Source organism: Octopus bimaculoides, chromosome 11 (genome assembly GCF_046866305.1).
Source record: "Octopus bimaculoides isolate indiv1 chromosome 11, ASM4686630v1, whole genome shotgun sequence".
Classification (NCBI taxonomy): Eukaryota; Metazoa; Mollusca; class Cephalopoda; order Octopoda; family Octopodidae; genus Octopus; species Octopus bimaculoides.
This window is the reverse complement of record NC_142938.1, coordinates 15,180,527-15,252,615: the sequence shown is the minus strand read 5'-3', so window position 1 is coordinate 15,252,615 and position 72,089 is coordinate 15,180,527.

Below are 72,089 nucleotides of genomic sequence, written 5' to 3'. Positions count from 1 at the left end.
CTCCTGGCTTGTGAAAGTTATGTCCCCAAAATGATTCTGTAAACTACGAAACAAACGGTAGTCTGAAGGAGCAAGGAAGGGAGAATAAGGTGGCTGAGGAATTTTTCCCCAACCAAGCTCTTCGGTCTTCTGTGACGTGATCTTTGCAGTGTTGGGTTGTGCATTGTCCTGATGAAACATCAATCCTTTTCGATTCACTAAAGCGGGTCTATTTTCTTCAAAGCTTGGTTCAAACGTTCTAACTGCTGACAGTAGACTTGAGCATTGATTCTTGCATTAGGTGGTAACAATTCAAAGTGACTTACTCCTTTGCAATCCCACTAGATAGAGAGAAGAACCTTTTTCCTATGAAGTTCCCTTCTCGGTTGTGGTTGAGCCTTTTCTCTTTTAGCAAGCCACTGTTTACGACGTTTAACATTTCGATCCATTTTTCGTCACCAGTCACAAGTCTATCCAAAAAGGGTGAAATGAGTTTGTGAGAAGGGAGAGAAGAACAGATGTCAACTCGGGATTTGCTGTTGCTTTCGGACAATTCATGAGGAACCCATTTTCCAAGTTTAGGAACCTTTCCAAGTTGTTGAAGATGACGATGAACAGTTGTATGGCTTGAACTAAGCTTTATTGCCAATTCTTCAACTGATAATGCAGGATTTTCTTCAAGTAATGCCTCAAGGAGCTTATCATCAAACTCAAGTGGACGTCATGTTCGATCTTCATCTTCAAGGATGAAATCCACACTTCTGAATTTTGCAAACCATCTTCTGCAAGTTCTTTCATTCAAGCCTTCTTTCCCATAAACTGAGTGTATATTTCGAGTCTCTTCGGTTGCAGAGTTTCCTTTTTTGTACTCATAAAGCATTATGTACCTCAAACTCTCTCTGGATACTTCCATGTTAGAAAGAGTTTTAATCAAAACAATTTTAATTCTATTATTCTGTAAAATAATATCTAATTAGCTTAAATGTACACAAACGCATAAAAATAATTTTTAATTCTATTAGACATTCTAAAATACTATTGAATTTCATTCAGTTTTAAAAAAGGTAAAATCGGACAGGACTTATGGGATGACCTGATAATAAAGTAGTGGTGATCCCAAAACGAAGGTGCGCGTGCTTGTGTATATGAGAGCGTGTATGTGCGTGTGGATGGGGGCTGGTGACCTTGACGTGTGCGTGTGTACATGTGTAGGTGTGTGGATGATAGTGTGGGTGCTGGGAAGTGGTCAGCGCTAGTGTGTGCGGGGTGGTGTGATGTGGTGTGGTGTGGTATGGTGGTGTGTAGTGGTGTGTGGTGTGGAATGGTGGTTTTGGGGTTTGGGGAGGTGAGAGTGGGAGAAGCAAGGGTAGGGTGTGGATTGGGGCGAGGGTGGGAGTAGGATGGGGTATGTGGGAGTGGGGTGTAAGGAATGGGATATATAGGGATGGTGGGGTTGGAATGTGTAGGGATGGGGTAATGAGGGACGGGGTGACGATGAAGGGAGTTGGTGGAAGGGAGATGGTGGAAGGGTGAAGGTGGGTTTGTATGTGTGAATGTGAGTGTGAACGTGCATGTGTGTGTGTGTGAGTGTGAGTTTGTACGTGCATGAGTGTATGTGTGTGTATGGCTGTCTCGATCTCTTTCACTGTATGTGTAGGCAAAGGACCAATAACTAATGTTTCTTCTGAATTTCTGAATGCCTTCTTTTCCTTTCTCCGCCCTCCTCTTTCTCTCTCTCTCTCTCTCTCTCTCTCTCTCTCTCTCTCTCTCTATCATATTTTCTCTTTTATTCCCTCATTCCTCTCGCCGCGTCGTCTCACTCTTCCAATTTATTTTTTTATCTCCCGCCTACATTTATTCTTTAGCTTTCCGCGATGTCGTCGCAAAACAGTAGCAAAGAGAAAACAGGTTCTTTGATCAGTTGCAACGTCTCAGAGACTCTGTGACATCACATTACAATTCAATAAGGAAAGCTTCAAGCGATACTTCGTTGCATTTGTTGTTGCCCTTATTGCTAATACATGTAGTTTTTGTTGTTTTTTTGTGGTGCTTTCTTTGTTGTTGTTGTTGTACAGTCTCCATCAATTCTGATTGAACAGAACTTTCAACAAAGGTATTCCGGCAACCATCTCTATTTTTTTTGTTATGTTGCTGTTTTTGTAAAGGTCCATAGAACTGCATTATATAACGTGACCTTCCCTTCTAATGAAGGATATTTGGCTGTTATTTCTAGCAGATCGAAATACCACATAGAATCTCCCTTAATGGTCTATCATTGCTAGGTCATGTAATAGTGTCTGGAGCCCAGTTGAACACCACCACGTCATCATCGGAAGTAATTGCATCAAATACCATCATCAGCAGCAACAGCACCAACAGTAGCAGCAGCAACTGCACCCGCAGCAGCAACAGCAGCAGCAACAAATGTCGGACCAACAGAAGTGACAACATTAACAATACTTAGAACATCAACACCATCAACAACAACAACAACAACAAAACCAACAACAACATTTCACGCCTGTATATGGTCAATGGATCGGCTAGAAGTAACAGCTAAATTTTCCTCAAATCACAGTCTATCTGGCAAAGTGAAAAGAAAAAAAACCCCAAAACAAAGCCAACACAAGATCAACAAAATCAAAAGCATTAACTGTAAAAACCATGGCAACGATAATAAAACCAGGCTAATGAGAAGACCTTTTGTAAGGGATTATTTTTATCTTGCAAGAAATAGCAATCAAATTTCCTTCAGATGGCAATCAAGTTACCTTAAACAGAAGGACACATTTGACAATGAAATCCTAGATATGCCTAAATAAAAGTCGGGATGGTCACATGGATCAAAGCTTTTTATAACCATGGATGATCTAGGGCTAAACAATAACAAAGGTATCATCATCATCATCCTCCTCCTCATCATCATCATCATCATCATCATCATTATCCTCATTTTAGTCGCTACCTCAATCACCAGCGCCACGAACTTCTCCACCAGCACCAGCGGAACTACTAAAACCACCACCACCACCATCATCATCATCATCATCGTCATCGTCGTCGTCGTCATGATGATGATAATTTTGATCACAATCATCTTCCCCTCCTCTTCTTCCACCGCCTCTCCTCCACCTCTTCTTCCTCCTCCCACTCCGCTTATTCTTCTTTTCTGCCTACTCTTCTTCTTTCTCCTCCATCCCGTCTACTTCTCGCCCCTCTTCTCCTACTCATCATCATCATCCGTGGCAATAACAGCTAGAGCAGCAGCAGCAGCAACAGCAGACACTTGCAGACAGTGCATGAACTACAGCCAAGAATTTTGCTTTTAGTATTCTCTATATTTTATTTCATAGAAGACGAAAAACACAACATCATGAGCAACAACAACAACAACAACAACAAAGCTAAAGGCAATGAATGAAGTTTCATGCCTTGAAGGCAGAAAATCAGTAAATATTGTCAACTGAACGCATTCTATATATGTATGTGTGTGTGTGTGTGTGTGTGTGTGTGTATGTGTGTATTATATACATATATATGGGGGAGTGTGTGTGTGTGGCTGCGTAGTGAGAGATTTACTTCCCAGTCACGTGGTTCCGAGTTCAGTTTCACCGCGTGGCATCTTAGGCAAATGCTCTGGGCCGACCAAAGACTTGGGAGCGGATTTGGTAGTCGGAGACTGAAAGAAGCTCCGTCACACACACACACACACACACACACACACACACACACACACACACACACACACACACACACACACACACACACACACACACACTCATTTGTGTATGTGTATGTATACATATAATTACTTATATATACGACGAGCTTCTTTCAATTTCCGTCTACCGAATCCATACACATGTCTTTTGCTGGCCCCGGACTACAGTAGTAGATATTTACCCAAGGTAACATACGGTGAGATAGAACCTGGAACCATGTGGCTGACAGGCAAACTTCTTACCACATAACCTGTGGTAAGAACATGTTTGCCTAATGAGATCGAAAAAGATAACGTGTCAAGTACTTTCACCAGCTGGCTTTAAAAGATAAGACATTCACATTGGGCTCACCTGTTTTTGTTTGTTTTTAAATTTAGATTATAGATTTGGAAGTAATCTCCCTTGCTTGTTTTTTTTTTTATTTAATATTTTAAAACATCTCTAAAGGGAGGTTTGTCTTGTTAAACACATGTAGACACACTCCTACAAAAACATAATTTCATATAGATTTAACTGTTTTAGACAAACAGAAATATACTACTATATACTCCTTTTCTAATCTTTGTTTGAAGATCTTGTTCTGAGATAGTGAAGTTATTTATAACATTATTATTATCATTATTGAACACATCACCTTAAACTATTGCGAGAAGTGAATAGTGGCGAGCTGGCAAAATCGTTAGCACGCCGAAAGAAATGCTTAGCGGTATTTCGTCTGCCGCTACGTTCTGAGGTTCAATTTCCACCGAGGTCTTCATCCAATCGGGACCGATGAAATAAGTACCAGTTACGCACTGGGGTCGCTGTAATCGACTAAACCCCTCCCCGCAGAAACCAGGCTTTGTGTCTATTGTTGAAAGGATTATTATTATTAGTTGATGAAATCTCACAGTTTATTTTGCTGGTTATGATGGAAAGTGTCAGCTGCCCACAGCTAAAAGACTGAGGTGACACTTGTTTATTGGTCATACTACAAGAACCCTGCGAAGAATTCTTGCTGTTCCAAGCGATGCTGATTTTTATAGGTGTTCTACCTTTACATATGTACCAATCTTTTTGAGCCATGTTTGTTGTTGAGTGCGCCAATTACTATTGGTATTACTTCTACTCTCTTCATTGACTGCAGCCTTCGTATTTCTCACTTCAAATCATCATAGTTGTTCAGTTTTTGTTCTTTCTCTTCGATCCTGTAGTGACCGGAACGTGCTATGTCGATGATTATCATTTATTCACCACAACAATGTCCGGTTTCCGATGTCTGATCAAGTAATCGCACTGAATCATTGCATCCCACAGGATTTTGCAATTTTCGTTCTCGGTGACTCCTTCTGGAGTTCGTTCGTACCACGTCTTTGCTCTTTGTAGGCCATGGTTTCCACAGCACGTTGCTTTTGGCATTTTCATTGCCCCTAAAAAATTTAGGAATGTGCTTGCACTCTCACTTCCCGAGCCTATCCATGTAGGTTTCTCAACGTCTTCGGGACAATATTGAGGATGTGTGGTCCCTTTGAATTGTAAGCTATTGCAGTATCTGGTATTGTAAGTGTTGAATTTTAAGGCACTCGAACTTTCAGTTTCTGGCGTTTTAGAAGACATTCGGGAGTGATTTGCAGGAAGTTTGGCTGATATTTCTAGCAACCCTGTGTAGGAAGGTTAGTAAAAGCTGCATTACACAATGTGTCCTTTCTACTTTCTATAGGATGCTAAGGAGTGGTTTGCAAAAGAAACTTAGTTGATATTTCTAGGAGAACGAGTGGGCTTCTGAGAGGCCTGTTGTTCGGCTAGAACCAAGAATATTTTATGATCAATTGGTAAATATTGGAATTTTTTTGGTTGTCTTCAACAGACATATCATATTTGTCTTTCATATGACCTCGTCATACAAGTCGCAACTCATTCTATAAATATTTATTTTTCAGTTTATATTTTCACGATTATTTTTCCTTCTTCCTGTAAGTTGACAGATAGCTTGTGGTGAATTTCACTGAGTTAGTCACATAAAGACACACACGCACACATACACACACATACATACATTCATTCATTCATTCATACATACACACACACATACATACATACATACATACATACATACATACATACACACATACATACATACATACATACATACGTTCATATTTACCTATACACACAATACACACACACATATACAGGGGAAGAGATAGATAGATAGATAGATAGATAGATAGATAGATAGATAGATAGATAGATAGATAGATAGAAAGATGTGTTTTTATGCTGCACTATATATGTACAAATAATTTAGCTTTAATCCGAAGGATTAGTCAAATGTGTTTGCATGTATGCGTATGTATTTTATATGTATATGTGTGTGTGTATATATATATATATATATATATATATATATATATATATATGTGTGTGTGTGTGTGTGTGTGTGTGTGTGTGTGTGTGTGTATGCATGTATGTATATTTATACGTGTGTGTGTGTGTAACTATTTTTCTGTCTCCGTCTTTCTCAATATGCATATAAATATATATTCTTTCCGTTACTCTTTTAATGTTTTCTATGGTAGGACTGCGGGCATGCTGGAGCATTGTCTATATGTATGTGTGTGTGTGTGTATGTGTGTGTGTGTGTGTGTGTGTGTGTGTGTGTGCGTGCGTGCGCGCATCTTTGTATGTAATTTTCGCTGTTTGTACGTCCGTCCCGGAAGTCTATTGTACATTCAGAGCAAGTCGGAGGAAGAAATAGACAGAGAAAGAGACAGGTAGAGAAAGAGAAAGAGAGAGAGAGACAGACAGACAGAGATGGAGATAGAGAGAGAGAGAGAAAAAGAAAGAGAGAAGAGGAAAGAGAGAGTGTTGTTGATCAAACAAATCGTATTCATATTTATACGCATGCGTATAATATGTATTTGTGTCGATGAGTATAAGAGAAAAAGACAGTGTGAGAGAATAAAGAAGGCAGAAAGTGTCGACGGAGTGTAAGTACTCACTAACAATAACAACATGACTACTATTACAAATTCCGCTATGACAAACTCCCTTCATTGATGTTCTGGTGGTTGAGGTGCTAGTGGTGGTGGTGATGAGGATGATTGTAGCGACAATGCCGTATTAGTGGTGGGAGTTATGTTATCAGTGGTGGTATTGGTTGTAGTAGTGGTGGCATTAACGACTGCGAGATTTTGGAACCGAAGCACATGTGTTCAGCCTTTCAGCAGCACTTTGCTCAATTGTTCGGGACGACGGTAGGACGGACGACGGAACAGATTTCGGTGTGTACCTAGACGGCCTGCCGCAACTCTCGACCAGCGAGGCCGAGTGCTGCGAAGGACCCATATCTGCCTGGGAAGTACAGGAAGCGATGAAAGGCTGCACGAGAGGTAGATCACCGGGTTTGGATGGTCTGCCTTACGAGCTTTATACGTCAATGCCAGACTTGTTTGCGGGCATCTTGGCAAACGTCTACTGCAACTGGCAACAAAACGGGAGAATTCCTGCTTTTGTTTGTCGGGGAGTGGTGGCTTTGCTAAGAAAGGACCCAAACAAGGGGGACATTATAGGGAACTTTAGGCCCATCACTCTGCTCAACACAGAGTTGAAGATCTTGGCCAAGGTGCTAGCCAAGAGATTGGCGCCTGTCGTGGGCAAACTGATCGGCAAGGCGCAGACATGCGCTGTGCCGACCAGGTCTATCCACGACAACCTCCATCTCATGCGCTACATCATAGAGAGGGTGAGTAACGAAGCTGGCGCGGGTGGGGCTTTGATCAATTTAGATCAGTCTAAAGCCTTCGATAGGGTCGACCATCGATACCTGGCAGCTGTTCTCAAGGCAGATGGCTTCGGTCCGGTCTTCCGCGGGTGGATAGCTGCTTTATACAGCGGCATCTGCTCGGTCATACGGGTGAACGGCCATCTATCGGAACCGTTCAACATCTCGCGTTCGGTTCACCAAGGGTGTCCTCTCTCTCCTCCCTTCTGTATGTATTGACTCTCGAGCCATTACTGCGGAAGTTGGAGGCTTTGAGGGTGTCCCGCGTGATCTGGGATGTGGAAGGAGCGTGTCTGGTGTCGAGCCACAGGCATATTGACCTGGTTGGCGAGACACTAAACGAGTATGAAGCGGTGACAGGTGCGAAAATTAACGCGGAAAAATCAATGGGCTTGCAACTAAGCACCTGGAGGGGCAAGTCCATGCCGTTCAACAGCGTCGTAGGGCGCTGGACAGACGGACCCGCTAAACTGCTCGGGGTCTGCTTCGGTCCGGACCTCCAGTTGGAGAAAAACTGGGAAGAAGTGAAGAACAGGGTGGCCAACCTCACCCAGAAATGGGCTGAGAGGAAGCTCTCCTTGAAAGGTCGAGCGGAGGTGGCGAATGCGTACATCGCACCCGTCATCTATTACCGTTTGACCGTCGTCCCTTGTCCCGACCGCTGGTTAACCAAGATAGTACGCTTGCTCTTCAACTTTTTGTGGAAGGGTCAGGTACCACTGGTCAGGCGCTCCATCTGTTGTCAACAGCCGCTGAACGGAGGCCTTGGCATGCCGTGGTTGCTGATGCGCAAACATGCGCTCAGGCTACGACATCTCAAGCGTTTCGTGGACGGTGAACAGGTGTGGTCGCCTTTCGTCAGACGCGATTTTCCGCAGCTCGTTTCTTTTAACAGAGCTGCAGTCGTGGATCAAAAAGAGGCCGAGGAATGGCGAATGGCACCGTGAGTGTCGCGTTGCTCTGCAACAACTTTGCCGTCCCGGGTCGACCTTGAGCGGCTGCATCACAACGAAGTCATTCTATAGGGGATTAGTGGAGGGCAGGTACGACGACGATCTCGGAGCGAACCTGGGCGTCGACGAAGAATACCTGACCCGCCTGTTCAGGACGACTTTCGGGCCGGGGCCCATGGATAATTTCCAAAGGTCCCTCGCCTGGCAGTGCTACCGAGGTGCGCTACCTGTTCGAGATAAACTCTACCGACATGGAAGTGCCGTCAACCGGGCCTGCCCGAGGTGCGCTCAGGACGACGAAACCGTTCTGCACGCACTCGTCCAGTGCCCGAGCATTGCTGACCTGTGGGTCTATATCGAACAGCTACTGTCACGTGTAGGACGGATCCGGCTATCAGCTGGATCCATCGTGAGAATTGACCCGCCGACCTCCTTTAACCAGGAGGGCAAGGTAATTTTCCTATGCCTAGTGGCTGTAGCGAAAGAGGTGATATGGTGGACCCGTTTGAAAGGGCTAAAGACAGACACTTTCCTCTTTGGCCAAGGCCTCATCAACTTTTTCAAGTTCCACTTGAAAAGGAAGATGAGAGTAGAGAGGGAAGTGCTGTCTCATAGCAAATTCGTTGAAAGATGGGTGACTGTTGGAAGAATGGCCAGTATAAACGGACCAATTCTGAGAAGACACCTGTAAAAAAAAAAAGGTAATGTAAAAGGAGAAAGGGCTCTATACCCCTTTCTTATTTTTTTGACCAGGCTCCCGTGGTTTTATGGGTTTTTCCACGTGTAACCTTTCCTTTTTCGAAGCGCCTCCCCCTTTGGGAGTTCTACTTATTTATTTATCTATTTATTTATTATATCCTTCTCCGTTTTCTTCCTCTGTTTAGACGAACTTTCCTACCTTTTCGGACAAAACCTTTTGTAACCTTCGTCCTGTCTTTGTCCTTATATGTTTTTAATAGATATTAGACCTTGTGGCCAATAAAACGAATTAATTATTAGTAGTGGCTGTAGAGTTGGCAGTGGTGGTGCTAGTAATAGTGAGTACTGGCTGTGATGGTTATGGTAGAGTTGTTGTCCTCGTGGTCCACGCCATGCGACTTTGACAGCGTTAAAATATAATGAAAACAACATTCTTCATTTGTTTTCGTTCTGGTTTATGATCAAAGGCGTTCCAGTCATGACCGTCCTGTTTTCTGTATGTCAGGTGTGGTATTGTCCAGTATGATGGTAGTGATAGTGGTGGTTGTAGTAGAAGTGATGGTGGTGGTGATTATAGTAGCAATGGTAATTAGTGATGATGGTGTTCACAGCACTGCTGTCGCTACTATTGCTATTCTATTACTACTACTTTTACTTTCACCATAGATAATCCTCCTCCAACCCTAGCCCCCACCCACCTCCTCCTCCTCCTCTTCCTAATACTACTACTAGTACTACAACTAGCACTACCAGCGCCACCTCCACCACCACCACCACCACCACCACCACTCCACCACCGCTATCACTACTGCACCTACCTCTACTATTACTACTACCACCACTAGTACTACTACTACTACTACTACTACCATCACCACTATCACCACCACCATCACCACCACCATCACCACCACTACCACAACCATCACCAACACGAAAATCACTGCCACTAATACTACCACCACCACCACCACCAACAACAACAACAACAACAACAACGACGACTACTACTACTACTACTACTACTACTATTAACACTTGCTTCTGCTACTACTACTACTACTACTACTACTACTACTATTAACACTTGCTTTTGCTACTACTACTACAACTACTACTGCGATTTATAAAAAAAGCAAAAGTCTAGAAAAAAAATCGCGCATCTTTTACAAAACCCAGTCAACTGTTTAACGACTTCGCCAGATTAAAACTGACAATTTATTGAAATTTATAAGCAGCTAAACATTTCTGGACTGACTTGTCATCAAAACAACCAGCCAGTAATCGTTCTGTTCTTGGTCTTATTCTTCAAAAAACAGCTGTCATTTCCTTACATACAGTGGTATCAATAAACAGCTGGTCGTTTGGGACAACGCTTCTAAAAATTCACTTATCTTTTGTTTATAGATTAACTCCTCACCCCCTACATACACAGACAACACACACGTGTCCACATAGGCATAGACTAAAACCAATGAACAGGTAGTCAAGCCATTATCCAGGACACACCCGAAGATTCTTTGTCTAACCCTAAAACCCAAGCAAACAAATGTAATACAAATATTTGAGTTCTTAACATTTTTAACGAACAGCTGATATCTCCCATTCATATATATATATATATATATATATATATATATATATATATATATATATATATATATATATATATATATATATCGTTGCTATTATGTTAATCTGTCGTATGTCCAAATTTGGTCAAATGCGCTTTTTCAATATTTATTTTTGCTTGCAATAGCCGGTTCTTTGGTCAAACTGTTGTATCTCCAGCTGCTTCAGATCATAGATATAATAACTTGTCAAAGTGTAGTACAACGGTTTTGGTATGGAATGGTGAAATTATTTCTTGGTTTTCTGAAAAAGCAACATTTTGAACTTAGACATTTTTGCATAATGGCAACGAGTGTGTGTGTGTGTGTGTGTGTGTGTGTGTGTGTGTGTGTGTGTGTGCGTGTGTGTGTGTGCGTGTGTGTGTGTCTGTGCATATAGTGTGTGTATAGCTATCTATCCATCTATCTATCCTTGAAAGTATGTGGCTGTGTAGTAAGGTAGTTGCACTCACGATCGCTAGATCGTAGGTTCGACTCCAGACAGAGTTCATTTTACTGCCGTCCCACTCTCGATCAGGAGGAAATGTTGGCCTGCTCACCTAACCAGCGTGGTGGTGTAACGATATGAAGTGCATTGTGAGCAGCGATGTGCAACAACATCTGACAGTCTGGTCGATCACGTGATCATGTGATCTTTCTCTCTCTCTCTCTCTATATATATATATAGGAATTTATATATAGGAATTCCAACTCTGTTTTTTATGTTTTATTTATATTCTTATAAATATTATTGTAGGATATAGAATATATAGTAAAATGAAATGAAGTATTGCCTTATTGAATAAATGAAATATTGAATATCAAATATTAAAGAACCAGTATACTTTCTTGCATTCAAGCAATCTTCAAGGTCCCAGGTTGTGACAGGAATGTTTCAACTGTAGTTGACTGGCTGTCTTTTGTCCTTTACGTTCCTGTGGACAGCAGTAGTAGTTGTCTGGCTATTTTTAGAGATGATGCCAAGCCATTTTTCAATGTTTATTTTTAGAAATGATGACAGCAGTACTTTTTAGAGATTTTTTTGTGTTTTAGTTATAGGGATAAGAAATTTAAACCCCAAATAAGATTAATTTAATCATTGGGTTTGAATTTCTTAATAAAGTCTTTTTCTCTCAGTTTTCTCTCAATTTCATTCAGGTTGTAAAGTTTATGAAATGGAAATATCATAAAAGTTTTCCGACCACATGTTGCCAGATGGATACTCAGTGGTATTTGGCGGACTTCTGGATTTTTAATTTGTTGTCGATGCATACGCGAGCGTTCTGATAGTGGCAACACATCGTTGCCATTTCACCAGCAACTAACTATCCCTCTGTTTCTGTCCAGAGCAACATATTATTTATAAATATTATTATTATCCACTTTACCAAATCGAATACATTGATTTGCATAAATGACGCATTCTTTTGAATTACTGACGCAATACCCGATTTGATATGGTCATGAAATGAAGTGGACGTCATATAACAATATATTATTGTGGACAGAGAGAAACAAGAGTAGTCGGTCGCTGACGAAAATACGACGATGACTGAAACTAGTTCAACCGAATCTCACTTCTGTCTACGGTGAGGTGAGATTGTATCTAAACAATGACAATTGTTTACGATTGTCCAGTGTAATTAATTAACTTTTATTAATTTAAACAAGCAGTGCTGCTTATTATCTATTGTTGTATTCTTTTGAATTTCAAAATAAATAATAATGTATATATGTATACATATATGTAAGTATGTGTATGTTTGTGTGCGTGCGTGCAGCATCGAACTAATATTACTGATTTTTGAACTTATTCCATCTTGTTTTGATAATTTGTTTTTTGTTCTTACACACACACACACACACACACACGCACACACACTCACACACAACACACACAGACACGAAAATATCCCCCCCCCCCCACATATATATACATACATGCATATATATATATATATATATGTATGTATGATTATTATGATTGACCGTTGACTGAACACTATTCAATTTTTTTTCTCCATGTTTTTCTCCTTGTCTCCGTATTCTTTCTGTTGAAACGTCAAAGACTTTCCGTATTCCCGAGCGTCATACTAATACATCCTTTTGTTATTTACACCACCTGTCCTCGTCTGTTGTTGTTTTTTCGTACATTCTCCCATATATAAGTATACCGTTTATGTATGTACACTCATAAACAAATGCACATGCGCATCAACTTTATACACATTGTGATATTTACTTCAATCGTATTTTTCTTTCTCCCTTTCACCTCCTCTCTATCCATCTATGTGTGCGTGTGTGTGTGCCTTTATGTGTGAGAAAGAGAGGGGATGGAAAGAGAGAGAGAGAGCGAGAGGAAGAAGAGACAGAGAAAGCGAGGTAGTCAATAGGAACTGTGGATGGCAGTGTTCTGACGTGCCATTTACTTCTTATCAATCAACATTTCCGGAACAATACACCCATCACTGGCATATCAGCAGAGGCAGCTTGAATTTTATATGTATTAGATATAGAGTATCTAACAATATATATATTATATTCGTACCATCGTACTTTCAACGATAAAAATAACAAAGGTATGTATATTTGTATGTATGTGTGTATGTATGTATGGCTTTATCTTCATTTCATTTCTAAGTATTCCTTAAAAAAAATGAGACAAACGGTTTCGAATAAAGGGTGGAGATGGAGTATATGTAATCTGGGTATACCCCCCCCTTTTAAATTTTTTTTTTTTTTTTACGGAATCCTATGTTTCAGACCATGGAGAATCCGATTCTGGAAAAAAATTTTCAAAAATCTCAATTTCAAAATTTCGATCCTCCCCCCCAGTTTTTATATAGATCCACAGGGTAAACCTAACCCTAAATCAAACCCTAACCCTAACCCTGACCCTAACCCTAACCCTAACCCTAAACCTAACCCTAACACTAGTTTTGTGAGATTTGGCTGTTATTTCTAGCATGTAAATAGCCTGCTTGGTGGGGGGGGGGGGAATTGAAATTTTTCAAAAAATTTTTTTTCAGAATCGGAATCTCCATAGCCTAAAACGTGGGATTCCGTAAAAAAAATTAATAAATAAGGCGGGGAAAGGTTCAGATTACATATAGTCCATCTCTACCCTTTAAGAAAGTCTTGCATATTTTTACTGTTTCGCTGATAGATTGTCTCTGTAAAGCTCGTGTTAGCTGTCTCTTTCTTTGCTTGAAAATCCAAGCATTTCTAGACTATCGATCGCTTAGACATTTAGTAACGTAATCAAATGCACTAATGATTATTGATATAAATGAGAATTTATAATCATGGTTGAGAAACTGTTGGTTTCAAAGCAGATAGTTATTGATATTCTCCTTCTGGCTGATTTTGCATGAGATTTTCACATCTGCACGGCATCTAATCTCTATAATTATACGTGACTTTTCTTTGTATGTATGTATATATATATATATATATATATATATATATTATACAAGAATAAGGGCAGGGAATCGTCAATTAGTAATAGAATTAATAATTAACAATTTTGCCAAGTAGTTCAGTATGAAAAAAACCTTTATCGGTAAAATCATTTATCATCGTAAATATACAGGGATTAGCATTGAGTTGCTTCTCCAACATACTGAAAATTTAGAAATAGCAGTCAAAAAACTACTGATTCTAAACTACAAATTTTTCTCTAAATGGATGGCGATATTTATGGCGCACATAGAACAAAAAACCAGAGTGAAAAGCAAAAACAAACCTGCCTTTATATATATATATATATATCTGTAAAAATATGTGACACTTATTCGGTAGCCATGATAAAACTCCGAGTTTTTACAGATAAATTTCTCTATTTACATAACATCGAGGTCTCTTTCTTTCTTTTGTTGTCCTTTCTATCAATATATATATATATATGTGTGTGTGTACGTATTATCTATTGTTCTATCTATCTATCTATCTATCTATCTATCTATCTATCTATCTATCTATCTATCTATCCATCTATCTACATAGCCGCTTATCTATTTATTTACACGCATATATAACCATCTATTTATCTATCTGTCTGTCTATCTATATGTCTATTTATCTATCTGCTTGCCTCTGTGTGTGTATGTGTGCGTACTTGTTCTTGTGTGTGTGTATGTGTGTGCGTGCTTGTTCCTCTGTGTGTGTGTGTGTGTGTGTGTGTGTGTGTGTGTGTGTGTGTGTGTGTGTGTGTGTGTGTGTGCTTGTTCTGTATTTATGTGTTGTGGAATGTAGATATAACGAAATTACGCCAACAATGTCACATTTTAAATTTGAAGAAAAAAAGCCTTGCATGTTTGTTCTTACCTGCACCCACGCACGCGCACGCACACACACGCACACACACACACACACACACACACACACACACACACACACACACACACACACACAAGAACCCATTAGCTTTCTCTTTCCACTTCGATACAGCAAGAGAACTAGCACGCAGCTGACAGTTGACAAGACCACACGTGATCACGGAAATTACCGAGTGGTTTGTTTATAGAATTCAAGTCAGAAAGAAATATCGCTTATATAAATACATATTTGAATATATATATATAGATAATATCAAATGAGTATTCAATACATGCAGTAGAGTATATTCGTTCGTGGTTAATGATTCACTTCGTTCATTTTCAGACTTTTTCTAAACATTTGCGATTCAAGCATTGCGTTTGAATGTTTGTACATTGCGAAAACTGATGAGCTGCAACGAAGCTCATTATCGGCTTCAATAACACACACACACACACACATATGCACATATGCACATTCGATGGTAGGTAGGTTATTTCCGATCGCAAGTATTGAACTCTTAGTTAGTCCACGCTACTCCGTAAGAAGCATAGGGCCGCAACCATTTCATGCAAGTGGACATGATCTTGGGTTACCTCCCTGATTTCAGACCTAGAGAGAACGATTGCTTTTGTTTCACCTTCCACGCATCCTTTCCGGCGCTTCTTAGGTCTTCCAACTTACCTCTTTCCCTCAGGTTGCCAGTCTAAAACTTACTTGGAGCTCTCCTCAGAGTGTTATCGATCCAGTTCCATTTCCTTTGCAGAATTTCTTGATAAATGTGAGTTTGGTTCGTTGTATCCCATAGATTTCTGTTTGAAATTTTGTCTGGCTGCCAGTTCTTGGTAGATGTAGCGCAGACATTTGTTGAGCTCTTCTGTTAATAGAAATACCTGGTTCATTGAATAGACATGGCTGAGAAAGCTAGTCACTTTCAACTGCAATGCATTTTTCTAGCGGAATCAAAAAGACGGTGTGTGACAAAAAGTCGAACCTTGGAATTACGAGTACAACCCATCCGACAGGCTTCCACACAGTTTCCGTCCACTCATTTTCACACACAATGTATGCGTCGACCAGAGGCATGACAGTTATCTAAGATACCACACATTGTAATAGAAAATGACTGTTGCCTAAGATACCACATAATGTAATAGAAACTGGAACATCATGTTGACAAAAAAATTATGCCACACAATTTTGTTTTTCATTGAACAGATCGCAGTTTCGAGCAACGAAAATTTTGACACCATATTAAAAATAAATGTTTAAGTCAAGTTAACGGTATTTATGTGCTTCTAAACGACTAACTTGTGGAGGAACGTGGCTTAGTGGTTAGCATCATGATCGTAAGATTGTGGTTTCGGTTCCTGGACCGGGCGACGCGTTGTGTTCTTGAGCAAAACACTTCATTTCACGTTGCTCCAGTCCACTCAGCTGGCAAAAATGAGTAACGCTGCGATGGACTGGCGTCCCGTCCAGCTGGGGAACACATACGCCATTGAAACCGGGAAACCGGGCCCATGAGCCTGGCTAGGCATTTAAAGGGTGCATTTATTTATTATTTTTTTTAATGACTAACTTAGCGTCTTCAACGCTGCAGTCGCTTTAGTTTCAACACACGATCTCAGATTAAAAGCACCTGCTATGCACGCACATCTCCATAACATATTTATATAACATATAATTGTATAATTGTGAATGTGTGTTTGTCTTTCTCTTATTAAAAGCTCGATTTGTTTTGCAATCAGTTAGTGTCTGTTAAAAATTATTTGTCCGATCGTTTTGTATAGAAGCGAATATCAATACTTTTAACGATCATGTGGCGTGAAATTAAACAGTTACAATCAGTATTGGTATTTGGATCGCGAGTTCCGTTCGCTCCAGCGTATTTTCGGCGACCCTCTTTTAAAAAGGTAATACTAATTCAATAGTATTTGTACCCCTTCAATTGATAATGTAATGTTCCATTGCTAATTTTTAATGTTTTTTGTATATCAATAGTAACTTGGTGAAAAACAACTGGTCATTACATTTTTATTGGATTTTGTAACTGGTGACAGCTTTGGTTGAATATTCTGAAAAAATATAATAAATCGTTCACTTCGAAATAGAAAGACAAAATGACTACACACTGCCAGGTTCAGCCGAATATAATAAAAAGAAGTTTCTATAGAGTCTTACCAAATTTCCGAGGTTTTGTGAAATCCATAACTTGTAATTTGAGTGAAATTTTCAATGACGATTCATTTTTATTCAGGATGAAACAGAAACATGTTGGAAAATGTAACACCAAGGAAGAAACAAAAGAAAAGTTTGAAACTGTTGCGAGAGAGACATCGGGAAAACTTGAACGGACGTCATTTTTATTATCTCCTATTACTTTCGTCCGTACACTGATGTCGTCAAGAAAGAATCCAGTTGATTTAATAGATGAAATACAAGCAGACCAAATTGAAATTTATGTGGAACCAACGGTTAAAAATAATGCTGGATCAGCCTTAAAAAATAACGCAATGGCAGATTGTTCGATTAGTGATAAACCTAATCTGAACACTGATGAAAGCGAACAGCCACGAGCGTTCCCGAGTGAAACGGGCAACGCGTTATTTACCTTTCCAACTTCAAAGGAGAGAGCTTATTTTATTGCGACTCTCCTATCGGTGGCCTTCTCCTTCGACGATGTAATGTCACCAATGCATTTTGGTCTAGATTGTTCGACAACGACAGTATTTGCACCAGGAACTATATTCATTGTGGCATTTGTTAACTGGGTTTTCAGCTTTATCGCATTGTTTGTACCTTACTTGATCAACATTTTTTTCGTCTTGTTATTTAATGCTCTGCCGTTTATTGATGCTGTCAGAATATTTCAACCAACCTGTTGGATTTTAAAGGGAATATGGATTTGTCGCTTAGTTATGAGTGTGATACAAATTTTGATCTCTTTCCCTTACAGGTTCCTATCAGTTTTGCTACCAAGAAACACTGTTATCGACTCTTAACACACACACACACACACCTCATTTGTTTTTAATGGATCAACACTTTTTTATTTTTAGAGAATACTTGATTCAAGTTAGTTAGACATGGCTCAATCAAGAATTCTCGCTTAATTACATAAAGTTAATTGATATAACTTTTATATTTTATTTTTATGTTTAGTAAAGTGAAATTACTGTAAATTGTTCTTTCTCTGAATATTATGCCATTTCAGATCTATCATTTTTCTGGTATTTTATATGAAAATAAACCTGATACTTTTACCCGCTTCAGTTAAATTTTATTTTGGCTAGTTTTAAATCGTTGTTCTGCAGCCATGTTAGACTATTACCTTTTGCAGGATTTAGGGCTTATCGATCAAAGTACTTACAACAGTCGAAGCGCTAAGTTACAGTACATAAATTGGCTCAACATAACCCCAGTTTTAACAAATACGGGACCCCACCTCCAGTATACATACTCACAAATAACGGACTTTGTTGCAGTTTTCTATCACCAAATTCTATTTAGAGTAGAAGACACATGCTCAGTGTATCAAGTAATGGAATCTAGCCCAATATCACGTTGTTGCTACTTAAACTTCTTAACTACATACCCTTGGTCATACCTCTCACACAAGCTACATATATATACATATATATATATATATATATATATATATATATACATATGTATATGGAAATGTTGCATTTACAATATTTTGCAAGTTTTGACATTTCTCGTTCCCCAGATGAATTAAATAAATTTTGCGTTTTTATTCGCTGTCAAAATTTTGCCTCTAAGAAGTAGAAAACGAAAAGCAGACGTAAGCAGCATATTTAGTGAAATCTTTTTCCAAAAGTAAATAAATACATATAAATAAATGGATATCAAAACAACGACACTGGAAATGTAGAAAACTGTCAGTTCAAACTACATACACTCTACCCTCCCTAAGTATATATATATATATAAAAAAAAAATTTTAAAAACGGGTGGAAGTATTTAGAGAAATATAATTTATTCGCTCGTAGGCAAAACTTTGCTTTATATAATTTATAGAAATGTCTACGGTGAAATGCAATGGCAGAGAACATGGAATAATCTGACTCAGGACCGAACTTCTTAAAAACACAGCGTTGCTTGCATCTAAGGATACTATTACAAAAACAAAGCTTTCATCTTTTTACCTGTTTGTCATTAGACTGCGGCCATGCTGGGGCAACTGTCTTGAATATTTTGTCGAATGAATCGAATCCAGTACTTGTTTGAGCTTGGTATTTATTCTATCGGTCTCTTTGTCGAACCGCTCGGTTATGGGGACATAAACAGCCAACACCGGTTGTCAAGAGGAGGGGGACAAACAGATACACACACTCATACGACAGGCTTCTTTCAGTTTCCTACTGCCTAATGCACTCACAAGGTTTTGGTCAGCCCGAGGCTACAGTAGAAAACACTCGCGTAAGATGTCACGCAGTGGAACTGAACGCAGAACCATGTGGTTGGGAAGCGAGCTTCCTTCCACACAACCACGCTTGGCCTATATTGTGGATGATACTGCATTAAAAAATCTGATTTTAATTTAATTTTATTTCCCCTTCCTCGCATCTGCTATAATTGAGCAGGCTTATAAAGAACAACCCGTTCATGACCGTCAAATCTTTTTGAAAGTATGGTGTACCCCATTGCTTAATGTCTTTTTTTTTTTTTAATACAAGAAAACCGTAGTGCTGATTCTGTCCACTTCAGTGCTTAACTAAACTGATTTTTTTCTAACTCTGCGTGTTTCAAATCTTACATGTAAGTTACTAAGCCATTTTCTTATTTAATGACTTCGAAAGAGGGAAAAAGCTGCTCCTATGGCCGTTTTCAGAGCCTTCGAAAACTCGTGGGACAAAGAGATAAAATTATACTAAAATCGGAAGCCTGAAAATTCTTGTTATTTAAAGTACCAAACAGTTGGGTAATAGTTTTGGACTTGACGATGGTTTAAATTTACAAGTTGTTCAACTAATCCTATTAATCTGTTGGGTTGTCAGATAAATTGTTCGTTTCTTCCAATGTTGAATTAACACGAAACGAATCGTATTTTTTTTTTGTTTTGTTTTTTTAAAGCTCTATTCTCCCTCTGCAACGTTTATCATTTTTGAAATATCAAATTTTAAGTGCCAAGTAGTAAAAAGAAAAAAAATCTAGAGACCTGCTTCTCTTTGCTTTCAATCAAGATTCTAAAGTGGTCAATGCCGCTCGAGACATTTGTGCTGTGTACAGAGAAGACCCTATTAGTGAAGGAACTGCACAAAAATGGTCCTCACACTTCGAGGAGGAGAAATTGGACCTCACTATCCTGTTCAGCTCATTGAGGGTTGATTGATGGAACTCCTCTACGACGATCCGCGCCAATCCACCAAGGAATTGACGGAGGGGGTGTTTTCATGGTATTGTCGCCCGTTGTTTTTACTTGATGTCACCCGACCAGCGTCGCGGTGTGCTGCTTCAACACAACACTTGCCCCACCACTGTTGACCAAAGCTGCTATTCAAGGGCTTGTTTTGGAAATTCTACCGCACCCACTGTATTCCCCTTATATAGCATCTTTTCAGTCGCTCTCCAACAGTCTGCGAAGCGTTTCGTTCGACAACGAACTGGAGCTGAAAAGCTATCTCTATGAAGTCTTTGTTTCCAGACTCTGTGAGTTCTACTGTCAAGGCATTGTCAAGCTAGTAGGACGTTGGCAAGAAACAGTGAACAATGATTTGTTAAAATTGCTGATGTAAAATAAATGAAAACAAGTTATCTGATAACCCTGGGGAAACAATTAGGTTGCCAAAAAATGTCATGTTGCATTTTTGACATAACCGTTTTGAGGATACTTTTCAAGACACTACAAAAATAAACATTAATAAAATTTAGATCACTCATATCAGACACTACATGCTGTATGGATTCAGAAAAATGGAAGTAGCAAGAAATTTTCGTTCAGTCTATAGAAATGATTTTAAGTGTCCAAGTATACCAACTATGGTTTCGTCACTTTTGTTCGGGAAATTTCTCTTTCGCTGGTTACTTTCGATCTGGACGATCAAGTTCTGTCAATAGTTGAACTTCTGAAAACTAGTCACGGAAAATCCAAAGGAATACGCAAAGGAGTTCATTTCAGGTATTTTGATACAAGACATTGTCATGAACTATGAAAAGCGTCTAAACTTGGTCAATGGACCCCTCGTAATCTGACTGCTTCTCTTTTTAATCAGTTACTCTCTGCTCGTCTTCTTTTAATAGGTTCTTGAACAGTGAGGAAAAGCGGGTCCTCTATAATCATATCCAATGAAAATTACTATGGTTGGCACCCAACAAAAAGAGAGAATCCATCTCTAAACGAGGGCTCTAACCCAAAACTGATATGCGTTGTGTTGGTGAAATATGATGGTGTCGTCTATAATGAAGTGTTAAACCAAAACGAAACACTTAATGCGACGAAATATTGTTAATAGGAAGTATTGCACAGCAATTTGCAGAAACGGCACTTACCATTGATCAATTGTAAAGGAGTGTGACATTTACACGATAATGCATGTATTGCTCAAGTCGCCCCGGAAAAAATTACTGCATCAAATATGGAAGTCTTGTCTCATTTTCTTCATCTGACTATCATCTTTACAGAATCCTGGAGCATTATTTACATAAAACAGTTTGTGACTAGGATAGTAATATTGAGGCGTTTCTTTGCTTCGAAACCTGGAAAATTTTACGCCCGAGGGATCAATAATTTATCAGATTGGATTATGTTATCAATATTGAGAGGAAATATGTTAAACTTATCAAGACCAGAGAATCGTTTGTTTTGTTTTGTTTTTTCCATCTTGAAATGCGCCATGACTTTCTTTCCAACTTAATATATATTGTAATCCACTCGCACATTCGGCTTTCATAATTATTGGGATTTTCAAACAACAATAAAATTCAATTTTTTCCCTATAAGAATATCCAATCTTCGTGCTTCGTTTAGCAAAAGCAATATAAGTGAATATTGTTTTTAATGGACGAAGTCCGAAGATGATTATTAATCGCAAATATTCAGTGATAATTTGAAGCAGCGGACTGGTAGAATAGTTTGGAAGAATATCGGATTGAATGTTTCGCATTATTAGCCACGGTTTTTTTTCATGTTCTGTGTTCAAATATTGCCTAAGTAAAATTTGATTTCATTCCTCAAGGATTGATAAAATATGATACCAGTCAAATACTTGGGTTCGATGGGATCGTCTGATTCCTTCCTCCCAAAATCGCTGATCTTGTGCCCAATTATATTACGTTCTGAGTTCAAACCCCGTCGAGTTCATCTTTGCTTTTCATCCTTCGGGTCGGTTACATCGACCCAATTGAGTAACTGGAGTCGATGTAATCGACTTCCCTCTCCCCTCAAAAAATTACTGGGTTTTGTGCCTGAAGTTTGGTGGGAGGGGACTAGTCGATTATATCGACCCCAGCGTTTCATTGGTACTTAATTTATCGACCCCGAAGGGTGAGAGATAAAGTCGACTCCAGCGGCATTTGAACTCAGAACGTCAAGACGGACGAAATGCTACTATGCTTATTGTCCGGCGTGCTAACGATTCTGCCTATTGAAAAACATCTAGGGAAAAGAGAGGAGGAACGACTTCAGTGTTAGATTAGTACTTGATTTATCAACCTTCAATAGATGAAACGGAAATTTGGCCTAGGTACGATTGGAACTCGGTGCATGTACGCAGATAACTGTGACAAATACCGCATGGCGTTACTCTCATGATTCAACCAATCTACTGCTCTTTTGGGGATTTTAAACATTGCAGTTAGGCACTGGATACACACACACTTTCTTCACAGGAAAGGCTCAATAGGGGTTTTGGCTTAGTCGTCGATCACTCGATCATGAGCAGGCAGTATAAGATTACATCGATACCAGAAGTACATCTTCATTAGTTTGTAATGGCCAAAAATCGACATCAAATCTCTTCTAAAATGTTATGGAATTTCGCCAAAGTCAGCATTAATGGTTTTCTGACTTAGACATATTCAGACATATTTGATATTTAAAATTTTGATATTTGCATAATTATTATCGATTTTAATTTATTGCTAAAACGAAAATTGCTATTAAGACTTCACAGATGTTAGTAATTACAAATTTAAGCTAATCTTGCATCGATTTGAAATTACATTTCTATATGTCTATAACCGAATTATACGTAGGTGTGTGTGTTTGTCTGTGTGTGTGTGTGTGTGTGTATGTATGTATACATATAAATATTTATATATTATGTATGTGTATGTATATATATATGCTTATATACGTACATTGTGCATATGTTTGATTGGATTATATAGTGTATGTATATAGTGTATGTATATATAGACATATATTCGTATATTGTGCATATATATATATATATATGGTGTATATGTGTGTATATATATGTGTATATGCATATATATGTGTGTGTGTGCGTGTATATGTGTATATATATATATGTGCATATGCACATATATGGTGCGAGTATAAATATATATATCGCATATATATATATATATATATATATATATATATATATATATATAAAGGTCGCTAGATGCAATATAGAACCAAAAAGGAAAAAATCAATTATTAATAGTGACTGTGAGCGCATTGTAACACCTGCATTGCTAGAAATAAGAGTAGAAAACCCTTATAGCCACAAACATAACGCATGTCTATGTACTGACAGGAGAGGTAACCGCCCCACAGCGAGCGAGGGTACTATATTGACAAGCCAATTTCGCTTGAAATTAAAGCTCATCAGTCGTACAGCCCCATCGCTGATTGTTAACTCAAATCCAACCTGTCAGTATACAGATTTTCGCCATAATGAATAATGGTTGATTCAGCAAAACGGTAATGTGAAAATTATAAATTACTAAAGTTGGTTAGACGCAATATAAAACGAAAATGGAAGATTTCAATTGTCTCTAATAGAGACTGAGGGTGCATTGTAGCACCTACACTGCTAGAAATGTCAAACATCCTTATAGCCACAAAAAAGCACAAGTCTATGAACTGACAAGGGAGTTAACCACCCGGGAATTTAACTCTTGATGGAGTCGTGGGGACAACATCATGACATACAGTTGTCTTGTATATTTTAAACTAGGCAGAGCCCATTGGCAGATTCTAACCTAAGAAAAGGCATGAGATAAAGAAAGAGAATCTATTCCAGTTCTTGTTATGTCGTTGTTGTTGTTGGCACTCCGTCGCTTACGACGTCGAGGGTTCCAGTTGACCCGATCAACGGAACAGCCTGCTCGTGAAATTAACGTGCAAGTGGCTGAGCACTCCACAGACACGTGTACCCTTAACGTAGTTCTCGGGGATATTCAGCGTGACACAGTGTGATAAGGCTGACCCTTTGAATTACAGGCACAACAGAAACAGGAAGTAAGAGTGAGAGAAAGTTGTGGTGAAAGAGTACAGCAGGGTTCACCACCATCCCCTGCCGGAGCCTCGTGGAGCTTCTAGGTGTTTTCGCTCAATAAACACTCACAACGCCCGGTCTGGGGATCGAAACCGCGATCCTATGACCGCGAGTCCGCTGCCCTAACCACTGGGCCATTGCGCCTCCACAGTTATTGTTAAATATTACATTAAATGACGTATCGACAATGCGTGTACATTAAGTAGCTGGCTACGCGCGCGCGCGCACACATACACACACATACACACACTTACACACACACACATCTTCTTTCTGCCGAAATGAGAGGGTAAACCTACATTCCACAACTTAGTATTTTTTCTCCGAACTAAATTTTAAATTTTAATTAATCGGAAGAAAACAGTTTTTTTGCAAGACGTAATCGAATTATTCATTCAATAAAAAGAAACACTTTTGAAACAGATATAGAGAACCTTAATCCATTAGTGTTCCTTCTTTTACTGCTAAATTATCCGGTTATGGAAAATAATTCTCGGCAGATAAGTGTCTTAAGAGGAGCTTAAATGTAGCGATTTAAAGTATAAATATTTTTGTGTTATTCCTAACTGCGAAAATTACCGTTTTCCTTTTTCTGTCAACATAAAAAAAATTAAAAAACACGTCTGAAACAGCTGTAGTAAACCTCAAGACATTTGTGTTCCTTCTTTATATATGTATCTGCCAAATTAGCTGTTTACAGAAAATAATTCCCGGCAGATAAGTGTCTTAAGGAGAGCTTGAATGTGGCGATTTAAAGTATGAATATTGTAGTTTTATTCCTAACCGTAACAATCAGTGTTTTTCTGTCTTTTTTTTTCTTTCTTTTTTTGAATCACATAATTGCGAAGTAAGAATTTCGAAGACATGTCTGCAGCAATTACTGAATTTTCCGTCATTTAGTTTCCAACCTGAAATAATATAAATACGTTCTCACTTAAACGATGCTTACAACTAGGGCCGGATTATGATCCGTAGAGGCCCTAAGCACTTAAAAAAAATTTGGTACTCCCTTATATTCGTTTACTCGTTTCGGTCATTTGACTGCGGCTATGCTAGAACACCGCTTTAAAAAGTTAAGGTCCTACTGAAATTCGAACTCGGATCGCTGCATTCAAAGTCCAGAGGGCTAACCATTACACCATGAAACCTTACTCAAAATGTAAACCAAAGGTTCTCAACCCATTTTGGCCAAATGCCCTCTTTTGACTCACAAATGCCCCCTCCCCCCACAAAATATTTTTATTTTTCAATATACTACTTGTTTTAAATGGCACATTCTACCAGTATACGAAATTTGAAAGTGTTTAGTTACAAAAAATTATTTTTTCTATGTGCTGGCTAAAAGGAAAAGATCCCTGCTCTATCAAGATTGATCTGGTTGTCTTACCCTTTAATGCGAAATTAAATTTTATTGCTGTACCAATAACGATGTTAGATATCTCCCCAAAAATAGAATTGGCATTTTTTGCAGGTCACGTTGCCTCAATAAACTTGATATCACACACACACACACAGTTTCAAACATGACATTCCTCAACAAAAGATAGACTAATATATAAAATTGCTTTCCATAGCAAGAGAGTTAAGCAACAACAAAAATGATAGACTACGGTGCTTGGAGATGCCAACCAAATTTCTCTCTTCTCACGATTTATTGTTGTAAATAAAACAACAAAAAATAAGGAAAATGAATAAAGCAACTCTGAATGCCTGGAAGACGTCAATGTGGTGGTCATATTCAAACGGCGCCTTTAACCACGAAAGAAATCTGCTTGATCAGAGTTGACCTGAGGTTAAATAAGCACAGAGGAACATTAAAACTTACCCTTCCACACCAGCTACAATCACCGATACCACTTTTAACTACAAATAATATATTCTAGCAGTTAGTAGGTTTTTATTTATTTCTTTATTTCTTTATTTTTATTATTTACTATTAACTATCATCACTGTTATTATCAAAGAGTCGAATGGTATCAATTTCTTCACAACTTCTGTGTACTAAAATTGAAATTTCTGCTCAAAAATTTTCACTTTCAATGTTGCATTTTTTGGGTTTTGTCTCCTTTTTGTTTGTGTGTTTATTCGTTTTTTTTTTTTATTTAATTTATTTATTTATTATTATTTTTGGCTCTTGCGAAACTGTAGAATTTTTAAGAGATGATAATCTTGTTAGTCCGGTTAAAAAGCAGCTTTCCTGTTATCGGAAATATATTAGTGAGATATATGTTTAGTTAGATACATCATTTGGTGACAGAGTAATAGAACTGTGACGAACTGGTTGATTTCGATCTTGGATTGTTGAAATAAATAGCCTAATAAAAATATATCATAGATCGAGACGATTTTTATCTTTCTCAAACTGGTTAGTGTTTTATTTATTTATTCATTTATTTATTTTTGCAGTTTATTTTGCTTTGTTGTTGAAATTCTATAGCTTTAATGCATATTCAAATGAAATATCGCCATTAAACAGACAGACGCACTAATTTTGTCTAAATGGCATCATATTTTTTCTTCAATAATATTAACAAAGAGAAACGACTTTCAGATAACCAAGCTAACGAGGGAGCCTCTACGCAGTCGTTCAACCTGCTGGAAATAGCAACCAAATATTTAAATGTCCTTTACCACGACGCTTTGGAATAATGTATTTCAAGACACATTATGTTGAAACAAGAATAAGATGGTTTCTAACTTCAAGTCTTGCAAAGGTCCAATTTGCCTTTTGTTCTTCTTGAATAGATAAAATATGTACTAGTAAGTTCTGGGAGTTCATTTTAATCTATTGAATCTCCTCCTTAAATGTGTCCTCGTTTCAATGTTGGCAAGAGATTACTCATTTTTAATGTTCATGCGTTAAGTTCTTCTCAAGCGCTACTGGTAACGTGTGATTCAGTACGTGGGCGACTGGTTGGACATCCGACGGGACGAAAAACAAAACCCGTCAAAGGGCGTAGGAACTCTAGAGAGTCAAAGATTAACCAATAATGTGTGAAGACGTATAGCCTAATAGCACGAGATCATGGTTTCGATTCTCAGAGCGGCTGTGCGTTGTGTTCTTGGGCACTTCATGTTGGTCCAGTCCACTCAGAAGTAAATGCAAAGGATCAGCGTACAGGGGTGAGATGGTGATTAAAAAAAAAAAAAATTCTCCCAAACAGAGATTCCGCGAGCCACGTTTTGTATTCAGCGATCGAAAGGATGAACAAAAGGCAAATTGCACCTTTGCAAGGCTTGAAGTTAGAAATGTTTAGCTCCTTGTGGGCAATAAAGAAATAAGAAACGTTAGTACGCCGGGCGAAATGCTTAGCGGTATTTCGTCTGTCTTTACGTTCTGGGTTCAAATTTCGCCGAGGTCGACTTTGCCTTCCATCCTTTCGGAGTCGAATAATTAAGTACCAGTTGCGTACTGGGGTCGATCTAATCGACTGGCTCCCTCCCTACCAAATGTCGGGCCCTGTGCTTAGAGAAGAAAAGAATCGTTAGCACGCCGGTCCAAATAGTTAGCGGCAATTCGTCTTTATGTTGTGAGTTCAAATTCCGCCGCAATCGACTTTGCTTTTCATCCATTTGGGTATCAATAAGACAAGTAGCATTGGCGTTGATGTAACCCCTCCGAAATTATTGGCCTTTGCCAAAATTTGAAAACAATATTTAAAAAGTCAATTAAACTTTAGTGTGGCCAATATGTACACGCGCGACCTATCTCACACTGTGAACGACCAAAGAAAAACACATGACTAACTACCATACAAGGTCAGGGTAATGATTTCTTACGTCCCTGATTAACGATTGTAACCTTTCACGACTCAGTCGACATTAACGTTTCTGCTAGATCACTGCCTCAACATAACTTATGCCATTTTTCTTTTAGTGTTTGGCACCGGACCAGTAAATTTCGGAAGAGTGTGGCATATCGACTACACCAACTTCTGTACTTGACTGATGCTTATTTTATCGATTCCAAAAGGATGAAGGTCAAGGTCGACATTTCCGAAATTTACGCTGCTTAATATTTTATCCGACAAGCTAATGAGTCTGCCAGCACGCCACCTTTATAGTGCTTTCTAAATTTAACACTAGACTAGCAATTTTGGTTGGGATGGGGCATGTCGATTATATCGACCCTGGTACTGATTGATACCTATTTTATCGACCCTGGTTGGATGAAAGGCAAAGTCGACCTCTGCGAAATTTGAACTCAGAACGTAAACAACCAGACAAAATACCGTTCAACATTTTGTCCGGCGTGCTCACGATTCTGCCAGCTCGCCGCTTTGGTGCTGCCTTAATGATATTAAGAATAATCCTCTGTACTCTAGGTACAAGGCCAGAAATCTTTGGTTGGGGCTTGTCGGCTACATCGGCTCTAGTGCTCAAATGGTACTTATTTTATCGATCCTGAAAGAATGTAAGGCAAAGTCGACTTCTACGAAATTTGATCTCAGAATGTGAAGTTCAAATTCCACCGAGATCAAGTTTGCCTTTCCTCCTTTCGGGGTCGATATAATAAGTACCAGTTGAGCACTGGGGTCGATGTAATCGACTGAACCCCTTCCATAAAATTGCTGGCCTAGTGCCAAAATTTTAAACCAGTATATATGTCGGCAACGCCTTGTGTTATAACGTTTGTTTTGTCAAGACTAATATAGCACCAAAGAGTAGCAACAAATCGGATTCCAATTATTTTATAGAATAAAAAGGAAACAATTTATCCAATTCTTAGTTCGTGTGTCCAATTATTCTCAAGAAAATTTTAGTTAAGCAGAATTTATGGAAGCAATGGGGTTTGAACTTAGAGAGATGGAAATCAGGTTAGGATGTAACTCAATCTGATTAATCTCTTGCCAAAGAGGCAACGAAGGAGCGTACACTTTTTTCCGCAAAATAGGGGTAGTTTATCCTGATCAGGCTATAATATTAGCATTATCCTGCGTTTGAGAATTTAAAATCACTTCTTTAACTTTCTAAGACATCTCAATGCTTCGAAAAGCAAACTTCGTTTGTTTGTTTACGTTCATCGTAATTTGAATTTAAAATAGTAATTATGTTTCCCTAAAATCAAAATCTACTGTCTTTAAAAAAAAAGGTGTATTGTATTTAGTTTTAGATAAACAACTTGAATTTTGTTTTTTAAAAAAATGAATAGTCACGGCTGGATTGCCTTTCATCACAGTACTATCGATTCAGAACTAACATAATCCACAAATAATACTTGCTTTTCTATTTCATTTTATTTACGTAACTAAAGTATAAATAGGAGCCAAGAGAAAGCACAAAAATAATGATAATGATAATAATAATAATAATAATAATAATAATAAAGTAAATAAATAAATAGATAAATAAAGATAAATTAAAATTATCGAATATTTTACTTTATATTTTAATATTCAAAAGTCGAACATTTAAAGGTTAAACGTATTGAATTTTTTACTTGAACTTTAAATGGCTCTTTAGATGTGAGTTATGAATGACTCAGCAAATTATGTGTGAGTGTAAATATATGCATATGCATACATATACGCGAACACACACGTATATACGTATATGTGTGTGTGGGTGCACATATGTATGTATTAATACATTTATGTAACAAATATTGTATATGTATATGTGTATATATATATTTACTCTATGTACATATATATATATGTGTGCTCGCCTCTGTATGTACACACACACACATACATACACATGCGTGCACACGCACGTGCACACATACATGCACACACACACACGCACATGCACACATGGACATACACACACTTACACGCTCATATACATATATGAAACACGTTTGTTTCTTTTCTTCACTCTGTTTTGTACTCTACTCGACTATCTTTTCCGTGAAAGAGCCTCTGCTCGAAACGTAAAAGACTTTTAACTTTCTTGAGCGTAAACCTAGAAGTGCAGTTAGAGGAGTCGGTGATATGATAGGGACGATAATGGGTGCCTGTGAGGATGGTGTTGGAAAGGTAGGGGCAAGTGCGGTAGCGAGGGCGAGAGCAGGGGAACGAGAGCAGAGGCACGGACCACGGAACGTGATCTGGCAAGGGCTGTGTGGATAGTGGTGGGTGATATTCAAGAAGGATGAAGTGGTGAACTATGAGTTGAGACTGAGTCTCAAAGTCATGGTTGTCACTGCAGAGCCTGCGCAGACGGAGGAATTGGGAGTAGGGGATGGGGAGCTTGGTGTGGGTAGGGTGGAGGGAGGAGAAGTTGACGTATGAGTGTGAGTTTGTAGTGGATGGAGGTATATATAATGCGTTGCCCTAACTCTTCGAAACGCTTAGTTTAGAATAGGGGCAGCTGATGAAGGAAATGTTCTCTATGTGGCCTGTCTGTTTTCCTCTGTTTCTACCGTTGTCCGAAAAAAGAGTTTGTTTTCCGTGCTTTGTTTATGTTTTCGTTTTCCATTTTGTGATGTCCTGTACCCAGATATATATCTATATATACACGTAGATGTAGGTTTGTACATACATGTACGTATATATGCATATACTCATTTATTATTTGCATTATATATATCGCTGATATTAATAAAAATTGTCTGTAATTGTTTCTAACTCTTTAGCGACACCAAATTTCAAAATTCAAATTTTGGCGTATAAAATATTTCTGTGAATTCCTACTTACCTGCAAATAAGTATTTGTGTGTACGTGTGCCTGTGTATACATTTTGATTCTTTCTCTTATTATTTATTATTTTTTTTGTTTATCTCCCCTTCTCTTTTTTCTCTCTCTTGTTAGTTGTGAATACATATTTTCCACTATTATTATAGCCTGTTATCGCCGACTTCTTCTTCTTCTTCTTCTTCTTCTTCTTCTTCTTCTTCTTCTTCTTCTTCTTCTTCTTCTTCTTCACTCGGTGAGACTGGCAATACAATTTACATTATACTTATCGTAATAAACAATCAAATAACATGTGTTTGTGTGTGACGGGTGGGGAGGGGTTGATTAGAACTGATAGAAAAAAAATAGTGACTGAAAGAGTTAATCTACAATGGATATACATTGTCTTTTACGGAATATGTATATGAAAAAGTCGTTGAAATAATTTGTGCCAAGTTTTATCAGAAGAAATCTTTCAGGCAAGTCGATGTGTCAAGTTACATGAGTAAAAACTGAAATTAATATATTATCCAGTTATCTTTTCATTATACTGAGTGAAAAGAATAACTTCCTATCTTAAAGATTGCGTATTGGCAGATTTATACATAGGCACATGTAACAAAAACTTCAAATATTTAGAAACTGGTTCCCACATAAGATTCAAGGGTGGATTTTCGTTCAAAATAAATGCAGATATGAACTGCAAGGCGCAGAATCTCATATACTGCATTACTAACATTAGAATTTCCATCTATGGTTCAACAATATGAGAGTTTTGGTGTTAACATCTTGAATACCAGATGTATCTGAAATAGCATTCTTGAAATTGTAAATTTGCTTTTCCATCTTTTCTCTTAACTTCTCTCTGTCATTGGACTGCGACCATGCTTGAACACCACCTTGAAGGGTTTCGAAGAGTTTCACCAGTAATTTATTTTTTTAATATCTAGTACTATTTTAGCGATTCCTTTTGCCTAACCACTCAGTTACGGGGATGTAGACATACCAAAAATAAACACACACACACACACACACACACATACACAGCTATATACGACGGGCTTCCGTATAGTTACCGTCTACCAAACTCAATCGCAAAGCGTTAAGTAGTTCCGGTATATATTAGAAGACTTTTACACAAGGTGTCGTGCGGTGGGACTGAACCCAAAACCACATGGTTGCAAAGCTAGTTTTTTTAACTACACAACTAATAATTATTAAATAATATAATCGCTAAGTATGGCATCGGAATAACTGACATGTTGGACCCTTTGTTTGTAGAAATTGCAATTCCTCAAAAGCTAGAAGAAGCCAGGCGAGCTCCAATCAAACGATAAGAGCATTTCTTTTTGTGGTTTTGGAAAACGACACTAAGATTTCGAATTGGTATAGTTAGTTGTACGAGTGTTGTATAAAATGCCTTGCGGTATTTGTTCTGAATCCCTATACGCTAAATTCAAATCCTGCTGAGGTCTGCTTTGCCTTTCATCCCTTCAGGGTCAACAAAAATGTATCAATTTAGGCGGTGTATTGTCGGGACTTTTAAAAGATCACCTGAGATGCCTTGTGGTGTTTCTTCTTGCTGATTGGGTTCTGCTACCAATGTCTGTTACAACAATAGTACTAAGCAGTGTGGATGCGCAATGGCCCAGTGGTTAGGGCAGCGGACTCGTGGTCATAGAATCGCGGTTTCGATTCCCAAACCGGGCGTTGTGAGTGTTTATTGAGCGAAAACACCTAAAGCTCCACGAAGCTCCGGCAGGGGATGGTGGCGAACCCTGCTGTACTCTTTCACCACAACTTTCTCTCACTCTTTCTTCCTGTTTCTGTTGTACCTGTAATTCAAAGGGTCAGCCTTGTCACACTGTGTCACGCTGAATATCCCTGAGAACTACGTTAAGGGTACACGTGTCTGTGGAGTGCTCAGCCACTTGCACGTTAATTTCACGAGCAAGCTGCTCCATTGATTGGATCAACTGGAACCCTCGACGTCGTAAGCGACAGAGTGCCAACAACTAAGCAGTATCGTCTCAAGCTGTCGGCTTTTCACTTCGGCTGGAGAGGAGATTCGCATGCAAGGGCAACCGCAAGTCTTCCTTTTAAAAAAATTAAAAAAAAACTAGCCTAGATCTACAAATATATATGTGCAAATGATTTTTCAACCTTGATCGGCGGATGTTCTAGAAAACATACTACGCACTGATTCACTGTTAACGTGTCAAAACGAATTTTCCGCTTCGTTTAAAGTGGAATCTGTTATCAAAGGCGGCAGATTTCGTTTAAAACTAAAGATATTTTACAGTAAACACTGATTTATATACCATAATAGATTAACAGATTACACTTGTTTGAAGATAGTTTTTCTTACTCGTTTTTTATATTTTTATTTTTTAGATGTATCAATAATATTTATCGTCTTTTAAAGACTAAAGGAAGATGAGCAGAACTGATATAACTCAAGCAATGATAGCAATTATAGTGAAATATTTCTTGTGAACAGAGATTAATAGTAAAATCTCACTTCTTTACTATCTGGAATGTGAACAAGTTGATTTGGCACGTTAATTAAACTTGGACAAATTTACAAAGGAATTGGCAGTCTCTTCAGATATCGACAATGATAACGGTTGATGGGAATATAGCAGAAGAAATAATTTATTAAGAATAAAATACAAGAGGAATAATATGTGTATATTGTGGTGAGAGGAGAAAATTATGGAAAATGTAATTTTTGAGAAGAGTATTGCCAGACTGCTGTACAAGTAGTATATGAAGCAACTTTTCAAGATTGCACGCTACTATTTTTTTCAGAAATTTGGACTACTTACTACTTTTGGAGGGTTATTTAAAAGAATTCCAAGCTACCTTTCTATTTTATTTGTGATATATTTTAGACTATGTGATAAGAAGCTTGTTTCTCAACCACATGATCCCGGGTTCAGTCCCATTGCGTGGCACCTTGGGAAAGTGTCTTCTACTATAGCTTCGGGCCAATCAAAGCCTTGTGAGTGGATTTGGTAGACGGAAACTGAAAGAAGCCCGTCGTATGTATATATGTAAGTATATATTTATATATATATATATATATGTGTGTGTGTGTGTGTGTCTTTCTGCCTGTGTTTGTCCCCCACATCACTGCTTGACAACCGGTATTGGTGTATTTACGTCCTCAGCAAAAAATAGACCGTTGGAATAAATGTCAGGCTTTAAAAATAAGTACCGGGTTCGTTTGTTCAACTATAAAAAAAAAATTAAGGTGGTGCCCCAGCATGGCTGTAGTCCAGTGACTGAAACAGATAAAAGATAAAAGATAATATGATATATTTCTATTTTATTTATGATAAATTTATTGACAAATTAAATGGAATCGGTTTTGCTATAGACTTGAATACTTTTATTCTCATTATTATGAATGCACATCCATAGAGAAGCAAATCACTGAGATGCTATAATTCCTGTAGAATTGATACGGTTATTTAACATTGTAGTCCCTAAGAGTTATGCATAAATTGAGAAAAGCAAGTAAAGCAAGATTCCGCTAACTTATATTTTCCATTGAAATTTATTTAATTCTTGATTGTTTATTGCTGATTGCTTCATACAATAGAGGCTGCAGCGTTACCAATTATATAACAAGTTCTGATAAAATCGTTCATGCAATCATTCCATGGGAACGTTAATATTTTAAAATGTTTCCTTAACAAATTCAATTTAATATTTCAATATTGCTTAAAACTAATTTCAAACGAAATATTCCGATAATTATAAATAATTAGTATATTGCAACTAGATTCGCAAATGTTAGAGAATAATTTATCCAAGACTGTGATACGTTGAGCAGGCAATGATGGTCGTCACACTGTTTAGCAAACGGTTGCTGCTCGGAGTGCTCTTTGTCTGTGATAGTATGAGTACGTCAACGGTTTATTAATAAGGGTTTATCATAAATAAGGGTTTATCATAAATAAGGGTTTATCATAAATATAGTGAAGTAATCTAATCTAATTTCTTTTAACTGTTATTCTCTTAAGATGACAAGTATGGATTGAGATTACTATTTCTAGCATGTCGAGAGACCATGTAGAGATTTTCCGGTATAATAAAGTGAATAAGATGTTGTAGTTAATATTATTCAGTGACGAGACAGAAGTTTGAACAAATTAAGTACTTTTTAAATAAATCGTGATCATTCCAATCTTATCACGAGCAGGTGATAAGATATACGATAAAACATTTCCAAAAATTCTTGTTAATGGATTTACAATTATTCAAATTGGGTGTGAGAAATGAAATGCGATAACAATAAAGTGTAAACCATGCAATTTTGAAATACGAACAAACAAAAACCGATTCAGCAAAACATTTTTATTCAATTAAACATACGAAAATAGCACTGAAATCAATTCAAGTTCTCAACAAACTATCGTAGTTGTTTTAATAGCCAAATAACAAGATTAGAACTCCATTCAAGTTGAGTATTCCTGGTGGCCACCTGTTATAGGGGAGACAATCCCTTCTAGATTAAATTAAGCTGTGGCAGGTTTCAATGTTTGAATCTTAAATCAAAGAGGAAAGAAGATGGTGTACAGAATATACACATTTAATCTTTCTTTTTCTAAGGCCGCGAGCTGGCAGAATAGTTAGCACATCAGACAAAATTCTTAGCGGTACTTCATCAGTCATTACTTTTTGAGTTCAAATTTCGTCGAAGGCAAATTTACCTTTCATCCTTTTGGGTTCTATAAAATAAGTACCAGTAAAATAATGGGGTCGATGTAATCGGCTTACCCCTTTCTCGAAATTGCAGCCCTTAAGTTAAAATTTGAAACCGATATTTCTTTTTCCTACACATTATAAATGTCATAAAGTTTACCGTCGTTGATAGCCATGTATAGTGCCATTTCTTCATTTTTTGAAATCGACAGCACAGCATAAGCCGAGGCAAATAGATTACGCTAAATTAAACATTTTACGAAGTTAAACGATTCTTATAGAATTACAGTTAGTGATATATGGAGCTGCCATGTAAGTATTCGTAGCATCAATCGTTTCGGAAAACTTATTAATGAAAGGGAATTCTTCTGCATTAATTACATCTAATTTTAAACCACATAGAACAAAATGCATGGTACTTATAAAAAAAGGAAACTGAATGCTGTTGCTTTTTCTTTACTGAAAGAACAAATTGAAATATTAAGTAATAATCGGTTTTCTTTCCTGTTGGGCGATAATTGTGAAAAGCATCTATGTGAGTGTATGATAAATATAATAAAATACAAAAGAATATCTTCAGTTATATTCTGTTATAAAAGCTACTGCTGGTTGTATCAAGTTGTGAAATTAATAAGCATTTCTTAGGCACAAAGCTTCAAACTTTGAAAAAGTGATCAGCTGAATATTACATGTCGGAGTGACAGAGAAATGAGGAAGGTACCAGGTGGCCAGGAGGCAAAAAAAAATTATGACATCGGTGGCGTTTGGTCTTAGAATATAAATGTATTTTATTGGGTGCTTTAAGGATGCTACTAATCCTTCGTTATAAATTTTTAAGATAGGCAAAGAGCTAGAAATTTGTGGAGAGAAGTTAGTAGATTAAATCAACTCCAGTATTGGAGTAGCGCTTTATTTTATCGACCCTTGAAGAGTGAAAGCCAAAAAGTGAACACAATGGGTTTGAACTCAAAGCCTAATGGTTTGGAACGAATAAGTCAAATCATTTCTACCGACGCATTCATGATTCTGACAAATCCATTGCTTTTCATGTGGGAATTAATATTGCTTTCAGATTTTGGCGCAAGTTTGGTGGGTGGGGTAAGTCGATTACATCAACCCCAGAATTCAAGTTGTACTTATTTTATCAACATTGAAAGTATGAAAAGAAAAGTCGACCACGATGGAATTTCAACTCAGAACGTAAAGACGGATGAAATGACACTCACGGTTCTTTTCCATTATAAGTACAAGGCCTCAAATTTGGGGTGGGGGAGCAGTCTATTATATCAACTCCAGTACACAACTAGTACTTAATTTATCGACCCCGAAAGGATGAAAGGCAAAGTCGACCTCGACTGAATTTGAACTCAGAACGTGAAGACGTACAATATACCGCTAAGCATTTTGCCCGGCATGATAACGATTCTGCCAGCTCACCGCTCTTAATATCAGAATTAATATTAAAAAACAGTTTTCTTATTGCATCATGTGGAAATTCAAACCTTTGGGGCTTTAATAATTCTCTGTACACGTTAATGAGATTTACAGAACCCAATCTCGATTCTCACAAAATGTTTTTACCATCTTTTTTCTATTCAGCATACATCAATGTTGCTGAAGAATTACCTTCTAAGACTGAATATCCGCTAAGAGAAGCTTGCAACTAGTTTTACAGTTCAGCACTGTATGGAAATATACAAATTAATGAACGATGGCGAGGAACCATAGAAAATGATTTCGCTTCCAGCCACAAGATTGTTAGTGGGAAATAAACTGTACAAAAAGAATTCTTCGCCAGTGGGATGCATTAAAATTATATTGGCAAATGGCATCTTCTAGTTGCGACAAGTATTATGTAAGGGAATTGCATACTATGTACTTAGATACGACTAACGAACTTTACTTAACATTTATAAGACTTGTGTTGAGAGAAATTGAAAATATAATTTACTATTCCAAGAAGAAATGGGGAATCATTGTAGTAAATTAGATGAACTACGTAGTTTTATATTGTGAATGCCTGCAAGAATTTTGCATCTTAAATTAGTGAATCTTGAAACAAATTCAGACACTAAATCACAGTAACTCCTACCTGAAAAAAAATTGACTTTGGATGCAAATTCCCTTAAATTTCATCAAAGCAATGTTCCCAAGAAAAAAAAGTGCCACACAAAAACACATCTAATCTTTTGAGATAGATGTGCAAATAGCTCTTGAATCGTGTTACTAGATATATTGGTTTCAGATTTTGGCACAAGGCCAGTAATTTCGATTACATCGACGCCAGTATTCGACTGGTATTTGTTTTATCGATCCTCAAAGGAGTATTTAAACTCGGCAGTAGTTAAACCCAAAACGTAAAAGACGGACGAAATAACACTAGGCATTTCTGCCGGCGTGCTGACGATTCTGCCAGCTCGCCGTCTTTGTGTAACGACAAATATTAAAATCATTCTAAAGATTACGAAAATATCGTTGGGTGTTTTCTTGAGACATACTCGCCAATCTTTTGCTGTTTTACCTTTTAGCTTTCGCTGATCGATCTAAAATTGAAGAGGTAGAGAGCTAATGGCTCAAATTATTAACTCTCAATCAGATGTTATCATTGACTAAATTTTAGTGTAAATTATCTAAATATTCAGCTGGTGAATCTGAAATACCAGAGTTGTCAAATTATGCATTCACTGTTAAGAACTAGTAAGCGAATGATTGTTTTCGAGGTTAACCTACACTGAAAATAAATAAATAAATAAGCTAAGAAATACGACAGCATTGGATCTAGTTTCGTCTAATGAAAATTCAAGATATTTTCGGCTTTGATTAAGAGTCTCTGAGAAAGACATGCTGAAACATGACTCAGGCTTCTACAAAGTCAAGAGAAAAATTAATGAAGAGAGGTATGGAATGCTTTAGAAATTAATTTTAAACGCAAGAAACTTATTGAATATTATTGGATTGACAAATAATTAGAACCGACAGAGAGGCAGTCTACACACACACACACACACACACACACACACACACACAGATCGAGCAACTGTGTATATGTGTGTATGTGCATGTGTGTGTGATTAGTGTGTTAGAAACACCTACATTGCTAGAAATAAGAGATTGGCACGAAAGTTCGGCTTTTTCTGGATTTGCTTCTCTATTAGTATCTATATTTTTGTCATCCAAATTAATGGAAGAATTAGTGATTCGCTCATAATTACATAAAACTAATATAAACTGCGTTGACTACGGTATTAGGGCATTTTAGTTATTTATTTTTAGCAATGTAGGTATTTCTAACATCCTAGTCACATTTAGTGAGTTATAAATCTCATTTTTGGTGAAAAATTGCAAAATGATGTTTATATTAATCTTATGTATACACATTAGCTGATCGCTAAATCATCCATTAATTTGGATGAAAAAAACATATATAATAATAGACTAGCAAGTCCGGAAAAGTAGAAATTTCGAGTCAGTCTTAACTGATGAGGCGATGGAAATTGCTGAAACTGACGTCAGTATTAAGAACTCTTGATCGGCATTTTTCGGACGATTAAGGTCCCTGTTAGTGTATATGTTTACATTTACGTGCGTTGACTACAGCATTAGAGCATTTTAGCTCTTATTTTTAGCAATGTAGGTATTTTTAATACCCTAGTCACATTTAGTGGTTGTTATAATTCTCCTTTTTGATGAAACATTACAAACTGCTGTTTATATTAATTATATATATATATATATAAATTAAAAACGTAAAAATAAAAACAGAACACAAAGGATTCCGCGGTACACGTGTTTAAAGCTTTATAGTCGTTGCATCATTATTTATACATATATATATATATGCGAACTGCTGGTAATAAATTATTCTAATTGTTTGCCCTTATGATTTACACAGTAAAATTTCCGAATCTTTTCCTTTTCATGGGCAGCTCGATTAATTAACTTTCTTTAACTAAACACTTTGAAACTTCGGATACTTGCTCATTTTAGTTAATCTCATATTTGCTCATTAATACGGGAACTCGAGTATGGGATTAACTAAAAATAATAATTCCATTCATTCTGGTGCTTTATCGGCATGCCTTTAGAATTATCTTATTGTGGTTGGGTTTAACTCCCGTTTTAGCATGCAATAAGTCCTGCCATGGGTCTCCTCTTTGAGTATATATCTTTACACACTCATATATATGAAAATATGTTGTCTTTTATTACGCATGCGAACCACTGGTAATACATTTTAATTTTTTACATTTATGCTTTACACAGAAAAACATTCTAATTCTGAGGCTTATATAGTACGCAGTTTTAAAAATGAATTATTTGCTGTTGGCTATATGAATGCGCTTGCACTTGATTTGAATCCATAATGTTATAAGGGTGTAGCTCGCACGTGTTTATATATATATATATATATATATATATATATATATATATATATATATATATATATAAAATATATAGTTTTAGGGAAAATAACCGAGTTTCAAGAACTCATCGATGAAAATCCACTATCACATATAGAAAAATTAATAATTAAAAGCACAATAAATGAGTATAATATAAAGTAAAGTAAATATCATAAGATAAATAAAATATAATATTATATTATTATTATATTATATTATATTATATTTATCTTATGATATTTACTTTACTTTATATTATACTCATTTTTTGTGCTTTTAATTATTAATTTTTCTATATGTGATAGTGGATTTTCATCAATGAGTTCTTGAAACTTGGTTATTTTCCCTAAAACTATATATTTTATCTATAAAGCTCAATCTAATTTAAATTTTTTTATAAATTGATTTTAATTGAGTTTTTACCTGTAATTTTGGATTATATGTATAACTGCATTAACTTTGGATATCCTTGTTGCTTATTTTGATTTTATATATATATATATATATATATATATATCTTAAAAAATAGAGCTCAAGATCGATGCATTGAAGATACTTTATTGCAGCAACAATTATAATAGCAGAAACAACAACAATAAGCCAAACCTATGCACATTTCAATAGAGTATCCAGGATAAATAAACCACATCATAAAATGTCTCATAAAATATTATAACATATTATAACACATTATAACACAGGATTTGATTTGATTTGTTTGTTTACATTCTGAAGGAAAATAACGATGGAAGGTTGCGTACCTTTGATTATTCTTTCACCCGCTTGGATGTATCACCAAACACTAATAGTAGTGTTTGGTGATGGCAATAATAATGCGACCCTGAAGAGATGGAGTATCCGGCAATTTATAATTTGTAATTTGTAATGTGTTATAATATGTTATAATATTTTATGAGACATTTTATGATGTGGTTTATTTATCCTGGATACTCTATTGAAATGTGCATAGGTTTGGCTTATTGTTGTTGTTTCTGCTATTATAATTGTTGCTGCAATAAAGTATCCTCAATGCATCGATTTTGAGCTCTATTTTTTAAGATATATATATATATATATATATATATATATATATATATATATATATATATATATATATATATACAAAAACTCACCTGTGAGGTTTTTGCTAAGACTGTTAACAGATACTATATATTTTATAAAATCTTGTTTTATAAAAAAATATATATTTAGTATATATATATATATATATATATATATAATTGTGTGTGTATGTTTGCATGAATGTATCTATGTACATATAAGAGTATGTGTGTATGTATGTACGTATGCATGTATGCATGTATGTATTATGTATGTGTTATTAAACTATCAAAAACATCGCACTGATTCCTTTTTTTTTCTGTTTGTTTTATTTGACAAATTTAAGAATTACGAACTTACAACCCACGCACTACCTCTCGCCCCCCCCCCCAAAATATCACAAAAACCCCAATTAAAAATTAATAAGCAGCAGAAAAAGAAAGAGTTAAGTAAATGTAACAAAAAATAGAAAAAAAAACTTAACCTAAAACTAATGACGATTTCTAAATGTATGTTTTAATGAGGCTTTCTGATTGGTTGATATATTTTTAATAGCATCATGAATAATTTCTGTGCGAAACAGTCATATATCTTTTTTCTTTTCTGAGTGTAACTGTGAACCTTCCGCTGGTTGCTACTGTAACTGATGACGATGATGATGATGATGATGATGATGATGATGATGATGATGATGATGATGATGATGATGATGGTGGTGGTGGTGGTGGTGGTGGTGGTGGTGGTGTGGTGGTGGTATGGTAGTGGTGTGGTGGTGGTGTGGTGTTGGTGGTAGTGTTGGTAGTGGTGGTGGTGATGGTGATGATAATGATGATAAGAATGATGGTGAGGATGAGGATAAGGATGGTGATGATGATGATGATGAGGAGGAGGAGGAGGAGGAAGAGAATGATGATGATGGTGATGATAATGATGATAATGATGATAAGGATGATGGTGAGGATGAGGATGAGGATGGTGAGGATAATGATGATGATGATGAAGATGATGATGATGATGAAAAGGAGGAGGAGGAGGAGAATGATGATGATGGTGATGATGATGATGATGATGATGATGATGATGAAAAGGAGGAGGAGGAGGAGAATGATGATGATGGTGATGATGATGATGAAGAAAAAGTGGAGGAGGACAGATGTTAAAACCAACTTAATTGTCGTTTTTCAAGCAGATGGCATCTCTGAGTAATTAATCTCGATGATTTATGTCTTTAAAATATGTTAATATTTTTACGCCTATTCTGTGCATTATCGTACATCTATTTACTAGTTCTCTTACCACTATTTCAGTACGTACGGTTACCGCTTATACTTCGCTAAAAAAAAGTCTAAGAAGACCAATACCTGTCCGGAGTTTTTCTGCTTCCTTACCGAAATGATTGAAAAAACGATAATTATTGAAGTAGTGTTGTTTTTCTTCACGTGACTATTTCTAATTAGATTGTTGATGTTCATCAGATTATAATTTATTTTAACAATTTACTTACGTAGTTTCAACCGTTCAAAAATGAAATAAATTGATTTTTCCCAAGGAAGAGAGAAAGCTTAACTATTTGATCAGAACTGTTTGTCGGAGAGTAGTGCTGAAAAATGGAACCGACTAAATAGATGAAGAGTTGTGAGAATGCAAAAGGTAAAGAAAAAAAAAAGGAAAATATAGAAGAATCAATTAGCGGAGGTCTCAAGACTCTATATGTAGTTATTGTAAGCTTGCAGTGTGTGTGTGTGTGTGTGTGTGTGTGTGTGTGTGTGTGTGTGTGCGTGTGCGGGCGCGTATGATTATGAGTGTGTCTGCATATGATTATGTGTGCACTTGTGTGATGGAATAGTGCTATAATCTTTTGGAATGTGATTACTCTTTGTAAAACTGGGATTGTATTGTAAAATGGGATTTTTCAAAAGAATCCATTAGTTCGACTGATGAGAGATGTCTTTTTTATTGTGCCTTGATGGAATTCTAATTGTGTCTTTAGAAGCATTCTTTGAAAATGGATGACACTTTTAATTGGGAATATGTTTTGGTATTTTGGTGCTTAAATATTTTTCCGGTATAATCTCATGGAATTTTAAGTATTTGTAAAAGACAACATTCTGAAAAATGGATAATATTTATGTTGTAAAATCGTTTCAAATTTTATAGTTGAAACTTTAGGGTGTATTTAGGAGGGATTTCAATTATTTATTTATTCAATATCTATATAATTATCAATGATGGTATGACCACCAACTTTTTTGTGCACACAACAATGATAAAGCCTCTATGCGGTTATTTGGCTTGGTAGAAATGGTAGCTAAATCTCTCACAAACCAAACACTATAATTTTAAAAACGGAAATGACATCAAATAATTCTAGGTATGCTTAAAAATGGAAATGTCATGATTGGAATTCTGTGATCTTAGACCTGATCGACCATAGTAGACCTGATCGACCATAGTAGACCTGATCGACCATAGTAGACATAGGGTTAAACAACAAACCAACAACAACAAAAGACAATAAATTGAAACAACGATAGAGCCTCAACGTAGTCATTTCGGCTTGCTAGAAATATCAGTAAAATTTACCTCAAATGACACTTTAGTACTTTGAAAAGCGGACACATTGAATAATGTAGTCATAGATATAAAATATACAAGAGGACGGGGCAGATATGACGGGAGAGGATTTGATTAAAAGTCTATTTCGCCAAGGCTGACCTTAGTGTTAAACAAAATACTAGCCAATAAATATTGCACTCAATGCGGTCAAGAACCTTAAATATAATGCCAATGACTATTTTGAAATCCCAGATTTCAAATTGAAACAAAAAGAATAGATGCAATTACGAAGCGATGGAGAAAAAGTCCAAGAAAAACGTAACTGAATAAAATACGTACGAGAGGATCACAATATAGCGAAAAATAATTTTTACCTTAAATTTAATCCGAACTAATAAGCAATTTCAAATACTATATGTTTAATTAATTAACTTTTATTGATGGCATTTAAATAAAATGCCTAATGTTCATGTCTTTTTCTCCACAAAACATATAACAATGTAGGCAAGTGACAGTCTTATGTTGTGTTAGTTGCCTTCTACGATGCAGAAACATGTTCAATGTACACAACAATGGAGAAAACGATAGAAGACTTTCAGATGTGGATCTTTCGCAGATTGAGCAGAATAAGCTAGAAAGACGGTAACGAACGCTGCTACACCAGAACAGCTGAACGTCCAGGGACACCTATTGTCGAGAATCAAATCTACAAAGCTATCATATTTTGATCATATAAAATAAATTCTAAACAATTACCCCAAGTTTAATCAATAAAGATTTCTCCGAAGCACGTTTCTGTAGCAACTCACCCTAAAACCTAATTACCACTTCACTCCCGCCCACAAACATTCAAGGGAGGATATTAACTCAACAAAGACGATATAAACCCAAGATGCACAGCAGTCTGACGATGGCTTAACTAGCCGAAACTTCAAAGTCACGATTAATAACATCCTTGTTTAAGAATGTGTGTGTGTGTGTGTAAGAAAATAGAGAATACGCATAGAATATTCACTTTTTTGCACACTCATTGTACAGCCATATTAAGTTCTTTTTTGCCAACGTAACGTTTCAGCCATTTGTCAGCGTTCACTTTAAAGTGCGTTATAATGTAATGAATAAACGAAGGCTTCTTCTGGGTATTTTAGTAGCAATTATTTTTACTTTCTCTCGAATGGAGAATTATTCGAACTGACTGAAGCAAAAGAGAACTTGATATGACCGCACAATGATTAAAAAACTGAATATTCTACATGTATCGAAAAGAATGAAGTCTCTACAGAGACAACTGGATTTTCAGAAGTGGAAAATACTAAGAACGGAAAAACTTACCAACCATAAACATTAGTACATTAGAACACGAAGGATGACCGGTACTATCAACTGATAATAGCGCAAAGCTGGTGCTCGCTTGGATAACATATCCCCATCGGCAAAAAATTTTTTAGAAATTTTTTACAAACAGGCCTATATATATATATATATATATATATATATATATATATATATATATATATATATATATATATATATATATATATATATATATATATATATATATATATATATATATATATATATATATATGACGTTAATCGTCACTAATTGTGACTAAGCACCTATATGTGACTGAGAACCTATACTGCAAGAAATAAGAGTTAAAAACTCTTAATTCTGTATGAAGCAAATAATGTATATATATATATATATATATGTATATATATATATATATATATATATATATATATATATATATATATATATATATATATATATATCTATATATATATAGGGTGAATTCACAAAAAAAAAACAGAAGACGAAGAGAGGTGGTGAAGACAACAGATGTATTAGTTTAATGCTCGGGAAGTGAAAAAGTCTTTAACGTTTCGACCCTATGCACTTCCACAGAAAGGAACACAGAAAGAAACAAGGAGAGAAAACAAAGAATGTGCTAGTGGCGTACATTGGCTGGTAATATACCAAACGGTTTCACCATTTTTCTACAGATTCTTCTTCTTCTTCTTCTTCTTCTTCTTCTTCTTCTTCTTCTTCTTCTTCTTCTTCTTCTTCTTCTTCTTCTTCTTCTTCTTCTTCTTCTTCTTCTTCTTCTTCTTCTTAAGGCAGCGAGAATCGTTATTACGCCGAGCAAAATACTTAGCAGCATTTCGTGCGTCCTTACGTTCTGAGTTCAAATTCCATCGAGGTCGACCTTGCCGTTCATCCTTTCGAGATCGATGAAATGAGTATCAGTTGAGTACTGAAGGACGATATAATCGAGTAGCCGCCTCCCCCAAATTTCAGGTCTTGTGCCTATAGTAGAAAGGCTTATTGTTGTTGTTGTTGTTGTTGTTGTTGTTGTTTTTGCTGTTGTAGTTGTTGTTGTTGCAGTTGCTGCTGCTTTTGCTGTTGTCTTGCTGTTGTTGAAATTGCAGCGTTCCCCGACAGGTGACTTACCCAATAACGATGAGCGGTTCATTATTTTAAATCAAATTACACAGACAGACAGACGCGCACATACAGACAGACAAACAAAAAAACAAAAAACAAAAAAAAAAAACAAAGACAGACAGACATGTAGACAAGTAAACAGGCAAACAGAACGGTAAGTTCTTGAGCAAATTCCCAATGTCACCTTGATTATGTTTTGACGAATTAAAATTTACAACCGCTACGAGCTAATTACGTTCAGCCATCATTTGAAGGAGACTGACTGATCAACGAGCAGAACAGACGAGAACATTAGAATAACGGAGTAAACGAATAACAAAATAAATGAATAAAGCGTCTCGAGTTCTTGGAGAGTCAATGTTAAAATGGAAGCACTCTAAATGAAAATAATTAATGGATTCTACTAAATGGAAGTGGTGGGGAAGCATAGAAAACGTATGTCTTCTCTTTTAAGGACATTTTTATACGTGGTTATATGCTATTATATATTTGTGTATGTGATTATAGTATAATATAATATAATATAATATAATGTAATGTAATATAAGGACTATGCAGAATGTCAGAGAAGTGCTCTGCATACAAATCAAATAGTAAGGTCGGTGGTAACTTACGCAAACTAATCCGTAATGGGAAAAAGAAAGAGAATTATTTGCTCAAAGATTAACTCTGGTTGAGAAAGGCAGGGGAGGCAACTCTGGTATTATGTGGTATTATACGTATGATCATGTATAGAAATGGATAATAATAATAATAATAATAATAATAATAATGATAATAATAATAATAATAATAATAATAATAATGATAATAATAATAATAATAATAATAATAATAATAATAATAATAATAGAAATTCTTTTCTTCAATAGGCATAAGCCTTGAAATTTGGGGGGAGGAGACTAATCGATTACATCGACCCCAGTGTTTCACTGGTACTTAATTTATCGACCCCGAAAGGATGAAAGGCAAAGTCGACCTTGGCAGAATTTGAACTAAATGCCGCCAAGCATTTTGTCCGGAGTGCTAACGATTCTACGAGCTCACCACCTTAATAATAATAATAATAATAATAATAATAATAATAATAATAATAGAAATTCTTTTCTTCTATAGGCATAAGTCCTGCAATTTGGGGGGGAGGGGACTAATCGATTACATCGACCCCAGTGTTTCACTGATACTTAATTTATCGACTAAGCATTTTGCCTGGCGTGCTAACGATTCTGCAAGCCCGTCGTCTACACATACATTTAATAATAATCCTTTCTACTATAGGAACTAAGCCTGAAATTTTGGGGGAGGAGGCTAGTCGATAATATCGACCCCCGTGCGTAACTGATAGGATGAAAGGCACACAAGGCAAGCAATTTCGGAATGGGGTGAGTAAGCCGATTACATCGAGCCCAGTGCTCAGTTGATACTTATTTAATCGACCCCGAAAGGATGAAAGCCAAAGTCGTCCTCGGCAGCATTTGAACTCAGAATGTAAAGACGGATGAAATGCCGCTAAGCATTTTGCCCGGCAAGCTAACGATCTGCCAGCACGCCGCTTAAGCATACGTACAATAATCCTTTCTACTATAGGGACAAGACCTGAAATTTTGGGGGAGGAGGCCAGCCGATTATATCGACTCCAGTGTATAACTGGTACTTATTTTATCAACCCTGAAAGGATAAAAGGCAAAGTTGACCTTGACCGAATTTGAACTCAGAAGGTGCAGACGGACGAAATGTTATATTATTAGTTGATAAATCTGCATCCGTGGAATTCGATAGCCAGAACATAAAAGTACGTTTTGTTTTATGATGGGCAGTAGAAACCGTATAGTATGGGACCCCAATACTTTGCAGTTTTGCGGGGCGACGCTTTACAAAGTTTTCCCGATCTCTCATACACAAATTATATAAATATGGTGTTGTCAGATAAACTGGTTTGTTTTTATTTAACATTGCAACATCATATACCTCAAAAGAGGTAAAATGTATTCAAATTTCAAAAGCGATAAACAAATGTTGCAGAAGAAGAACAGAGCTACAAAACTAAATAAATAAAACACTACGACAAAAATATTTTTCGTGCTAATTCAAATTACACCGGAATAAATTAAAATCAATGAAAAACAAAAGCACGAACAAATTTGACAACCCAATATAATAATGATAATGGCCTTATATAAATATAAAATAAAATATAACTGGAAAACTGTCTTAATATAAATAACGTTTAGACTTTGCTAATGTCATATATGATACAAAAACGGCAAGCTGGTAGAATCGTCAGCATGCCGGACAAAATGCTTAGCGGCATTTCGTCTGTATATACTGAGTTGAAATTCCGCCATGGTTGACTTTGCCTTTCATCCTTTAGCGGGGTCGATAAAGTAAGTGCCAGTTGAGCACTGGGGTCGATGTAATCGACTTGCCCCGCTTTTCAAAGTTCATGGTCTTGTGCCAAAATTTGAAACCAATATTATATCAGACACTAGCATGAATTTATGAATGAAAAAGTTAGCAACAAACACACCGACTGAATAAACACAACACAATTGTTCATTTTCGATCTGCTAATCTGGAGTTCGAATATGGCTACGTAGTTAAAAAATTCTATTCGTAACTTCGAGATTTCCTTTTTTTTTAATCCTACAGTTTACATAGCTTTGGTTTGATCAAAGCTTTGTGAATGAAATTCCGTTGATAGAAGCAAGAACAACCCTTGAAGGACTTGTTCTTGTTCTTGGACGATAGATTTAATCCATTACCTGGTTAAATATAGCCACCACTACTTGAACCTTCTGTACCTTTAGCGGAGTCCATCTTATAGCTAGAAATTGGTCCAGTTGTCCGGTCTGAGGATAATTTCATCCATTCTCCCCACTAGTCTCAGAGGCTCAATGCATAGTCAGTAGCACCGCCTTTCCTCTTCTGATACAGCTATTAAAATAAAATTCTATAAATCACCTGCCATACAGTTTCAAATTATATTTTGGAGATAAAATAGTGCTGTTAAAATAGCATCAAAGGCATAAAGATTTTTTATGAGAGTTTGATACAACCAAAAGCTAATAAAATTGATTCGTTTTTTCTACAAAGATAAAGCCGGTGGCGCAACCATTTTGTTTCCATTGGGATTAAATTGTTTGTTACCTTTCAGTTATCCAAAAACGCGGTGTAGAGCATTAATTAAAGAATTAATTAATCCACATTATATGCGCATGTACTGTTTATCACCACGCCAAATCGCAGCCTACTAGAAAACGCACAAAACATATTCGTTAAGTTATCTGTGGTCAATAATGTTTATTATACTGGCAAAGTTTCTATTTTGCATTTGAATTTATATACAACACACACGCACACACACACACACACACACACACACACACACACACACACACACACACACACACACACACACACACACACACACACACACACACATACATATCGCTTAGACATTGCGAGACCGATAATCAGGTGTAATGCTTTTTCTTATGTGTGTGTGTGTGTGTGTGTGTGTGTGTGGTGAATTGTTGAAAAATATTGTATGGAAAATAGAGAATTGTTTCATAATTAAAAGAATTAATTGTAAAATGATGGAATTGTTTACAAAATACAGTATTTTTGCTCCGATTCTGTAATCTTTGATGGATTGTCTATTTTTGTATAAATCGCAGCAGTTTTCCCATCAATTCTGCACTTTGCCATCACTTTAGTTCTCCATTAATTCAAACTTTTTTCAAATAATATTGTGTTCGTAAAATAATCCTGCATTCCTCCATCAATTCTTTATTTTTCTAAAAGACTTTATTTTTTCATCAAGTTAGGTTTTTTTTTTATATAATTTTAGCATGTATAATTTTTGTTCTTGCATCTTTTCCTTAATTCCATGATTTATAATAAATTTTGGATATTTCTATCATTCCTTTTCTATTTTTAGTATCTTTTGCCATCAATCCTATTGCTTCCAATGATGTTTGAATTTTGCCATAAATTCTGAAGTTTTTCATTAATTCTCTAATTTATCCATCCATTCTTCATTAAAAAAAAAAGAAATCCTGTATTTTCACCATCAATCTTGTATTTTCCATCACATCTATATTTTTACCATAATCTTTCGATATATTAAATAATTTTATTTTTTTCTCTCGTTAATTCTGTATCATTCATTTTTTTAACAATACAGTGTCTTTCCCATCATTTCTTTATATTTTCAAATAATTATATATCATTTTTAAAATTATTTTATCATAAGCTGGCTTTCCAACCACATGGTTCCGGGTTCTACTATAGTCTCGGGCCGACCAATGCCTTGTGAGTGGATTTGGTTGACAGAAACTGAAACAAGCCCCTCGTATGTATATATATATATATATATATATATATATATATATATATATATATATACAAACACACACACACATACATATATGTATGTGTATGTGTGTGTCTTTGTGTCTGTGTTTGTCCCCCACCACCGCTTGACAACCGTTGTTGGTGTGTCTACGTCCTGTAACTTAACGGTTCGGCAAAAGAAACGATAGAATAAGTACTAGGTTTAAATAAAAAGTCCTGGGATCGAATTGTTCGACTAAAACTGTTCAAGGCAGTGCTCCAACATGGTCGCGATCAAGTGACTGAAACAAGTATAAGATAAAAGATATCTTTATGTTTTGGGAAACAGCTCTGTATTTTTCAAGCAATTCCAAATATTAATATATATATATGTATGTATATATATATGTGTGTGTGTGTGTGTGTGTGTGTGTGTGTGTGTGTGTGTGTGTGTGTGTGTGTGTGTGTGTGTGCTCAGTATTTTTCATCAATTCTTTATCAAATCTAACATTTTTTGTGCTCATTGTCAGGTCTTGGATTTCGGCAAGATATTGACTTAATCATTATTTTGGTCCATTTTTCATTAACTTTTGTATTAACACCGGATTTGTTCCATCAATAATTTTTGTATTTTTCCCATCAATTCTGTATTTCACTGCGAATTTTGTATTTTACAATCAGTCAGGTTTTCCAATTTTACGAACAAATTTCTAAAATTTATAGTTTGTGTCTGTTCTAAATATTTTCGTCAGTTTTGCATTTTCCTTCAACCATCGCATTTTCTATCAAATCTGTACGGGGGGATCGTGTGTGAGTGTGTATCAGAATGGACAGGGAATAAAATGGTAGAAAACACGAATATATGTTTATAAATGAATTCTCTGCATTTTTTTTTTTTCATCTCATATCTCTTTTACAGTATTCCTCCATCAACTGAATCTTCCACTATTTTATCAATTTTTTCCACTTTATATATATTTTATGCTCTATTTTTTTCATTATTTTTTTGCGTTTCAAAAGGTGTATTTTTTTTAATGAATAACATTTTTCTAAAAATTTCTTCGATATTTTTATAAAATCTATTTCATTTCCCCACTGTTTTTTGTTTTTTTCTGTGTTGTTTTATCAGTTTTCCGCTTCTCCGTCAATTCTAAATGCTGCTTGGATTAAGTATTGTTTCCTCGATTCTGTATTTCTCCATCAGGCATGCATTTTCCCATTATACCAGCATTTTCCTGCATCTTACTTTACATCAGGCTTTTCTCATCAAATCTGTATCGTTCCATTCGTTATTCTATTTCTGTATTATTCACCTGAGCTCTGTGCGTTTGTTTTTAATTCTTGAAATTTTAAGCATTTAAGAATTTCTGTATATCTGCTTTGGTTGGTTGTTGGCACTCCGTCGCTTACGACGTCGAGGGTTCCAGTTGATCCGATCAACGTAATAGCCTGCTCGTGAAATTAACGTGCAAGTGGCTGAGCACTCCACAGACACGTGTACCCAGTGTGACAAGGCTGACCCTTTGAATTACAGGCACAAGAGAAACTGTAAGTAAGAGTGAGAGAAAGTTGTGGTGAAAGAGTACAGCAGGGTTCGCAACCATCTCCTCGTGGAGCTTTAGGCGTTTTCGCCCAATAAACACTCACAACGCCCTGTCTGGGAATGGAAACCGCGATCCTATGACCGCGAGTCCACTGCCCTAACCACTGGGCCATTATTTCGTATTGCTTCAGTCTACTCAGCTGGCAAAAATGAGCTGTGGCTGTAATTCAAAGGGTCAGCCTTGTCACGCCGAATCTTCCTGAGAACTGCGCAAAGGGTAAGCTTATCTGTGGAGTACTCAGCCCCTTGCAACGTTAATTTCACGAGAAAGCTATGCTGTTGACCAGATCAACTGGAACTTCCATCTTCATAACTAACTGGGTGACAGTTCTTTTTTTTTTTTTCGCATAAATTCTGTATTTTTCAATTAATTTTCTGTATTTTCGTTATTTCTAACAATTTTTTTCTTCCTTCCGTTCCGTATTTTTCCGTAAATATACCATTTTCCAATATCTTTTCTAATTTCATCTCAATTCTGTGGTTCTTCAAACAATTCTTTATATTAAAAAAAAAATAGTGCTTATATATTCTTTTTATCAATTCTATATTTTTAGATCAATTCTGGGTTTTTGCAACAACTTCGTATTTCTATCAATAATTTTATATCTAAATCGAAACAGATGTTTTCCCTCTGTTGTGTATTTTACATATATCTGTACCTAATGTCAGTTTGAATCTTTATGCATATTCTCAATTTTTCCATTGTGTTTTGTAGATTTTCTCTCAATTTCCTTTAATCATTTTTCATTATAATTTGATATTGGTAAAAATTCCGTACTTTTGAAGCAACTATGCATACACAATATGCATGCATGCATGCATGTATGTATGTATGTATGTATGTATGTATGTATGTATGTATGTATGCATGTATGTATGCATATATATATATATATATATATATATATATATATATATATATATATATATATATATATATATATATATATATATATATATATATATATATATATACTCAAAAGGATATAATGAACAAACGTCCTAATTGATCAAACAACTTTATAACATCCCCACATCATCACATTATTGAACATAAATACATATTAAAACACAAGGCCTTCAAAGGCAATCGTATGAGGAAAAAAAAAAAACATGGAATAAATCTATGCATATAAACGGCGGCTAAAAGGTTGAAAACGATAAAAAGTCAATAATATTCTTTTCTGCTCTTGGCCCGAAATTTTCGGGGGAGGGGCCCAGTCGAGTAGATCGACCCCAGTGCGCAACCGGTACTCTGGTACTTAATTTATCGACCCCTAAACTTTGAAAGGCAAAGTTGAACTCAGAACATAAAGACAGACGAAATACCGCAAAGCATTTCGTCCGGCGTGCTAACGCTTCTGCCAGCTCGTCGCCTTAAAAACTCAATAATATTAAAATATAAGCTAATAACCAGTAAAAAGTCCCTTCAAAGTCCATTTCTACGGCCGTTTCAAAAGACGTCGCCAAACTTCAATAATGCATCAAACATTAAGGAACCAAACAGGCAATGGCCCTTTCATCAGGAAAATTATCTTCAAGGATGTTTTTACATTCTGGTTGTTTGTTCATTGTATCCTTTTGAATTTATTTTCTTTGTCTCAGTTTTACTTGAACACTTCTATCTGCAGCCCTATATTTATTTTTTCGGTTTCTATTAGAAAAGCGAAATTATGAAAACTATATGTATATATATGTATATATATACATATATGTGTATATATATATATATATATATATATATATATATATATATATATATATATATATATATATATATATATATATATATATATATATATATATATATATATATATATGTACATATCTATATATATGTATATATATATATATATATATATATATATATATATATATATATGTATATATATATATATATATATATATATATATATATATATATATATATATATATACATACATACATACATACATACATACATACATACATACATACATATGCATACATACGTATATCTGCACACATGTACATACAGGCGCGCGCGCGCACACACACACACACACATTAAGAAAAGGGAGGTAGTCAGGATTTTGGATAGAAATTATCTATTTAGCGCATTCATCTCTTTTGAGACATTGAATCTCAAAAGAGATGAAAGCGCTAAATAAATCATTTTATCCAAAATCCTGAGTTACTTCTTTTTCTTAATACATAAAATCTGTACAACACTTCAAACAATCTATACATACATACATACATACATACATACATACATGCATGCATGCATACATACATACATACATATATGCATACATACATGCATGCATATATGCACACATACATGCATACGTACATACATACGTACGTACGTACGTACGTAGTACATACATACATACATACATACATACATACATACATACATACATACATACATACATACATACGTACGTACGTACGTACGTACGTACATACATATGTATGTATATATGTATGTACGGATATATAGTTACAAGCGTAGCTGTGCGGTTAAAAGTTTGCTTTCCAGCCACAAGGTCCTGAGTTCAGTCCCACTGGGGAGCAGTGTTTCAGTATTGCCTCAGACCGACCAAAGCCTTGTGAGTAGAATTCTTAGACGGAAACAGAAAGAAACCCGTCGTATGTATGTTATCAATCAGTTTCATTTCTGTATTTCTTGTCCATAGAGAAAGAGCCGGACTCTAACATAGATTCAAAGCTCCTTCATTGGAACTTTTATCAACATCATCTAGGTATTTGTGCATATGTGTGTGTGTGTGCAGTATTTGGTGTTAGTGTATGCGCAGATTTGTATGTTTGTTTTATGGATGCGTTTTTATGTCTAGATGCATGCATATGTATTTATGTGCTAAATTTTTGGAAAGTTTTACATATCTTTACAGTTCCATTGATGGCTTGAATCTGTAGTCTTCTAATCAGCCTTTTTCTTTCAGGTTTTGAGAACCCAAATTTTCCCAGGTTTTTGTTGAGGCAGTTCGTTACATATCCCGTATGTATGTATGTATGTATGTATGTATGTATGTATGTATGTATGTATGTATGTATGCATGTAGTATGTATGTATGTATGTATGTATGTATGTATGTATGTATGAATGTATGTATGTCTGCTTGTATATGTGTATGTGTGTGTGTGTTTGTGTATGTATGTATGTATGTATGTATGTGCGTATGTATATGTGTTTGTGTTTGTCCCACCGCTACCGCTTGACAACGAGTGCTGGTGTGTTTACGTCCCCGTAACTTAGCGATTCAGCAAAAGAGATCCGGTGGAATACGTACCAGGCTTAAAAAAAAAAGAAAGATAAACACTGAGATCGATTCGTTCGACTAAAATTCTTCAAGGCAGTTCCCCAGTATGGCCGCAGTCTAATGCCTGAAACAAATAAGAGATAAACGATAGAAAGAAAGATATATTCATGCATATATAAATACATTCAAATTCGTATGTTTTATCAGTGTCTCTGTAGTATACATCAACGGTGTACTTTCCCCCTTTCGTTCTGTATATCTTATCAGTGCTGTTTCCACCATTTTCGGCATTTTTGTTTTCACTACTGAAATTTGAGATTTACATAGATTTATATTTTTACATCAAATCTGTAATTTCTCTTGACTGACTATTTTCTCTTTAATTCTCTGATTTGCTTTCGTTTCTATATATTTTCAAGCAATCCTTTGTGTGTCTGTGTTCTATTCAAATCTGTTATTTTCCCATCATTTCTGTATTTTCAAAAAGGTTTTTATTTGTCCTCAATTTCTGTAATTTTCCCATAATTCTATGTTTTTGCATCAATACTCTACTTTTTTAAAAAAAACCATATCAATATTTTTTCCATGTTTTTCTCTTTTAAATCAATTCCACACCACTCACCTATCAGATCTGTAGTATTATATCATTTCTGTATTTTAAATTCGATTCATATTTCCCAGCAATTCTATATATCTTTTAAAGAATTATTTCATTGCTCCAATAATCCTTTATTTTTTAAAAATAATTCTGTATACTATAAACAATTTCTGTAAACCAATACACGTGCTTGAAGCAACCTTATATTAAACTACCAGTGTATATACCATTTGCAATATACTCTTTACTCTTTTACTTGTTTCAGTCTTTTGACTGCGGCCATGCTGGAGCACCGCCTTTAGTCGAGTAAATCGACCCCCCAGGACTTATTCTTTGGAAGCCTAGTACTTATTCTATCGGTCTCTTTTTGCCGAACCGCTAAGTTACGGGGACGTAAACACACCACCATCGGTTATCAAGCGATGGTGGGGGGACAAACACAGACACACTAACACACACACATATATATATATACATATACACATATATACGACGGGATTCTTTCAGTTTCCGTCTACAAAATCCACTCACAAGGCTTTGGTCGGTCCGAGGCTATAGTAGAAGACACTTGCCCAAGGTGCCACGCAGTGGGACTGAACCTGGAACCATGTGGCTGGTAAGCAAGCTACTTACCACACAGTCACTCCTGCGCTTCCACACAGCCACTCCTGCGGCACTCGTGATAACACTGTGCAACACGATTTTTGTTCTTAGGTAGCAACTGTTATTTCCTTTTTGCTTATCCATAGAAAGTATAAAAATGGCTAATATTTCCTTCAACCTTTGCTTTTGTTATATTTATTCAAACCCCAAGGCATCCTTCTCAACACATGGCTTTCATGCTTCCCCACTACTCCTGCTAAGGATCAGAGATACACAAATTGTCGGTCAATAAGGGGCATGCTCAAATGGTTAACATCAAGCTATTGACAAGCAAGTCTGTAGTATTGAACAGAATATTTGCTATAACGATATTTCTGCTTCAGCAACTCAGCGCTGAATCTGTCTGAAATGAAACAGAAAATAGCTCAGTTTCAAAACATTGATGTCCAGGTCACGAAAGCGAAGTTTGAAGTCATTTCTTTTGGTTTTCAGATAGAAGCAAATAGGAAATAACACTTACTGACCAAAGACAAATAAAATATAAACATTTGTTATACAGTATAATTTATCGCAAAGAAACATCTCAAAGAGATTTGTGTGTTGAATAGGAAGGGCTTCAAACAGAACACCGGTATGTCGCCAGATCCAGTGTTTCGACCTAATGAACACCGGTATATCGCCAAATCCGGTGTTTCGACCTCAGAAGTTCTGAGCTAAGCCTGGTATTTTAATCTTAGGCTGTTTCAAGTGCATATATTGATTTCCTTTTAGCCTGGGTTAACTTTCGCACAAACCAGTAAACGTTTTGTTTACTGATTTCTATATCGGAACTAGCATTAATTGTTAATGGGGAGATCAAATGAAGGCAAATACCGTGTCTGGCGATCAACTGGTATTCTGAAGATCTAGCTTTTTAGCATACATGTCTCTGGGACTGAACATTAGAGCTAGTAACGTTGCGCATTTGTATACACATTATGTATGTTATAGATACTCGTGCACTCATATTTTAATCTCCAGTGGCGGCTTCAGGTGCATATATTAATTCAATTCTAACCTGACCAGCTTTCGTACAAATCAGTTACTGTTTTATTTGCCGATTTTTTTTATTAGAACAAACATTTTCGGTTTAGTTCAGAACGTCCAGGATATTCGTCATTGATGAGACCAAACCAGGTCGACACAGTGTCTAGCAATACACCAGCGTTCTGAACGAGGTTCTGTCTTTTTTAACATATACGGCTCCAGATGTTTTTTAATAACTTTAATACTACCCATATTACTGTTAGTATCGTTACATGTATATATATTATAACTAAACATCCTTAAACAATTCTGGATTTTGCAAAATCTTCCGTATTTTTCCACCTATTGCACCCTTTATTTATTCTATTAGTATTTTTGTTATTCTTTATTCTTATTTATTCTATTTATTTATTAATTTTTACTTATCAAATGCATATATATTTCAATCATCTATAATTTTCAAACAAATCTGTATCTTCTAAGTAATTCTTTAAATTTCAATCAACATTTAATTTTGTTTAATATCATCAAATCACACTACCACACCAGACGCAATACAAAAGCATGTTCACATACTTTTCAACAACCGACATCAATCACTCCCTCCTACAGGTGGACGAAATACTTTAAAAGGTCCTCCAGATGACGCAGTTACCAGAAAAACTCCCAAAATGAACAATTTGTAATAAAACATAGTCAACACACTGTAACAATTATCCGAATTTCGTATTTTTCATAAAGACTGTATTCATTTTATATAATCTTTGTTCATCCTTCATTTCTGTTTTCCCCCATTAATGATAGATACTCCATCAATACAGTATTCTATAATATCTGTAGTTTTCAACAGTTCTTTATTTTTCACCATAATTCTATTGGGTTTTTTCAAATAAATTCGTGCATTTTCCCCCATTTATTTTAATCCTTTACACTGTTACTCGAATTAACACGAAAAATATTTTTATCGCAGCGTTTTATAGTTTTATGTAGCTCTGTTCTTCCTCTATAACTTTTGTTTATGGTTTTTGAAATTTGAATAAATTTTACCTCCTTTCAGGCATAACGATGGAATGCTAAGTAGAAAAAATGAAATGAATTTTTCTGACAACCCAATATTTGTTACCTTAATAACCTACCAATTCTGTGTTTTGCATCAATATCCTGGTTTTACATTAATTCTAGAATGTTCTACGATTTCTGTTTTTTCCCGTCAAATCTGAATTTTTTGTGTAAATTATTTTCTTTTCTTCAGTTTTGCACTTTTCTAACATGGCAGCGTTCATTCCATTCTCTATTTCATCTCAGTTTTATATATCTTCAAACAATTCTTTATTTTCTAAACATTACTTTAATTTTCATTCATTCTTTTTTTATTTCAATGATTTTTACGATTTTACATTAATTCTTACATTTCTCATCAATAATATAATAAATATATGATACAACACCTCATTTTTCTCTCCCATCTCTATGTTTTTTATGTTAGGTTATCTATAAAAACAGCTCAATATTGCAACGAAGAACAAGACGGCGAGCTGGCATAATCGCTGACACGCCGAAGGAAATGATTAGCGGTATTTATTCCACCTATACGTTCTGAGTTCAAATTCTGCCGAAGTCGACTTTATCTGTTATCCTTTTAGGATCGATAAAATAAGTACCAGTTGAGCCCTGGTGTTGATTTAATCGACTTATCTCTTACCCCAAAATTGTTAGCGTTGTGCCAAAATTATATATATATATATATATATATATATATATGTATACAACACAGTATGACGATGTATATTGTATTTTGCATCAATTTACATCTTTACAACAATGCATTATTCTCGACTAATTTATTACCTTTCAGTTCTCTAGTGATTATAGTATCGAGCTCACGACCATAAAATTGCGGGTTCGATTCCTGATCTGGGCAGCATGTAGTGTCCTTGAGCAAAGCACATCATTTCACATTCCGCCATTCCACTCAAATGACAATGAGTACCAGTTGTATACTGATGTATCTTTCCAGTCAGCTGTCACTTACTCGATATTCTACCAGTAAAGGGGTGGACGGACCGAGGGAGTGGTCTATTTCTACTTTTGATTACAAAACCTTTAACGAAAGAGTACTACATGCAATTATGCTATACTCGTTTGTGCGTGGCAGTTAACCTAAACATTATATGTTCATGTCGTATCACTATTCTTAAGAAAAAGGAATTCTAATTTTCACTCTATCCAATTTTTTCGTCAGTTCTGTATTTTTATTAAAATTCTGTATTTTCCATTATGATACATATTCTTGCATTATTATTATTTTTTTTAATCAATTCCACATTTTTCTATGACGTCAATGTTCTGTGTTACCATGATTCTGTATTTGCCTTCAATTATGCAATATCTAAATGAAAATTAATACTTTCTATCGTTTATAATTTTTACACAAAATACAAAAATTCGAAATTGACATCAATACGTATCTTTATACAACATCTGTAATTTCCTTCAAATACTTACTTTCACAATTCTATAACTTACCATCGTTTTTGTGTGTTTTTATGCAAATCTTTATTTCTTTCTCATTTCAAATAAAATCTATATTTTTAGTCAATATTCTATTTTATTGCGGACTCGGTACTTTTGTCTATAAATTCCAAATTTTCCTTATTGGCAGTATTTTCTCACTGTTTATCTATTTGTCAAACGATCCCTTATTTTCCTTTAAATTTCTGTTTTTTGACACTTCTCTCCTTTCTATAGCAATATCGTGTTTTTTTATGATTTCTGTATTTCTTTTCTTATGAAAAGAAATACAGAAATCATTATTTTCCGTCATTTCTTTATGTTAAATCAATTTTGTATTTTTTCACCCATTTTGAATTTCTTCATCGAATTTACATTTTACACCAATTACTCCATCAATTCTTTAGGATTCTATTAATTCTCTATATTTCAAACAGTTTTGTATTGTGCAAAACAGTAATTTATTTTCTTTCTATTCTGTTAGTTTTTCTACAATTGTTGAATGATTTCTGTGTTTTCATCAACAATGAATATTTCTAGCACTCCTTAAAAATAAAATCCTCATTTTCCTATCACTTTCGATTTTACTTTCAATTAAGTGTTGTCAATATTCTAGTCTTTCGTTGAATGTGAATTTTCAACACAATTTTGTGTTCTTTCAACAGCCCCCTACATTTATTTTAGTTTTAAAAAATAATTCTCTGTCTTTATACCAATTGACAATTTTTCCAATAATTATATATATATATATTCCCAAACCTCTATAATTCCATCAAATTTTGTGTTTTTCAATCAATTTTGTATTGTACATCAATTTTGTGCATATAGGTGGATACAGTCATGTTTAACAGGTTTGTGTACACTCGGACGAGGGAAGACCTTTCTCAGTATATGTAGTCTCGGGAGAAAATCTTCCCCTAGATAATATCTGCGTAATGTGTTTACGCAGATTGGGCTATGAATTGTGTCATCGGACCGTAGGATGCATACATTTCGGCATCATTACGCTTCATCAGCTATGAACACTGAATCACTCATTTATAGCCCTCTGAGAACAGTCTTTCATATAAATAAAAACAAGTAGTATATTTGTTTATGTACGTAAAAATTGATCAATCTGAAACGAATCAATCAATTAATTAATTAATAAGAACTGAATGAAGCAACGTTGAATGAGATAAAGGTGTGTAAAGTAAACACTTTACACACCTTTTAAACACTTTTGTGTCCACTCGGGCGTAGGAAGACCTTTCACTGAAGAAATAGATAATATGTATTTTTCAGGAATTACGTTTTCTTAAACAAAGTCTTGTATTTTCCATTACATCTATATATTGCTTACAATCCTGTATACCCTATCAACATTTTTTTTTTACCAATTATGTATTTTAACTTCAATTCTATATTTAGTAAGCATTTTGAAATTTTCTGTTAATTATTATTTTTAAAGCAAAACTGCATTTTTGGTGAAAAATACACAATTGTTTTAAAACTATTGACTCATAGATTAAATATGGAATTCTTTCAAAATCACTGTTTTGCTAGAACGACTACAGAATAGATGAGGAATATAGAATTGGTGATAACATTCATTATTGACAGAGGATGCAAAATTAATGGAATAATATAGTATTGAGTGAAAATATGAGAATTGTTTGGCAAACACAAAAGTGATGGAAAAATACAAAATAACTGAAAAAAACTGATTGACGTAAATTAAAGAATTCGTGCAAAAAAAAAAAAAAAATAGAATTGTTTAGAAAAATATAGAAGTGTCAAAAATAAGAAATGTTTAATTGTTTAAAAATATTAAAAAAGCAGAATTGATAAAAAAAAACAAAACAATATTCAGGGAAATGTACAGATTTGGCGGAATTGGTGGAAAACAAGCTTGATGAAAAAAACAGAGATTTATGAAAAGTTACTGAATTATAAGAACAATAGAGAAATTAATGGAGAAGTACAGGAGCTATAGCAAAAAAGAATACTGATTTAGAGATGGAGAATTTATCAAATATACAGTACTGTTAGAAATAAACAGACCTGGTGAAAAAAATAAACATTTGATGGGAAAATAAAGACACGATGCAAAATATAAACTTAAAAATTAAATTAAGGTACAATGATGTGCACATTCATTCTTAATACGTTACAGAAGATTTGAACGTAAATATGCTAACCGCTGTTATATTTCACCTTCAGAGAACACCTCCTTTTAGTCGATGTGTTTTGCCAACACACTCGATTCATTGACGTAAGAGGACTTTGAGACACCACTGCTTTCGTCCTGATTGTGTCTATTCAGTCAAAGCTACTCCTCGCAACTGGGTCAATGAAACTAAACAAGAGTGGTTCCCCTTGTTTATAGAATTCACCAAACATATTATTTGCTGATGTGTGTTGATATCTGCTAAATAGATAATTACTTATCATGTGTATGTAGAACAGCGAAAATGAAAACGACAATGTACATATTCATTCTTAATACGTTCTGGCAGATTCGAACGTGAATGTGTTAATCCTTGTTGTATTTTACATTCGAAAAACCGTTGTTGTATTTTACCTTCGAAAAACCGTCCTCTTTCAGATGATGTGTATAGAGATTTTCATGATGTGTAAGGGGACTTTGAGACACCATTGTCTCAACCCTATTATGCCACTTCAGTCAAAGCTATTTCTGGATCAATGAATCTAAAAAGAATCTAAAAATGCAGAATTGAGACATGAGGAATTATGTACATTATTTACATTTGACAGATGTTTGTCCTCATCTTGTTTGTTGTTAACACAACGTTTCGGGTGATATACCCGGACATATGGTGTAGTGGTTAAGAACGCGGGTTACTAATCCCAAGATTCTGAGTTCGATTCCAGGCAGTGACCTAAATAATAATAATAATAATAATAATAATAATAATAATAATAATAATAATAATAATAATAATAATAATGATGATGATGATAATAATAATAATAACATCGAAAAATACCTTAAGAATGAGAACCCAGGTTCGAAATTTCCCCAAGACACCTGATGAAGGCTGGAGGGTATATCAGCCGAAACGTTGTGTTAACAACAAACAAGATGACGACAAATATCCGTCAAATGTAAATAATGTGTGTGTGTGTATATATATATATATATATATATATATATACAGGCACAAAGACACACACACACACACACACATGCACATATGCTACGGGCTTCTACACAGTTTCCGTCAATCAGATTCTTTCACAGTGCATTGGTTGGCCCAGGGCTATAGTAGACACTCGCCCGTGGTGACGCGTAGTGATGTTGAATTCGAAACCATGTGGTTGCAAAGCGGGTTTCTTAACCATACAACCATACATGCACTTACGAATGAGTTCCTATCCTGGAAATTGAGCCCTAGGCGCTTGGGTGTATGGGTCTGGGCAAACCAGAAATCCTAACGCTAGACTACGTAACTAAAAAAAATAAAAGATAGATTTCAGTTTGACAAAAAGTAAAGAATGGAAAGAAAATATTAATAGAAAAATAAAGAATTATTTAAAAACTCAAAACTTATTAGAAATGTGCAAAAAAAATGGAAAATATAGAATACACAAATATTTTCTTTAGAAAAAGTTAAAATTTTATTCAAGAAAGATTAAGTTAGAAGTCACTTTCACTTCACAGAAATGTCAAGAAAAGAATCAATTATTTTCCGGATGTGTTTGAAGAAACATATGGCTGGTTTCCGGTATACCACTGGACTTTGTTCTGACAGTTAGGAAAATGAAGCTAAAGCAAAATCTCAGTCATGAGTTGAAATTTCGATGGAAAACTTCAAAGAAACGGATATAAATTAGTTCCACACCAATAATCTATGATTCCGGATTCCTCAATGTCGCTCAAGACCACAAATCAATTAAATCCACTTCAGTACTTAACTGCTGCTTATTTTAACGACTCTTAAAAGATCAAAAGGAAAGTAGATCACAGTAATTAAAGCGAGGTAACTAAATAACACAAGAAACTGAGTCTGGTGTTCAAACGATTTTACTAATGCAAAGGCTTATAGCAGACATAGGCTAACTTTTTCGAAAAGCGGACAGCATAAGACAGGACTCTTCATCTGGCAGGTCACGCTACTAACAAATTCAATGGTCATTTCTGTTAGGCGTGTCATTTAGGAAGTCCCGCCGGCCGCAGTTTTCCCATGAATAATTAATTTATAGTAAAGGGTCGGTTGTAGCTGATTGAATTGACATGTAGTAACAGATTGGTATACTTCTTTTTCTCACTGCTATATAGAGGGCGATCTATAAGCAATGTGGTTTTCTGTCCGATCATATATGGAAAGAAACGAGCCTAATGTGTATATCACTCTAATATGACGATGACAATGATGATGACGATGGCGATGACGACGACGATGACGATGACGACGACGATGATGATGATGATGATAATAATAATAACAGCAATTATTTTTAGTTACTTACATTATATGAACTCCAGTTCTTGATTGATACTTCATCTTTTGCGACCACTGAGGGATGGAAAGAAAAATTGCCCTCGGTCGTATTTGAACTCGAAACGTAAAGAGCCAGAACAGATGCAAGGAATCTTCAACGACGTTATAACGCTTCTGCTAGCTCATCACTAACAACAATAATAAAGATAATCCTTTTTTCTATAGGCACAAAGCCTGAAATTTGGAGGGAGAGATTAAATCGATTACATCGACCCCAGTGGGCAACTGGTACTTAATTTATTGACCCCGAAAGGATGAAAGGATGGTTTAAACGGGGGTTTTAGCTCTCATTTCTAGCAGGTAGACATATGCGTGCGTCCTTATGGCATATATGTATATGTGTATATATATATATATATATATCGCTCTGTGTGTGTGTGAGTGTACGTTTATATGCGCGTGTGCTTGTGTGTTTGTGTGTCTGTGTATGAGTGCTATTTTGTGTAGTCTTTTCTTTCATATTTTCTTATGAGGTTTTCATTGTTTCAGGCAAAGTTTAAATAAATAAAATATGAGAAAGAAAAATAATTGAAACCGGAGTGGTGATGTCCTGTTTTCAATATATCCCTAAAAGAAAACAATCTCTTATATCTCCATAATGCACATAAACAGCTACATGCATCCCCACTACATATATATATGCACACATTTTTCTATGCATAAAATTCATTCATATATACATACATATATACATATATATATATGTGTGTATAGATATAAAAATGCAATATGTGTGTGTGTGTGTGTGTGACTTTGCTAATTACATGCATTCACTAGCAATTTTCTGATTGGTTCTTTGAACTTAACGGTTTACTGCTTTACCGCAATTTTTTCTAGAGAGATTTTTTGTGTGCGTTTCTCTTGAAAGTTTTCTAATTAGTAAGCTAAGATGATTCTGAATGCAATCGCCGGAAGCTTCTGCCATATGCTGAAGGTAAGTTATTGCTGTGTCAGTGAGTGTGCGTCTGCGCGCGCACATTCGAATTTGTGTATGTGTGTGTGTGTGTGTGTGTGTGTGTGTATGTACGTGTGTGCCATGGCATCAGTTACCAAGATTGTGCGTGTATATATGAAAGTGTTGCTACTCATAAAACACCGTCCATCATTATGTGATGGAAGAGTAGCCTTGAATGCCTACAATATTTGTAAATTTGATTTTTTTTTTTTTTTTTGTAAAATACGATTGTTGCAGCAATCTGCCGTATGCAGTGTCGACAAACCATTGATAGTCCTCTTTTACTTGACATCATTAATTCTTTCGGCAGCGATGTTCATGACAACATTGCTTTGGATTAGTTAGATTGCTTATGCCACTGGCATTACGTACCCGGATTTTCCAGGGCCGCCGAGAGCGCACCGGACGCCGGCCGAGACGCGGCGCTCTATTTCTCAAGTGAAATTGGTCAGTTATTAAGACAAACAAAAATGCTATGACAATGACCGTTAAATAACCGGGAAATTACTATGAAGATGACCGTTGTTAAGACAAACAAAAGAGCTATGAGAATGACCGTTATATAAAGGGAAATTACTCGAATAGGGAGAAAGTAAAAATACTCGAAGAAGGTAAACCCATGCTCATAGAGTTCGCGTACGCGCGCATGTACATACATACACATGCATGCTTTTGCTAGCTGCTTTGTGGGGTCCATGGAAACTCGAGCAGACGTAAATACTGTCTCGGGCCTTCCTACATTTGAGCTTGCAAAACTGAGAAGATACAACGGCTAGGTGGAGAGAGAGAGAGAGAGGGAGAGAGGGAGAGAGAGAGAGAGAGAGAGAGAGAGAGACAGAGAGAGAGACAGAGAGAGAGAGAGAGAGAGAGAGAGAGAGACAGACAGACAGAGAGAAGGGGGTAGCGAGAGAGCTGAACCAACAACTCAATTGTTATTTATTTTTGGCTGATTAACTAAAGTAATGGGAAATGAAATGTTTTGTTCAGGATTCGAGCCCGTGACATTATGATCATGAGTCCGACACGCTAACCACCAGTCTACGCGACTAGATACTCTGTATATGTAAAACAAAATGACAGGCTGGAAGGTCATGATAAAAATGCCTTTCGATCATATGTTTGCTTGACCAACGCCGACCTAGGCCTAAACAAAGACAAGAGCAAAAAAAAAGCAACAAAACAAAAAAAGAGCAACGATTTCGACACCAACGACTTTAGATCAGGCTGGTTGCCGCTTTTCAATTAGATATCGAAAGAATTATTATTATTATCATTATTATTATTATTATTATTTAGACGAACTTTCCTACCTTTTCGGACAAAACCTTTTGTAACCTTCGTCCTGTCTTTGTCCTTATATGTTTTAATTGATATTAGCCCTTGTGGCCAATAAAACGAATTAATTATTATTATTATTATCATTGTTGTTGTTGTTGTTGTTGCTGCTGCTGCTGCTTCTTCTGCTGCTGCTGCTGTTTTTGTTGTTGTCATTTTTGTTGTGACGTCTCTTTTTGATCAATATAAACCCCACCGTTTACAGCGATGTATTTCGTCCTTTGATATGTTCTCAGTGTACTCGGCCCTTGCGGCCAATAAATGAGATCGCCATCATTGTTATTATTATTGTTCTTGTTTTTGTTGTTAATGTTGTTGTAGTAGTAGTAGTAGTAGTAGTAGTAGTAGTAGTTTTGTACAGCTTACTTCACAGTTCCTTTTTTATCAATAAACGCCACGAATGCCTCTTGCCTTTGATGACGGCTCCCTTTTAAATGTCATTCTGTCCTTTGCTGCTTGCCCTCCTCTTTCCCTCCCACTCTGTCTCCCTCTTTCACTCTCACTGTTTCTTCCTCTCTCTCTCTCTCTCTTTTCCTTTCTCTACTTACTGACCTCTTGCTGACCCCAGAGATTCAATGATCATCAAATGTCAGACGGACGTGTAAGTTTTATTGAATTAATAATACCATGCGTTAAATTTTATTTGTGCCTAGTCTGAAAGAAATCAGTATTCATCGTTTCAGATGTTTTGAGCGAATAAGAACTAAGCGCCATTTTCAAATGTACAAATACGCACACACACACACACACACACACACACACACACACACACACACACACACACACACACACACACACACACACAGAAACATAAACGCACATACATACAAACGTTCCATGGCCAAAGGGAGACAAAACTGTAGATAGATATACATACAGGTGCAGTCATCAATGGTTGGGTGGTTAAGGAAATCGTTTTGTAACCACGTGATTTCGGGTTCAGTCCAGCTGCGTGGCACCCTGGGCAAGTATCTTCTTTTATAGCCCCAGGCCGACCAATGCCTTGTAAGTGATTTTTAGTTGACGTAAACTGTGTGGGCAATCCATCGTATATATATATATATATATATATATATATATATATATATATATATATATATATATATGGGTACAGGAGATCACAAAAAACGTTAAACACAATGAGAAAAGAAAACATAAAGACGAAGACAGAAAACGAACTTTTTTTCGAACAACGAAAAAAAACAAACAGAGAAACGAGACATGCAACATAAAGAATATTACCCTTCTTCAGTTGTTCCTGCTCCATCTACTCCGCGTTTCGAAAGCAAGGACAATCCGCGACTTCGTTGGAGCAGTCCTTCCCGCAAGCAAATTAATTAAAATTTGGAAATTTTTGCGGAGGGTGAAAGTATAAAGAAGAACAGGACGAAATTTACAGAAAATCAAAAGACGGAGACAGGTGTATAAACAACAAGCAGGTGTAATAGTTTGACGCTGGGGAAAGTGAGAAAGTCTTTTACGTTTCGAGCCTATGCTCTTCAATAGAAAGGAATAAGAGAAAATAAACTGAGAGAGAATAAAAAATAAAAACTTGTGGATTTAGCGATCAAGCAGTTAGAATTTTAGATAATTGTTTATTAGCGCTTTCGTCCGTTCATGGCGATTCTTCACGTAAGTTTTACAGAAAATGTTTTAGCCTTTTGTAGAACTCGAACAGAGGATATTGTTTTGACTTGTTTATAAAAGGAGAAAGAGAAAAGAAGGAAGGGAGGAGAGGGGAAGAGAGAGGAAGAGAGAGGAAAAGAGGGGAAGACAGAGAAAAGAGAAAAGAAAGCAGAAGAAAGAGAGGATGTATTTGGAGATGGCCTGTGATTAACAGGTGATTGATGCTAAATAACATTTCAAGATGTCAATTTTTTTTTTGTTTTTTTGTTTTGAAGAAAGGGAGAAAGAGAGAAAGACGAACAAGGACAAGAAAAAAAAGAGAAAGAAAAGAGAAAAGAAAAATGAAAGGGGAAGGAACACAGAGAAAAAGGGGCTTCTTTTCAATTGTATTGTAGCGATGTGGTCAGCCTGTTGAAGTTTAATTATTTAACTTTCTAGATTCAGTCATTGGTTTTGAAATCATTTCTTTCTTTCTCGCTCTTCTTCTCTTAGTATGTATATATATATACATACTAACATGTTTGTAAATATACACATTACATTTCACTGTAAGCTGAGGATTGAAAAAGTGGTTTTTAAATAAGTGCAGTTACAATTAAGGAATGAATCTAAAAATCCAAAGTCCGATGAAAACATACATTCGCTCCATTATTTCTCCCCAGTCGTATTTTCGGGGAACGTTAGCTAGGTATTTATATAAGTAACGGGGTCGGCTTGTTCCCCAAAACTTTTCAAGGCAGTGCCCCAGCGTGGCCACCGTTAAATGCCTGAAGTCAGTAAATTATAAAAGATATATGCTCAGTTTGGAGAAGCAAAGTAACTATTTCTAAGTTTCTCTCTATCTCCGTCACTCATTCCTTCTCTTTCCTCTTCTTTCTTCCCTCTCATTTTTTCTACGTCTGTCATCCTGTTTGCCTTTCTCTGAGTCTCTCTCTCTCTCTCTCTCTCTCTCTCTCTCTCTCTCTCTCTCTCTCTCTCTATCTATCTATCTATCTATCTATCTAATCTATCTATCTATCTACCTGTCTATCCTTTTGAGTCTTTTTCTGACATGTGATTTAAAGAAGTTCTATTTATTTATTTCATCTATCCACAATACTATATTTTGTTAATATTATTTACAAGAACTAAGTGTCAGAAAAAGATCACGAAACAGAGAAATAAGAAAGGATATATATATATATATATATATATATATATATATATATATATATATATATATATATATATATATATATATATATATATATATATATAAATATAGATAGATAGATAGATAGATAGATAGATAGATAGATAGATAGATAGATAGATAGATAGATAGATAGATATAAAGGGCGAACAGGAGATTGTTTCTACAAACATTTCTTTGAATAACAGTACATAACAGGCAATCTTGGAAGTAAGAAACGGAAATAGTTCGCAGCTTATAGCAGATCACATCTTGATGACAACTAACTGTAGATTTATGACACTGCACCTAAAAGAAGTTCTCAGCGCATGTCATTCGCACAGTATGCTCACTGTTATTAAAAAGGTGGTATATAATATTGTCGATAGTTATCGGTGTAGAGTTTTATGCTGAGTGCAATGCACTCTGCGTTCTATTTTATGAGTTGTTGTTTTTTTTTGTATAGAATGTCAAAATCTTTTCTACAGATCGTTCTCATTTGGGTCATTCGACTCACTTTATATGAAGATTGTTGGGCGGATGATAGAAATCCAATGTTACTAAGGTGGATGTTCAGAAAATGTTCGATAAACCTTGTGATTAATCTTTGATCAGACTCATATGTAGTAGACCTCAGAGTTGGCATTTGATACCTGACGCTCACTAGTTCCATTCAATTGACCTATATGTCGGCACTTCTCCATTTTCGGTCTTCTCTTACATTGAGAACTCCAAAGTAATAGTTCCGACAGGAATAGCAACTCATCTTTCATCTCGGGTCAACTCAACCCCGAATTAAATAATCGACTTATGTTCCACAAAATGATACGTACACAGACTATGATGTTTTCATAACACCACATTCATTAGATGCAAGATCATAACAAACATACACAACATACACATATACAAACATATTCTCTTATTCCCACACACGTGCTCAATATAAGCAGAACGTTAAACACTCGTGTGTATGGAGAGATAGAGGTGGGAGACGTAGGCATGTATGTGCATGTGTATTTGTGTGTGTATGTATGTACAATGTACTTGCATACGCACATAGGCACGCGTACCTTTCCGGGAGATACATTGATGAAACGTGGTAATATCATTGAGAAAAATAATAAACGGTGTTTCCGACCATATCTTCTGTGCCTGTTACTAAGACACACCTTTTTCACTTTTTCTGCTGAAAATTCATTGGATTAATGACTGACTCATTAGTAACATGTAACCAACGTTGGTTAGTGTTAGCAACCTGTTAACCAACGCTGCTATACTTTACAAATTGTGATATGAAACATTAGAAAATAATATTATATAAATGCAGATATAGCTGTGTGATTAAGATAATTGAGCTATAACGTCGTCATCACTAGTGATCAATCCAAACACCATGATGTTGACTAGATGTTTGATTTTCATCACTCTCGGTACATGTCCTCAGACTGATATCCAAACACACTGAAATGTTCGTATTGGAGCTTTGAAATGTTCGTATTGGTGCGAATGCCAAGCAGTACAGCATGTCGTTTCCAAATTTCTAGCAGAGTGAAATGTGTCATAGTGCTGTTTTTCTCGCAGGCGGTGCCCAACAGATCCTACTATACTGTGTAATCAACAAAATCTAAAACAATGTGCATGCGTGAAATTAAAAATAGAAAATGGCGACGATTTCCCCCATTGCACCCTGTATATATTATTCACTGTTCAGTTATTGGTGGGGTAAACAAAAAAGAAAAAAAGAATCTCATCCAGTGAGAGATAAATATTGTTTAAAATATCCTCAGCGTGTGTGTGTGTGTGTGTGTGTGTGTGTGTGTGTGCGTGCGTGTGTGTGTGTGTGTGTGTGTATGTGTGTGTGTAAGAGCGTGTGTGTGTGTACGTGCGTGTGTGTGTTTTATTAATTGTTTTAGGTGCATAAGTAATCGCAATCAGAGACAAATATGTAAGTAATATATACTATACATACATGGCATTGATGGTACCCATCATGGCTGAAATCTAATGATTAAAACATGTAAAGGATATATATATATATATATATATATATATATATTTGCATACATGCACACATATACAAACACGCGCGCGCGCATGAACAGTAGCAAATTTAAGATGTTGACGGTGAAGACACGATCTTCAAAGTGCTTGAAAACTAATCCAATAAAGCAGACAGGTTAGCGTTGACAGCTTCTCGACATATGTCTGGTTTAATAAATGCTTTCT